Source organism: Hyalella azteca, unplaced genomic scaffold, assembly GCF_000764305.2.
Source record: "Hyalella azteca isolate HAZT.00-mixed unplaced genomic scaffold, Hazt_2.0.2 contig441, whole genome shotgun sequence".
NCBI lineage: Eukaryota > Metazoa > Arthropoda > Malacostraca > Amphipoda > Hyalellidae > Hyalella > Hyalella azteca.
In genome coordinates this window covers 9474-81562 of record NW_025930792.1, presented here as the reverse complement: position 1 = coordinate 81562, position 72089 = coordinate 9474, and the positions used below count along the sequence as shown (strand labels likewise).

Genomic DNA, 72089 nt, shown 5'->3' with positions numbered 1-72089 from the left:
ATTTTGAGGGGAATATTTCTTTAACCCTCTACCGCCTGAAATGGGTAACCGGAGCAATATTGTCACAAGCCTACTTCCCAAAATGAACGCGTTCTAGTGAGCGCAAAATGACTTGCACTGATGGTTGCCGCCACGCACGACAACTTTAAAATGTTCTCTTTTGCGTATTAACGTCCTCAGGCTGCTAGCCTGCTACACTCAATAATTTACGTATAATTTAAGCTGAACGTTATATTCACGGAGAGTGACATACGGCAGTAGAGGTAACGATTCATGTTTTGCTAGCCGAGTGATAGCTGCAAGCTAAAGACAGTTAAGTTTATAGTTACGTAACTGCGACAATAAATAGCAGGTAATCATGTCATGATTAGAAATTAATTAACTCTACCTTCGAGTATCCGTAGAAATACATCCTGTGGGAGACAAGAGAGAGCAGCAGGCTCGTCTAAACAAACGGAGACCGGGCGTTACGAATTGCTGGGACTCCTGCGGCGACGCGGCAGAGCGACACTAATGCGGCGTAGCACAGATACCTGGCGAGCGCCAGGCTATGAACCAATATACAATGCATGTGCTCAAATCGAGCATTTGAAACTTCCAGCGAAACAGAGCAGGAGTTCACATCCACCGAGCTGCGAGAAACGGGCATGAATATACTATACATAAAATAATCCACCAAAATAGTATTTTAAAATTGTTAAAGTTATAATTTTATCGTAATTATTTACGACAGTAATTTAATGTGTTACTTGAAAATTTCATATTCCCTTCAAATTGAAGCGGGTTTCCGTTGTTAGGGAATTACGGTGGGTTGCCTTCAAATCAGGATCACCCACATTTCGGAACTATTATGACAGCTGCAAATGTTGTAGCAAAATTATCATCTTATATATCTAACATTATTATATTATCATGCTGTGTATGCTCAAATCGACCGCATGTGAACATTGAGCGGCAACAGCCGTTTGAAGCATTTATGTTCGAATTAATTGAAAGTTCCTCCCCTGTTCGGCCAAACACGGCAACTGAACGCATACTACGCTGGGTTGACCGAAGGCGACCATGTCGCGCCCGTACAGTGCTAGCAAATGCTTTTGCAATTACGTCATATTTCTGAGATATTTCTGATATTTCTGACGTAAAAATAATATAAAAATGACAATTAGGATCCATTTAATTGAATATTTCTGTATAATGATGACCAAAAATGTATTTGGTAACAGTAATTGGAGGCCGTCAGCCCGTCACAACTGCACCGAAGCTGCACCGCTCAGGCGCCTTGCCACTCAGCAGCATCAAACAGCACCGAGCAGCAGGAATAAAACAGCACAAAAGCAGCAGCAATGAAACAGTACCAAAGCTGTAAAAATGAAAGCAAGGCACCTGCGAAGTAATGAACTCGACAGCTGTATAAAACAGCTGCGGATTATTTGCCGGAGCAGCTGTGAAAGAGCAGTAAAGCAATTGAAAAATATCACTGTACAGTGCATGGTTGTGGAACAACATTAGCGGCTCTAATCAAAATCATAAGTAGGACCAAACCTCCATTAGTATAATCCACAGCAAAACTAAGGACCACTGCACTGAGTCTGTAGAATATCTCTAGCAGCCCATATTCACCACCACACCTGGGCAGGCTTGGGAGCCAGGAAGTAAGTAGTACATACACAAAGCGTTGCGTTATCCTGAATTTATTTACGCTTGCTACGTTTCCTGGCACTTGGTATTCATTAACACTCGATCGTGCCAGTAGCGCTGAACACGCTGAGAGTTGGTAAAACGACTGTTGAAATAGAGCAGCATCGCTAGAACTTAGCAGCACAGCTGAACGGCATCCCGTCTTACCTCGCTAAGTCGCTGTCACGTAGATTTACCAGCTTACTTAAGTAGGCTAACTTAAGTCGACATCGTCTTATAGCATGCATCCTGATGATAAAAAAACGAAAAAATATCTTCCCTGATAAATAAAAAAATGTCTTATGTCATTCAAACGGAAAATTCAAATTTTAACTGCAGCAGTCAAACAGAAATAAACGTTTTTTTTTAGTATTTTGCTGTGGGCGAGCGAGAAGGTAGGTAGCGGAGGCATGACTAGAGCTACCTAGTAGTTGACAGCAGCGGTCGCGCACGACTATTCTGACAGGAGCCAACCGAGCCATGCAATCTTGTGGCACTTAGTGGCGGGCATAATGCATCCTAAAATAATATTGCATAAACAATTTGCATCATAATAGGAATGGAAATTAAGGCGAGCAAGAATTAGTAATCAACAGCAGACAAACATTTCAAGTTATAAATATTGGATCTTCAAGGCAAGGCCGAGCAAATTGGAAATATGAGTTACTGGGTAGCAACACTATTTATTAAATAACTTATCAGTTGGCTAGACTAGAAAAACACACTTTAATAGATGAGTAGTTCACTCGATGACGCTGTAAATACTTAATTTAAAAACAATTTCGTCACGCATACATCTATAACATTTCCCAAAATAATGAAATACGTCAAGACCGTGAGCATTCGAAGAGAATGAAAACGTCAGGTCAGTGACAGACGAAACACACATACACACTTCCTCCGTCACTGCCAGCGAGACACTGAACTTCCCAGCCTGGCAGGCTGGCAGCCAGCGGCCCAGCTGGCCCAGCACGAGCAGCTACAGCCGACAACGAGCTGCCGCTTTCATTCTTCCTTCATTTTTACCATAGGAATATGCGGTGATATCCAGTCACTCAGAAACTAATTGGAAACAAATCATTTACGATATGCCCTCAATTCAGATTACAAGCCTGTTAATTAAAACATTTACAAGTTTTGACTTTTCTCAGGAGACGCTCTTCGAGTTTGACAATCGGCACTGTCACTGCATCCGGTTTTAGAATAAGTATAAAAATATCACTAGCATGCGGCGTGCTCTAGCACCCAAGAAGTCATAAAAAATACATTTATGCGAATGAATATCTAACGTCAACACTCAACAGCACTAATGTCGCAACAGGACTCTCAGTAAAAAAAGAAACGATCTCTTTTATCATCAAAGCTGTTCCTCAACTTGCTAGCAAGATCAAAACAGCTTTGTGTTTGTCTACAGCAAAACAGCATCTGCTAAGACAGCTAAGTGTTGACTCATTTGTCATTGAGGGTAGCTTAAATTATTTGTGTTTGAGGAAAATGAAAATATCATGCATGGCAAATGCCATGACGAAAATTGGACATGCCCGTACTGAAAAAAAAAACAATAATTACGATAACTGTAGAATAGAAAGAATAAATAATTGTTCCAAATCAGTGATTGGTGGAAGAGGTTTGCAACAATCGCTGAGATCGTATCAACTGAACTCCTGGAGCCAATTTGCGGACGAGAAACTATAGCTTGCTGTCATCGGAAGGACGATTAATTATTAATAAAATTACTATTGAATATTGAATTGAACATTATTTAAACTCAAACATCACCTGTACCCAAACAATTTCGACTCGTGGCTGAAAATTGCAAGAATTTACACGCTTCGATCACCGGCGTCACGTTCAGACGAAAGGCAATTCACGCAGACAAAACTAAAGGCACCGGCGGCACCAAGCAGGAGGAGAGTGCAGAAACCTAACCTAGGCGCTGATGCTGAACTGAATAGTGTGTGGAATTATAGACACATCGTCAAGTTCGCGAGTCTACTGCCCCAACTGGTGGCGAAAATAAGGTGGCCTCGGGTCATGATTGTATATAATTTCAATCCCCAGATCCAAATGAAGCTCAAATTAAGTTATGATTAGCACAACTTTGCGTGAATTTATGTGCAAGTGTTTTTGTATGCGAAGTTACTACAACATCAATTTATTTTCATCTATTAGTGCGGAAGAGTCTTACGAAATACATGCGCCTAAACTCCACTCAATGCAGAGCTAAACTAAACCCATTGAGCCTTACAAGGCATTTTATGTTGGAATCAATCAATGAAATGTAGGCATCTTAGGTCAACTAGACCACCAGTTCAGGGCTGTAAGTAGCGACACAGATAAGAGGGCGGCGCGTTAAAACCATTACTTGGCGCACGAATAAAGTAGCTTGAATCGCGTGTTTTTTCTCCACTTGAGAGGCCTGCATGAGGATGACGGAGGCTGGTGGCTTGCAATTCAGGGAGTAGCGGCAGCGCCAGGGCCGCTAATTGGGGCAGTGATTGCTCCAGAGTGGCTTCTGTATATCAGTCATCGAGGCGCTTCGTGTGGACGACATCTTGGACATAATGAGCGCCAAGTATGGGCATTAGGAACAGGCCAAGCAGCAATGAAGGTATTCTACCTCTCGCTCATATTCTAATAAGACCAATCAAGGTCAGAGAGTTCAATTTTTTGTAACTCTTGCACTCAGCAGAAAATGGCATTGGAATTAAAATACCTTCACGGAATCTCAACAATTCTCTCTAGCAGCATCGATGAAGGCAGTGCAGTCAAATATGGTGCCTTTCAATTTACACTGATTGACTAAACTGCTCAACAATTTATGACCTAACCGCCCAAAATTCTTGACTGAGCTTGTCAACGTTTCTCGACTACGCTGCTCAACATTTCTTGACTGCGTTACTCAACATTTCTCGATTACGTTGCTCAACATTTCTTGACTGCGTTACTCAACATTTCTCGATTACGTTGCTCAACATTTCCTGACTGCGTTACTCAACATTTCTCGACTAAGCTGCTCAGCATTTATCGATTACGCTGCTCAACATTCCTTGACTAAGCTGCTTAACATTTCTTGACTAAGCGGCTCAACATTTCTGGATTGAACTGCTCAACATTTCTCGACTAAGCTGCCCAACATTTCTCGACTAAGCTGCCCAACATTTCTCGACTACGCTGCTCAACATTTCTCGACTACGCTGCTCAATATTTCTCGACTACGCTGCTCAATATTTCTCGACTACGCTGCTCAACATTTCTTGACTTGAACTGCTCAACATTTCTTGTCTACGCTGCTCAACATTCAGTAACTATGCAGCTCAACATCTTCAGTTTATCTTCCGAAACATCAAGCCTGAACATGCGCAATAAAGTTCAGTTTTATTTCATTGCATACTTCAAGCATGCAATGAAATGAAATTCTTCGTTTTCAATCGTTCAAAAAAGTGGGGATTATTCCGAGATGACTAGAAAAGCTATCGGCAGATCGCCAACAACATAACAAGATAAAATAGGTAACAACATACTGTAACACTCCGTGGCGTACACTAACTTAATTACAAATAATTCATCTCCATATTATCTTTCTTAATAGAATCCCTGCACATGAGCTGCAGAAAACAAGAATTTTCGGGAAGCATTCGTCGATATTGAGCGCTGCAGAGAGGCACAAACACTGCACAGCTAGAGCTTCGAGTGGCAGGCAGGCGGACAAACACTGCGCAGCTAGAGCCACGAATCGCGGGGCCGCGGGCAGGCTGACAAACTAGGCAGCTAGAGCCCCGAGTGGCGAGCAGGCTGACAAACACTGTGCAGTTAGAGCCACGAGTGGCGGGCAGGCTGACAAACACTGCGCAGCTAGAGCTTCGAGTGGCGGGCAGGCTGACAAACACTGCGCAGCTAGAGCTTCGAGTGGCGGGCAGGCTGACAAACACTGCGCAACTGGAGCCCTGAGTGGCGGGCAGGCGGACAAACACTGTGATAACTCAATATATACTAGTTTATTTGTAGGTTCCGCTATAAAAATTCCATTTCTTTTCTTTTTGCAGTATTTAAAATTTAATTAGGGAGTACCCCTATCATATAAATTTTAGCCGGCCAACGCAATTGAGAAAAACTAAACCACGGAATTTGTCCGGAAAAAAATGACCGTCTGGCAACCCTGTTTAAAAACAGTACAAAAAATGAAATAATTGTACAAGAAAAAGCAATCGTAGTCAACGTGTTAATATTATTGCATACCAATTTGAGGGTTCATATAGACACCGCGTATGGCTATTGTCACATATTAGCAGCTAATATGTGACATTAGCATTTTAACTTGAATAACACACTCGACGGAGTATCCGTCGAGATGCACAGCTCACCTACAGCAAGCGCACGGCAAGTGCCACAGAAGGTGCGCGCTAGGAACTGACGGAACGCGTGTTAGTAAACGTGCCCCAGCCGCGCGTGCTGAAAATTCCGCGTGTAAACACGCGCCCCAAACTTTACACACTGCGACCATCAGCTGCGGGTTGAGGAATGCCGTTGGGTGTGAGACTCACAGCGTGATGTTTGATTGGGGCCATGGATCAAACTGCGTCTTCAGCAATCGGTTATTCAGACGAATGTATTCAGACGTAGTAACATCACGAATGTGATGTTACTACGAGTGACATCATACATAGTTACGATGTTACTACGAGTGACATCGCACATAGTTACGATGTTACTACGAGTGACATTGTACATAGTTACGGTGTTACTACGAGTGATATCGTCTATAGTTACGATGTTACTACCGTGACATCGCGCATAGTTACGATGTTACTACGAGTGACATCGTACATAGTTACGATGTTACTACGAGTGACATCGTACATAGTTACGATGTTACTACGAGTGACATCATACATAGTTACGATGTTACTACCGTGACATCGTACATAGTTATAATACGATGTTACTACCAGTGACATAGTAACATTCGCCAATAAGTCCTTCTACGATGTTACTACGAGTGATATAGTACATCCGCCAATAAGTCCTTCTTTGAATTTTGAACACAACAGCGCAAACATATGAGCGGTGACTGATTTCCATGTTATCTTGAAATTATCGCTATGTTGCGATAATTTCTTGTGCGCACGTCATGATCATTGATCAATCTATCAAGTTGATTGTTTTGCGTCATACAGCATCGCTCATGTGGCAGTTATGTAGTCATGTGGTTATCGTTATACCAATGTGGTTCAACTAACACTTTCATACGCAGAAAAATACAACCCTGCGCAATCCTGCTTATAAAAACTTACCAAAATACGGAGTAACTCAAATGTGAATTACAAGATTTCATTGGATTAAGAATTAAATAAATTTACATAGTAGTACTCACCATGGAGTACTCAGCGTTAGTTTGTTCCTCGCTTTCTTCTTCGTCAGCTACCCCGTCAGTTTCCTGACGAAGAAAACGATCAAAATGTTGACAGAAAATGAAATTCGATGGGTTACTATAACATATTACATGCATATTCATCCGATGATCTGAACTTTTAGTTTTAGTGGTCCTGAAAAGAAAGGGAAACCAGTTAAAAAGCTTAAGAAATAACATAGGTTATTCCTGGATAAACAATCCTAGACTTTCTAGTGACTTGACATCATTAAGTCGGATAAACCCAACAGCGCTCTGCAACAAACTCGCAAAACTAAATGAGAAAATCATTACAATCTTATTCACGGGTGATGTAAAACAGAATTATGGGGTGGGGGCAAGGCTTACTGTTTCCTACCACTTCGCAAGCATTAACATCTAAGAATAGGAAGAACACCTAATAATTTTACCAGCACAACAAAGTTTGCACATCATTGTCCAAAGTACAAAACTTAGTAGAGTTAAATTGGAATGTTACAAAATATTAAAATAAATAAATCTTGGTCGATATTCAAACATAGACGTGCATTCAAGACAAGCTTATTCCAGCCATCCTCTCCAGCCAAAAGAGTTCAGTAGAATTATTCTACAGGTAAGATGATATTTAATTTGGCTCATCATGACGTCATTCGGTGAAACATCAGTTCGACTCGTAGGCCTGTACCATGACATGAGAAATGAGCGCGTGGCTCCATCATCTACCACTACCACATCGAATGGCTAAACGGGTTCACTGCCGTGCCGGGTTCAACACACTAATGCCGAATTACGTTTTCTGCACTATTGTAGGAAAACTTGGGTGTAAGTAATACGTTCATAAGTGGCCTACTCAAGTAATTTACAAACATAAAAGAAATAGTAATTTATACCTGAATAACAGCAATCGATATTGACTCAATTGCTGTTCATGAACATGAATAAACGAAATTCAAGGAACAATTTTTTTATTTAATAGCTATAAACGAAATAGAGCCCCATCTATCGACTGAAAACAACATTGATTAAAGTTGAGTGAGATTGTGTGAGTTTGAGTGAGGTTGAATCAAGTTGGGTGAGATTGAATGAGGTTACGTGAAGTTGAGTCCTGAGGTTACGTGAGGCTGAGTGTGGTTACGTGAGGCTGAGTGAGGTTACGTGAGGCTGAGTGAGGTTACGTGAGGCTGAGTGAGGTTACGTGAGGCGATGAAGGGTAAATAATGTTCAAATTGAATGTCGGGAACTCACGGCAATGTTCCAGTGATGTTTGATGTCCTCGCACCATTGCTGGTAGGGCGGCCCGCACTGGCTCACCCGCGCCAGGAAGTCGTTGAGCTCCCGCACCACGGGGCTGTTGCCCTCCACACACACGCCCCCCGACACCAGCCACTCCTGGGAGGCGTCAGATCAAGGCGGTAAGTATTGAGGGGTAGTTCAGAGTAGGTAGATTTAGTATCAAGTTCATAGTAGTTTGCATGATCGGCCTAAATCAGCTTAGGTAAACCTAGGCTCACATTCACAAGTCTAGAGCACTAGATCTTGATCATGACGGTTCAACGTCTAATTTATAATCAATCTGATCCGCATTGAGTGAGTCTTGCGTCTCAAATAAATCCAAAAAGCAGATTTACTAATCTGATAATTAAATCAAAATTAGATGGTGTACGGAACAAAATCATTCTGCTGACACATTGTGAGTTGATTAAGCTGGCTAAATCAGCTGACACATACAGGGGCAGGTTGTGAAAAAATATAACTCAGTACTCACTGAAGTGAGTGACAGAGAGCACATTTTCTCGTCGACGAAAACGTGAAGTCACGGACGGACATAACGAGCACAATAGGGCCTTTTTTCCATAAATGAGAAAATGCGCTAAAAATGGACGAATCAAATCTGTAATAGCGACAATAGAAAATATAAGCCGTCAGCAACGGCAATTTTTATGGTCGGTGGCAAGAACGTACCTCGACGCAAGCGAGGACGGCGCGGTGCACATCTGGCATGTCGAGGACGATGTAGACGGGGGAATCGAGGCGACGGTAGGGGTTGGGCGTGACGTTGCTTGAGGCGGACGACATGAGGTCGTCGTGTTTCGGAGGCGTGATGGGCGACAACGCCGGCGACAGGAGTCTGGGAGACATCATTGACCTCGGCGATGCGTGAGGGGACAAATATGGCGACACTGGCAGTCCTGAGGGCTTAGCAGTCGGTCCAGTGAGGGAGCTCTTGAGTGGTAGCTTCATGCTGTGGCCTGGGGACATGAGGGGAGTAGATGCGGATAGTGTGTGGGGACTCAGGGCTGAGAGGTGAGTCGTTGACTGAACCGAAGTGAAGTGACACGGGTGAGAACCCGAGAACTCGGAACCTCGGGCGATCTCCGGCGTGAGGGATGGTGACCTGGTCACAGGTATACCTAAAGTGGCCATGCTGTTGTAGGTCACCCGCGGCACGGACCTAGAGCGCGGTCGCAAGTTGCTGTTCGGTAAGCAGTCAATCCTTTCATACGACGGCAAATTCTGGATCTGTTTCTGGAATGCATTGATAAATTCCTCACAGGATTCCAAATCCTTCTCATTCTCGTTCGAAGCCATATTCGGTGTGGAGTCAGAAGAGGTATTTTCTTGCGCTGACTTGGAAATCGAGCCGTGCTTAAAGCGAAAACTTTTTCTTCTTTGTGTTGGCGGCGATATTACCGGCGGGGTAGGACTCCTAGATGACGTGCTTATGGATTGATGCGAATCAGTTGATCGTAGGACAGAGGGTAGGAAATGGTTGATAGTGTCGCTCACATCCTTGGTGCTGAACGCATTGAAGGTTTCTCTCAATTTCCAGCTCCTCTCACTGGCTGCAGGTGGGGGCGTGTAAGTTTTCTGCGAGCCTTTGCCTGGACCGGAAGCTCCTGGAGAGTTGAAGCTGTTTTGCCTCGATTTAGCCGCTCTATGAAAAACTTGTGATATTGATCTACCATTTTTCTCCTCGTCTTTTTCCTTGGAGTTTTTGGACTCAAGCTTCGGAGGTTTCTTGGCTTTGAGCAAAGGTTGCTCCGTCGGAGTGGTCGCACCGTCATCGGACTTTCCATCGGCGAAGTCAAGAGTTAAGTTAACTTTCCTCCTGCGTCTGAGGGTGGGCGAGTCATTCTCACAGGACGGCACACGGGCCCGCCAGGGTTCAGACTGCGAGGCCCAGGACGACCTGGAGGCACATGACTTCCACTTGCTCAGGTGGTGCATGGACGACAGCAGACGATGCAGCAGAAGACGGAGGAAGATGACAGGATGCAGGACCATGGGCAAGCCCATCAGCAGACAAGATACCAGTCGTTGGCTCATGGCACCTCCTGTTTCACAGTCCTTCATGTCATCCGTTGCTCCTTCACTCACTCTACTCCGCATAGCTCCTCCACCACCAACTGCTCCTCCTCGGCTGCCGGTCTTCAAGCTGAGACGACCCCCGTAAACCACGCCGCCACTCCGACCACCTCTCAAACCTGTTAAAATATTCGACATTAACTTCATAAGAAGACTAGACTTTGATTGCATAGCAGATTCCAGCGTTACAACGATGCTTGACGCTCGACGTTGGGAAAAATTGTATCGCTATATTTTGGAAAGTCGAAAATTTAGTGTTGACAACTATAGAAAATTTCCGCGGCTCAACTCGATCTTTTGTTCTTGTCAAAAACTTTCGTAGAAATAACAGGTATTCTGTATATTGATTACATCTTGAGTGATCGAAAGTTTGAGTTAAATGATTTGTGACAAAAAGCAGCGTTTCTTGGCGCAAAATTAGAAATATGTCGGAAATATGCGCGTAAAGCAACGTGCGCACGCACGGCACAACTGAAAATTACCGCACAGGGTATAAAAAGTAAAAATTAAAATTTATTGAGAGACAATTTATATTCAGCAAGTGTGATTAAATACAGCGAACATTTTCGTTAAGAGGAAGTTGAAGAGTTTTTAGCATGGTCGCCTGGGCACTGAAGTTGGTGAGGAACTTTTGGCAGGAAAAGGAGGCTATAATTACAAATAAATAAATCAAAAAGATCATGATAATGTGGCGGAAGGCTGATCAAAAGTGTGCGATAATCGCACGTCAGTTGTACCTGTGCCCGTGTCGAGCTGCGGGTGCTGGAGGGCAGCGGCTCGCACCCAGTGGGTGGTGGGGGGCAGACCGGAGGGCTCCAGAGAGGATGGAAGGAAGGACGGGCAGGGCAGAGTGGAGGCGGCAGTGGTGGAAGCAGCGACGTTGGTGGAGGAGTTAGTGGCTTGAAGAGAACCGCCAGCACCTGCAGGGTTGAGGGGGTCGAGCAGAAAATGCGAACTACTTGGACCGGAGGAGGAAAGCGGGACCGCGGGCGCCTGGGTCGATGACCCAACGTAGGACACCGGGGTCAAGGGCACCTGGGACGATGGCTCCACGGAGGACACCGGGACCGCGGGCGTTTGTGAGAACGACCCAATAGAGGACACCGGGACCGTGGGTGCCTGGGAGAACGACCCAACGGAGGACACCGGGACCGCGGGTGCCTGAGACGACGACCCAACGGAAGTGACGTGGGTGGACGAAGACTCCCCGGCGCCTGACGCGAAGTCGTCTTGTGCTCCGCACGGCTGCACACCAAATCCGTGCAATACTTGTTATATTCGTATAACATTCATATTACATGTGTATTTTAAGAAATATTTTGCTGATTTATAGGATAAGGTAACAAGTGTCAAAGCGCCTTGTCAGCTCAAACTTGATTGATCAGGACGAGCTAAGGTGGCTGCCGGGTAATGGGTGAGCGCGAACGGATCGTACTCATAGCTTAGTCCATAGTTTGTCTACTTTAATTTTCAGTTATGTTGCCAAAGAACTAAACTTTTATACTACAGATAATAGTAATAGTTAATAATATCTTGTCGTAAATAGCGCCGTTGGCCTCTTTAATTTGCATTGTAGCTGAATAACAGTTAATGAAGATATTTTATTAGCGTCATTCCTCGACAACACGCAATTTTTTCGAAGTGTGCAGTAGTGAGTGGCGATGTTGATTGCAAAAGTTTCGAGTCGAATTCAAAGAGATATGGGCTAACAAGACACGGCCATAGTTCTGATCTCATAAGCCTAACCGGCCCACAGGGCACCTGGTTAAGCCAGGCGTAAGCACAAGATCATCTAATAAGGAAGGTCGAGATCTTATCTAGTTGTAGCTTATGGTAGAGTTTCGGTGTGGCTCATATTCACATCACTCGCTTCTGCGCGCTTATTGAGCTCGCACCCTCAGCAGCCGCCTCTTTGGTTCTTCCGTGTTTTGGTTTGCTATTTTCAGCATTGTGTTGAGGCTTGTGGCAACGTCACTCACTGGCTAACCCTTCCTTGTTTTGGTGTGGCTAGTACCCACATCACTCGCTTTTCTCAGTGGCGTGTCGAGGCTTGTACCCTCGGCAGCTGTGAGAAGCCTTTGGTGTTTTTTTGATAGCTCATGTCCACGACACTCGCTTCTTTGCGTCTTGTTAAAACACATACTCTCAAGGTGATAATTTTGTTTTTTGTCCCTAGGTTCTAATTCTACCGTTTAGAACTGTCGATTGTCAATGGAGGATAACAATTATATACCTCAATTGAATTATTCATGTGCCTTTTATGAACACTCGTCTACATTACTCGAAGAACGCCAGTATATAACGAAGAAAGTTCACGTTGTATTCATTTCATCCCCTTTCTCAAAGCGAGGGATTTTAGAGCTCGACTAAAACGTGACTATTTAACACTTTACTCTTTACTTATTAGCTTTTATCCCCGTGACTTTTTAGGACACCCAGCAGGAGATAGATTGCTTGGATTAGAGTGCGATCAGTTAACCATTTCAGCTTGAGGAACATGAATACTTTAGACAAATATCAGTTGAATTAACACCGACAAATTGCGTAGATGTGATGAACACATGCAGTGGATATACTTAAAGATGAGACAGAAAATATCCTGTCTGGAAGAATAAAAAGTTAGATGTTAGGAACGGTCTGTAGTGACTGTCAACTGACCTGCAGTGTGCAGCGTGCACCTGCCACTGACCTGCATGGCCTGCAAGGTGTGGAGGACGAGCCCCTCGACAGACATGGCGAGAACAGCGCGGCCGCGCCCCCCCGTCACGACGCTAGGGGGGCAGGACGTCAGGCTGATGTAGGCATCTTCGCTGCCGCCCTCCCCGCCCAGCGGCGTTGGCGGTGGCACCTCGTCTGCATAGACCTCAGAATTAAGGCGCGTAAAATTTTATATTTGTGCGCGACCAACTTAGTAGATTACGCGCGCAGAGATAACCAACTGAGCAGGACGCGACAGAGATGGAGCAGACGCCTAGCAGCGGGCAGGAGGTAGAGCCAGATTTGGACCAATATTCAAAACAGTGGCTTTTAACTTTCAATAAATTAAAGCTTGTCACAGCGCACTCCAGCGGTTTACATTTTATACAATTCAAATAGTAAAATGGCAATTGTCAAACTTTCAAGTGAATAAATTGGTAATTTTTTCAATTTTTGAATTATGAGCATGTATAAAGTTTATGACTAAATAAGTGAATGAAAGAATGAAGGATGTCATATGCCGTCAGTCGAGAGAGTTCGTCATTTAGATATGACCGATAAGCGAGACAGCCTTGTTGAAAATTTATCCATCAAAATGAAGTTAACAGCTTGTAATAAATTATATAATTTATCGTCACCGAGGAGGAGATCGTAGAGGTTGACGCGGTGGTTGACTCTGTGCTGCAGTCCAAGGTATACCAGGACCCTAGCGGCGTGGTGCTTGACGTATCTTGCGTGTCTGGTGGAGTGGTTGGTGTAGTACCACTCGTCCGAGGGCAAGATGAGCTGCGTGAGGGCATCAGGTACGTTCGCCTCCAGCAGAGCTCGGTGATGCCGAGGGTCCAAAGCGAGGGTAGCGACCACTTGCAGAACCAGGCACAGCAGTTGCTGCAAAGGTCAGGTTAGATAAGTTCGTGAGTGAGGGTAGTGACCAGTGGCAACACAAGGCACAGCAGTTGCTACAAGTGGCAGGACAAGTTAGTTAAAGGGAGTAGTTCACATTTATGACATAAAAGCGTAATATGAAAATGAAAAATACTAAGTTATTGGTATAGGGACGGGATTGCATAGAGGAAAGACCTGGCTACTGTGATTGTAAATAGAAGTCAAACGTTGAATCATAAAATGTGAAGCAACATAACAAAGAAACTCGTGCCCTTCAGCAAAATGAATGACACAACGAAAAATTATTTCACAATTCATATAACGGAAGTTCTTGAGTGAGTTTCGCACGTAAAGAATTGCAGCCCCCGTCATCGCTCGAACTTGATGAAAGAAACGTCATCCCAGTTGGGGATTGAAACAGCTTACCATTTGGGGAATGAAACAGATTACCCGAAAGGGAATGAAACAGATTATCAGTTGAGGAATGAAATCGCTTACCAGTTGGGGAATGAAACAGCTTACCATTTGGGGTATGAAACAGCTTGCCAGTTGAAGAATGAAACAGCTTTTTTCAATTGGGAAATGAAACAGCATCCCAGCTGGTAGGTTAGCCCAGGTGCCACGCTGTCTCAGTCCCCGAGTAGGAAGCATGGTGCGCGTTGAGACACTCAATAAACTCACGGGGTCATGCGTGGAGTCGAGGGCAGAAACTAGGGAGCGCAGTCTGTTGGGGTCCATCAGCTGCTGCTGGATGGCCGGGCAGTGCGTCATGAAGAGCAGCGCCCGCCCACTCAGAATCTGCAGACAGTGGCTCCGGCAGTGGCGCCATCTGCAACAGATGCAGGCATCAATGGCTGCGGCAGTGGCGCCATCTGCAACAGATGCAGGCATCAATGGCTGCGGCAGTGGCGCCATCTGCAACAGATGCAGGCATCAGTGGCTGCGGCAGTGGCGCCATCTGCAACAGATGCAGGCATCAGTGGCTGCGGCNAATTACCTATTGATAAACTGTCTCTTATACACATCTAGATGTGTATAAGAGACAGGTGTGCACCATGCCTAGTCCCCCACGTCACCTCACGCTCGGTGTGCACCATGCCTAGTCCCCCACGTCACCTCACGCTCGGTGTGCACCATGCCTAGTCCCCCACGTCACCTCACGCTCGGTGTGCAGAGGTAGCGTGTGCCGTTGGCGCGTTTGTGCAGAGTGATCGCGTTGTGCATGACGTTTAGGATCGTCACGGCTGAGATGGACGCCAGGGTACCTGTAGACGAAAAAATTTCCAAGCTTCAACAGAAAATCATTTCGCAGTTCAAGTTCAACTTTTGAAACCTAACGGGAAGGGCATAAACTTGAAAAAAATGTTATCTTGCACGGATGGGCGTTTATAAGAATGAGTGAGAGGCTTGATGATACTGCGGATAGAATTGAAGTAGCTAGTACGTAGTGTTATTTTACGACTATGCTCAAGACCTCTACATTAATGATAACTAATTATTAAAAACTAGAGAAAGACGTTGTGAGAAATTAGCAGTAATATTTCATAATCGTGGGCGACACAAATCATGATAAATTCATTCAACCCAGCATCTGTGCGCCAGAGAAATTGAAGGCCTGGATGAGAGCAGCATAAAAAATGCGTGCCCATGAAACATAAAATGAAATACGAAGGCAGTTATTCGCAGAGCTTATAAGGAATATTACGGCTTGGAAGGAGCAGCGCACACGTGCCATATAGGAATAGATGAACGCTCTTTATTATGAAACTCTATAGTGCATTAGATTTGCTTCCACATAAATTAGTACAATAATGATTATTGGAGCAAATAACTAAACTTGATGCTCAACTAATTGGCAACATCAAGAATGAGACACATTAAGAATAATATAGAGGGAACGCAGCTTGAACAGATCAAGAGAGCGAGAAACATAAAGGAAATATTCAAATTAGATGGCCTTGTCTGATACAGTGCGTCACAAGAGGCGGAATTGTGATGAACTTGAATGCATTTCAAGGCTGGTTAAACTTGCAGCAAGACTAGCAAAACGTGCGTTGCCGACTGATTGCTGACATCCATGACATGTCAATAATAAACTGGCAATGGTCGCAACAAAATACATCTAGAATGAACTGTGTTCATTCCCATTTCCTTGGGTCTTCCGATTTCCTTGCAGGGCCGTGAGTAGAATTAACACACTAAAAAGCTTGACGTATCGTTGACAGTTTAAAAGAACTGGTTTAGCGTGTTTGACCCATTTTTTAGCAAACACCACAAGGATAAAAGATTTTTCACAATGCCCATCATTCAAAATTAATTCACAGCAGGTGAGATTTACATCAGATTGACACCTCGACTAGGGAGCCAACAGAACCAAATGAAAAAGGGATACATACGAGATATTGAGGCGCGGCCCGTTCACGTGTACACGCGCCACACGTGCGGGCACGTTCACGTAGCACATGCTCCACACGTGCGGGCACGTTCACGTGTACACGTGCCACACGTGCGGGCACGTTCACGTGTGCACGCATTACACGTGCCCGCATGCAGCAGTTATCATGTGCAAGAAGACTAGAGCTGTGCGCAAGAGTCCGCAATAACGGAAAGTTTTGGGCAGCGGGCTGGCGCTGATTGGCGCGAGGGCCAGATTCCGCCCTAGGCAGTTACGAAGAAACTTCTACGACTCCGAAATGAAGCTGAAGCTATAGACGCAGCAAAAACTTTAACCGTACAGCAGACGTAAACTTTCCACTAAGTTCAGGTAAGAAAATTGACGACGGGACTCCATGCACGAGTCTGAGCTTTGAAGATCAGCTTTAAATGCTCAGTCGATGTGACTTCGAGATTACAGACTTCTATGCCACCGACTTCTGGGCCACCAACAGCTGTGCCACTGACTTCTGTGCACTGACTTCTGTGCCACTGACTTCTGTGTCACTGACTTCTGTGTCACTGACTTCTGTGCCACCAACTTTTATGTCACCGAATTTCATGCCACTGACTTCTGAGCCCCGACTTCTGATCGGAATGTTAATCACGCATTGTCGGTGCTGAGCGCTCAAACTTGCTCATTAATTTCGATTATCGGTAAGGAATAAGAACAATTTCCAAAAATCTAAGTATAAAATATCCAAAAATACAAAACGTATTTAGGAATATATCAAAATGCATTCGCTGTTCGAAAAATGTATTAGCATGCCATGAAAGTGGTTTATCAAATAATTTCTAATGCATAACACATAACTGCCGTGCTCTTGAAAATATCCTGTCAAGAATCCGTAAGAAGCATCAAAATTAAAAAGCCAGCTAAAATATACGTATGAAGCAGGCCTTCTAAGATGTGTCATTTCTTTGAAGGCTCTCTCGTTTTTTTCGGTAAATTTTAGTAGGCTGAAACCCTGAGAGCTCAGGCATGGACTGAAACGTCAAGTACCATTTGTTCAACTTCTTCCTAGATTTTAAATTATCAAAGAAGCCTTTGCAGTAAATTAGTCGCTAATGAAGACTCCACTCTGCCGGCACCCAATTATATACGAGGAGGCAGCTGAGATTAGCATCCCTCTGCTGGCTGAGGGGCGGCATAGCGGCAAAATGAGGACATCCTAATGCAAATTTGCTCTTGTACTTTAAATTTATTATCAAGGAAGGAGGAAGCCGAGAGACCAGCTGCGCAAGCGAAGGTCAGTGCCTTCTGCCTGCCTAAGCCCGCGGCAACAAGGCAACTTTTGCTGCATTTTCTTAATGTTTTTATTTCCCGGGTTGCTTATTTACGGGCATTTCTTTCGCACTGATTCCCACATAGCAGATTATAAATTATATAATAAATATTTATCGTATATTCGAGTTGATTCACATCTTTTGGCAACATCCTACCAGTCGTCGACATGATTACTGATCGAAGTTAAGTCGCAGAAAAAACTCGTGAGACAAGTTTGTCTTTGTAGATTTGTAAGTTGTCCAAATGTGAAGCTCTTCAACAAAATCACACAAATATTGGATAACAACTTATGCGTACGATATAATTTCATTTTAATTACGCATCGTATTTAATTCTTACTTGATATTAAAACGATGTGTTAATCAATACTCCACTGTTTCTGCTAAAAACTCATTTGATTTGACGTCACATTTCAGACGACTGCTCAATTCATAACATCGATATCTCCGCCGAATTGAAAAATATTGCAAATTTTCCCCGTAATATATAAGGCTTAATATATAAGCCTGTTATAATGTGAGATCTGTGAGTTTAGCAGTTTTAAAATTTATAACAATCAACAGATAAGTCGAGAAATATGGTCATTTTACACCTGGGCAGTGGCTGTTATAATTCAGGTATGTATTTTTAATCGTTTATGAACTAAATAATTAACCGATAACGGCCTCAAATCAACAGGGATCTCAGCCGAGCTCGTCAAAGATGTTAATTTTACAAATTCGCAGTGACTGTAGTCATTTCTGGTATGTTGGTTGAACTATCTGTAACTATCAAACTCACTCTTCTATCTATAATACCATAAACTGTAAGCTGTGTTACTCGATAAATAAGTATACTCTGTTTTTCTTCACTCTGTGCCTCATTTATCCTCTGATCACAAACTAAACCCGAACTAACCTCAGGTCTTTCATGTAATTATTATACATATAAGAGGTGCACCAGAAAATCAACCTCTTACAGATCAGAGCGACATTTGCTGTGTTTGATTAGAGCGATATTTGCTTTTTTTGGTTAGAGATATTTTGGTGTTTTTTATAAGATCGATATTTGCTGTGCTTGATTAAAGCGATACGTGTTGTGTTTGATTAGAGCGATATACCTGCTGTGTTTGATTATAGCGACATATGCTGTGTTTTATAAGAAAATTTGGTGCGTTTGATTATAGCGACATATGCTGTGTTTTATAAGAAAATTTGGTGCGTTTGATTATAGCGACATATGCGCTGTGTTTGATAAGATAATTTGGTGCGTTTGATTAGAGCGACATTGGCTGTGTTTGAGTATAATGATATTTGCATCGTTTGATTAGATCGATATTTGCTGTGTTTGATTAGAGATATTTTGGTGTGTTTGATTAGATCGCTGTTTGCTGTGCTTGATTAGAGCGATACTTACTGTGTTTGATTATAACGACATATGCTGTGTTTAATTAGAGCAACATATGCTGTGTTTGATTAGAGCGAGTCGTCGTGTGCGGTATTTGCTTCAATAAATCTTTATTTACGAGTGATTCATGCGACAGTACAAACAAATGGAAACACGTTACGGTTTCAAATTTCAAGTAAACTCGCAGTAATTTCCTTTCTTTTCAATTGTATAATAACTTGACCAACAATAACAGCAGCGATCACGTATATAAAGGCAGAACGTCTGGTTTTTAATTAATAGTATTCATTAATATGGTCTTCGGATTTTTCGAAAATACAATGGATGACTTGATCGTGCAACGAGAGAAGCGTCATAATACAGCGGAAATACACCAGAAATTTGAACATATTGTCAAGTGAAAAAAATTTCTAAGTAATAGAAATGTGAAAATCGTATAATATATCCCAACAATTTCTTCAAAGCCTGGTCGCTCCGAAAAGAAGATCGAGGCGCAAAAAATAAAAATCAGCTGCCAGCAACATCTTGAGACAGCAGGTTCGGTCCGTCGTCCGAAGAAAGATGGCATATAAGGCAGCACAAAATTCTGGTCAAGTGGTCATGTTCTAAAACATCCTCGCGTCTCAAAAAAGGCGAGCAGGACCAAAGTTTATTACGAGGCGATCCATCAGAGGGTTTGTGAGTGTCAGTGACGGCCAATTTATGAGAGAAGCAGCAGTACGGGCACTGTAGTCCAGACCAGCACAAATGTGAAGTAATGCTGAGCCATTTGTACACGTTCTGTGTACATTAGCGGCCTCTATGTTGAGCTTCAGTGCATACCCACGGTCCAATGTGTCTGTTGAAATGTTAACAAACGAGGAGAAACTCTCTATAGACTTAGCAAGTTAGTTAAATCGTAGGACTAAAGTCCGTAGGTTTCTGTAGAAGCCTATGCTATACTAACGGCCAATTTGGAGAACAGGCTTTTGCTATATGCTATATAAATGGCCAATAATAACATTGGAAAACAGGCTTTTAAAACATCTAGGGCCATAATACAGCATGCCAAAGGAAAACACGTAATCTATAGTAAAATCCCAACACGAATCAAGGCATAGCTTACGTTACTGGTATATTTATACATTTTTGTCAGGATGATTAGAGCCGACTGGTCTATTCTACGGCGCGTACGAAAAGTTCCCTAGTCCGCCAGTGACGTTTTGATTCGTAACAGAATAATACAATACGATTATTCCCTTGAAAGGATGGGACATGGACAGTCTAATTGCCAACAAGGCTAAGGTAGCTCATAGACAGACAATCCCTCAATTTGACGCACATTCGTCTTAAGTACACCACTGTAATAGGTCTGAGTAAGCATGATGAAGGCTCCCGACTGCTCCGGTCTCGCAGTAGCATCCACGTGTGATGATGAAAGGCTCTATGGAATTTCTTCTTGGCTGCGACACACGATTGTCGTTGGTCTATAAAGAGCGGCATAAATCTGTACTGGATTTTGATCTTCACATTGCTGTTCTCTTCTGCACTTTCGTTGTCTGAGCGTTGATATGTTAGTAATTCTCCTGTTGCTATCGCTTGCGATCAAATTATTGTCCTCAATTCTAAGGAAGCAAAACGAAATATATGAAATAAAGAACGCAAATTTTCGCTTTTAAACCGCTAAGCAAATTTACAAAAGCATAGCCGAGGCACGGAAAAGGCTTTTAAGTCGATAATCCCACGAACCCCGGCAAAAATGTCTACGAAATATCACGCACACTAAAAATGCTGCACGAGAACCACAGTAAAATTAATCCGATACAGTTCGTTGAATTCTAAATAAATAAACGTTAGCTAGAAAATTTACAGACTGCTTCAACATTTTTCAATATTCAACAAAGTCGTTGGAGTCGGAGCTGCGCTAGAGAACTGTCGCTTTAAGATAGCGAGAGAGCAGCACAGAAATGTGGATCCTGGACCCAAAGTGCTTTTAATAAATGGTTACTTTATATAAATGTTTTATTTATTTAAATATTATTTTTCATTTAAATTAGGCTTGAAATGAGAGTTGATATAAGTAAATTATACCTTCTGAACAAATTTTAAAAATAATAACATTCGAAATTTTATTCCGCTAGGAATTGTTGAGAACAATAGCAAAACGTGAGTTAATTGAAGCGTTACTCAGAGAATACTTAACTATACTAACAAAAAAAAAACGAAGAACGTCGTTCAAGGATTACACGTAAAAAATAAGAAAACAAAACTTTCAGGAAGTTTTCGTGCCACAAGACCTGGCGCTGAAATGCTCAGCTCATGAAGCGGTCTGGGGATTACACCAAAATGTAATTTCTCAAGACAGAGCGAGCGAGGAAGTTAAGCTCGTTTTTTTAGATAAAAAAGGGCGCCTAGAGATGAAAAAATTCCGGCAATAAAAAAGAATACCTTGAACAGAAATGCAGGTGAATTTTACATCCTTACCGCTTAATAAGTTAAACTCTCGATTAATAATCTGACGTTCTGATCTAGGCGCGGTGCGAGATAAGTTATTTTCTCGTCGATATTTGGTCGACGACATCTTGAATATTGTACGTCCAAAGCAAGTCGAGACAGCGCAAAAATATGTCATGCTAGAAAATTACCTATTGATAAATCAACAGTAATATTCGCATCTGTAAATAATTTCCGATAAATAATTTTAGTTATTTGAAATGCGTCGTGTACATGACGCACACAATGGAGAATTATCCAATCATATTTTCTCATTGGTGATTAAATTTCAGAAACCATGCGCACAGGGACGTAAATAAAAAATTGGGGACTTGAAATAAAAATGTTTTCGAATCCTGCGCTAAAAATGTCAAATTCAACCAGAAGCGCACCGAGTCGAGCCGGGCATTCGATCGTCATCGCAACTCAATAATCAGTGATTTTCTTGCGCGAGGAACAGTTGAAGATTTTTCCAGTGTTGCTTTTTCGAACAGTGCGTTTGTTTACCAAAGTTCGAATGCTTGTTGAGGGAAAAGTCGGCCAAGAACCGACCGAGAACCAATTCATGCCCCCATTGCCTGGACCAAGTCAGCAATGACCAAAAGAATCGACAGCGAGTTGAATCGCAGCGACATCGACTCGACTTGAAATGAACGAGAAACGCTGGAGTGAATCGATGCAGCGGCCTCACAACAGTGAGCCACGGCAAACACTGAGCCCCGATATCGAAAATTGATTAGAAGCCCAGCTCAGAATTTGTTTTTTTTCAGCCTCATGGCATGGAAGCTGTAACGCATGCAGAAAGAAAGGCCCGCTTGTTCGTAACAATATTGTATAGCAGGAATGCGAAGCAGCGTGATGTGAAATGCCCGACTATGATAATGAAAATGAGTAGTCAGAAATGTCACAGTGAAATTTGAAAAGAAATTTGACTCAACGATAGAAAATGCCTTTTATAAATCGAAATGATCAAGTGCATTTAGTTAGTTATCTCATGTTAAAAAAATAAAACTGACTGCTATTTATATCTATCTTGTATTGAATTCGTCGAATCTGACTTACAAGTCGGAGGCACGGGTTCGCTAGTTGTTCTCTATTTCAGTTCTTCAGGATTCGTGCGACATTTCCCATCGTTTGGTAAAAATTTTATTTATACGTATTCTTATCAACAGGCTTGTAAAAGCGTGGACTCAGTTCAGGCGTTTGTGAACCGAGTTCAGAAACGTATTGGCTTCCGAGCTAATGGAAATGAACTGAAGTTCCAAGGCGGTCCTCAAGCCGCAGAACTTAAAACCAGTAATTCGGTTCAGTTGAGGTCATCATTCGCCAGGTTAATTCATTCCTAGCTTCGTCGTGGCAGGTTAGCGGCTTTGCTGCGAACGTTCGTAGGTATAGTGTCAGCAACGCGCCACCACGAACATTAGACGAGGTTAGGGTTAGTTAAGTCAGGTAAAGTCTGATTGAATTTCATACGATGTAAGAGCATCCGGGCAGATGAAAGAGGCCGTTTGCCTCTACGTCATTTCGCTAATCCTGAAATTAATTCAGTACAAAAACCCGCATTATAATTGAACTAGTTCATTCGTTTAGATCGAGAACATGAAGACCTGCAGAGCCCCAAGCACAGCCCTTGATTGATCGCTGCCATTTGCCCCCAAAATTAAATTATGCTCGTAAATGAAAGCCTCACCTATAATAGACGTGGTGTTCTTAGGCATGAAGGGATGAGTCTCCTCCCACGCGGTCCTCATACGCCACATTTGTCGCCACATGCCATAGTGGCCAATGTTGCCACGACCCGGGATGACGTCGCACTCGCTGGTGTTGGCGTGCCCGGAGCCCGTGGTGTCCGAGGACCTCGCACCGCGCTCCGCAAAGGGCGGAGTGGAGCCGCCCGCGCCACCCCTGCGGGCGCCGTTTGAGGCTTCGTCGTTACGGCTTCTTCTTCTGCTCCTGTCGCACCTCGACAAGCTCCTCGACAACCCCGACCTGCTGCGGGACTTGCCGGCCACAGGACCGGGCACGCCCGCCACGGTACTCGAGGACGACGAGCTTACGGGCGTCGTGGGGCCGGACCGTACCAGACCTGAACTGCTCAGCGCTGCCTTGCTCGGTTCCGGGGAGCCGTTACTGTAGGGAGCATGGATATAGAGGGCGTTACTGTAGGTGGCATGGGTATAGGAGGCGTTACTGTAGGGATCATGGGTATAGGAGGCGTTACTGTAGGGAGGATGGGTATAAGAGCCGTTATTGTGGGAAGCATGGGTATAGGAGGCGTTACTGTAGGGGTCATGGGTATAGGGGGCGTTACTGTAGGGGGCATGGGTATAGGAGGCGTTACTGTAGGGAACATGGGTATAGGAGGCGTTACTGTAGGGCGCACGGGTATAGGGGGCGTTACTGTAGGAAGCATGGGTATAGGGGGCGTTACTGTAGGGAGCACGGGTATAGGGGGCGTTACTGTAGGGAGCATGGGTATAGGGGGCGTTCCTGTAGGGAGCACGGGTATAGGCTTTACAAGGTAACGAGCACTGAAACAAAAAATATGGTGTGAAACAGAAAAATGGTTCAAGAAATTAACAAACAAAGATTGTGGTATAGGAAATATTGATCTAACAGCTACAGGCTGCCAAATTGAGCACGAGTATAAGTAAAGGAAGGCTTTTACTAAGAAGAAGATTCAAGACTTGCTTTTCAATTCGCGTTTTACGACGAAGTTTACGTGTATCACACCGAGGATGTCGTACTTCCTGGTAATCTATTATTCAAAAATATTTCCCGTTCTCTCCGGCAACGTTTAAACTATTGATCGCCCCAGCTAAATAACGCACTAAACTTGCAGCAATTTCGTGGGTTCATTTATTGCTTGCTGATTGCATAGAACCTCATCAGCGAGCGCGGTTCATAAGCAGCTCGACAGCGCCCCTCTCCACACAACTGAGTCTAGCCATTGAACTGGGATCCGGGACTTTAATTATTCTGTAAATCGCTTCATTAACTCATGGAAATTCATCCAATAATTACTTAGGAACATAAACTCGTTCCAAATCAAATGTGATTTTAGTTTTCTCACTTCATGTCACAATAAAACTCAATGCATGTTTGTGCGCAAAATGTTTCGAATTGGTTAATGCATATGTTAATATCATTTCATTGTATGGCAAGATGGATTGTTTCCCCTGAAATCGTGTGAAAAAGCAATTTATTCACAATTAATGTATATAATTGTTATAAAGTAAAAATAAAATAAGAAATCCGTGAAGACTAAGTAGTAAGAAGTTTATAAAATCAAAGAAATGTTAAGTATTTGTAACCCTTACATGTCTTGGTCGGCGGGGAGCAAATGATGGTCCTGAACAATGGTCAAGTCTCCGATTCTGTAGACGATGGCAGCGTCGATGATCTTGTTAAGCGTAGTCATGGCGGTGAACTGCAGCTCGTGTACGCCCGCCAACAGACCTGAACATGCCTTCACCAGCACGCAGATGGCGGCTGCCGCCTCTTTGCGCTTCCAAGCGACGTTTGCTGAGGATTTGGAGTGAAAGCGGCTGGGGGAGCTACGGCAGGTGGAGTGCCGGTGGTGCTTGTGTCTGTGAGTGCCACTCGAACAAATATGCTTTGAATTGCAGGGTTGTTGCGGTCCTGAAGAAGTCGCAGCTTGGGCTCCAGGCAGTTGACCAGCGGTTAGTCTGCTTGGCGCCGGCAGTGAGGCTGCCGTGTTGGGCTGAGCACTGAAAGACGACGAAGAAGATGATGACACAATCGTGTACTGCCGTCCCTGCTGTTGAGATGCAGTTGAAGCAACTCCATTGTTGATCCTAGCTGCAGAAGCACCTGCCGGCACTGACCCAACACTGCCAGAGGGATGGTGAGAGAAGCTGCCTAACTTTTGAGGTTGTGGCATCAGTAGCGCCACGCCGGACGACATCTTCGTCGCGTCCATGGCTGAAAACGAGGAGGAAGTTGGTATGCCCAGGACTGGGGACTGGAGCTGCATGGCATTGGTGGCCGACACTTGGGCGTGGCAGGGACTTTGACCGTCCACGGCGGTGGTCTGCTCTGCCAGTCCACCCTCGCCCTGCGCGTGGTGATCCGCGCCTGCTACAGGACGCATGTGTGGCTCGCCGGGACAAAAATTCTCCAGGCAATTCTGCACATAAGAAATTAAAACACGTGATACCAAATGTCTACGATAAATATAAAGTACAAGACAAGAAAGGGAGTTATTAGAAGTTTGAAATACGAAGGAAACACTTCAAACTGCAATCATATAAATGCAGTTAGCCCACTCAGTACAGTGCCTGAAAGTTCACTTTTGGGCACTGAAGACATGGCTTTCGCGTATCTGTCGACTGGATATTTAGAACGGATCATTGGTGGGGCCAAATCATTTAGTAAGTGAATAAATATTCATGCATATTTTAGTTCATGTTAACACGAAATTATCAGATAGTCAAGTCTTCTAAACCTATCATAAATACAATGCTGCATAAAAAGATCGTGGAGCTGCCATCACACACGGGAGAGCAGCAAGGTTTGGACACCCAAGTTAGTGAGGCCGAAGAAGCCACTCGATTTACTGAGGCAAGTGACACTCCAGTTAGTGAGCCCAGCCTTCTTATCACGATACGTGGCGCGCTCGTTAATTAGGCGTTGGTGCGCGCAATTCGGTCCTCATTAAACGAGGAGCGCGGCAGCGGCGGCCAGCCATAAAGAGGCTGGCCGACTGCGCACGTCAAAGGTCTCTTTTTGGCTGGCTCTTTTATTATGGCTCTTTATTCCATTCACACGAGGCCTGCGCACGTCAAAGCGTCGGCAATGAATGAAATCAATAAATACATTCTCGCCGATTCCTACAGCGGTCGTAACTCAAACCAAATGTATGATTCTCTCAATCATCGTAACTCGAACCAAGTCCACAATTCGTATAATCAAGTCCACAATTCGTAACTTCCAATATAATCGTGAAATGCGCTAGGGGTGGCAGTGTTGCTTTGTTCCAAATTTGAATTTATTCACTTCAACTAACTAGATATAATTTTCAAATGGTCAAACATTACAGAAAATTGTATTGTAGCGTATCTCATTATACAGTCTACAGAACTTATTTATGAAAAATAAAGGAAGAAAATAAAATTATTTCAGTTTAACTGCTATATTGGACGTGCACTCTGGTTACCTGCGGACGTGAAAGACAGAATAGAAAGGAAGAGCCGAAAACTCAAATAATTTTCAAGATCAAAAAGTCACGAATGACCAAAGTTTCGATCTCTGATATTAAGAGTAGGTCGCTTACCAGGCAAAATATTCAGTGGCATTTCCAAGCCACAAAAAATTGGTTTCATTCGACAAATTTAGGTCAATTCCGAACGTCATAAATTTATTCAAACTTCCTACACCCGCTGTCCATCCTGCACGCCCCACAGTGTTGACGGTCGCGGCGTTAATCACGGCTTCCTAATGGGCAAAAATTAATCCTGTTTCCAGGACGTCTAAAATTTGCGAGCAGCGGCGCTTTTTGCGGGCGGAAGGGAAGTAAACAACGCAACGATGCCATCCATGTCCCTAGAGTACAAGATTAATTTCAGGCGTCGGTAGGAATAGCATTGTAACAGAGTGGGAGGAAATATTTAGCGTCAGATCCCACGGGTCAATTCATCATGGCGTTCATTCAGCAAAAATTGTTGGACTATCCAGATGAACTATTGGCCATTTAGAGAGAATCGGTTATCGAGACGCTAATTATAGGACGCGTTATTTAACTCGTTCGAGAATTTTGAACAGTTTTCTAAACTGGACAGTTCTGATCAGTCTACTCAGAGCGTTCGTCTTGGCGTCAGATCATAAAAATTCTTCAGGTCAACGGATACTGGATTTGTTGAATAAGATGAGTTGTTGAATAAGTTTGGAAGAACGATAGTTGCTTCCATCCTTCCAAAGGAAGCTTAGATTCTTGCACGAAAAAGTTTTCTTGGGACACATTTGAAATGCGACCAATTATAACCAAAAGAAAAGTTGATCGTCCTTAATAAATTTAGGTTCCGACCCAATATTCAATGGTTTCAATACCTCACATGTTCTTTGAGTTGAACCGTAATACTTGTGGTGAGCATGGAAACTAAGTTCGTGTGCCAATAAATTTACTTATTTGTAAGAGAAACCGAAACAGCCGCGAGCACGTGTCCGGTGTCAATCAGGCGTCTCATTCTATTTATTATAAGTAAATTCTATGATTAAATCAACAATAATTGAGACGTAGTATTCACTAGATGTGGTAGTGATTGGTAGAAAAGTAAAAGACCTGAGTCAGAATGGATGACATCACGTGGAACATCACGCGATCAAGACTCTAGCCGTGATTCTCTAGCCACGGCGGAAGCCGTGATTCTATAAAAGGGTTGGGAACCTTCGTGTTAGTAAGGCCCCCTGTAACTGACAAGTACGCCGCCATGTAACTCGCGTAGGAGCAACACCGACCTAACGGTGGACGTCTTAGCCTTATACCTCTAATATAACTCTCCTGTATTACCACCCCGTATCAAGATAAGTTTTATAGAGAGAAATGTATTACTTATTTCTCACGAACTTAGTCAACAAATACCCGTTTTCAGGTTCAGGTAGAAGTATATAATCAGTCAGGTGGAGCTTAATGGCGCCTCTTGACACACGCAAGTACCCGCGGGCTTGAGCTCATTGCTTCGTCACACCGCCTCGCACAACTGCTCGCTTTTTGACGAGCGGACCAACAGTCAGTCTTGCGGCGCTGGAAGTTTCAGAAAATTTCGTACCAGCAAAGCATGGCGGGCGCGGGGGGCGTGAGAAACAGGGTCAAGTCACGGCGTGGGACTGGCTCCTTGTGAGGCGGTGGGGAGACCGGCTTACTCGGGGAAGTGATGGGACCAACCCACAGGGAGGTGCCGGGACCGGACCCCGGGGGGACGTGGGGGGACCAGCCCTCTGGGGAGCTTAGGGTAACCTGTGGGGAGCTTAGGGCAACCTGCTTAGGGAGTCGGCGACGCCAAGAGGCAACGGGAAGAAACTTTCGAGGGGAACTGGAGAACGCAGCCAAAAAGCTGAGCCAACATCAGTCGTGTTAAAATACTCGCTGCGAAAACACTGAGCCAATCTACTGTACCTTACGCAGACACAACGCAATTAAGAAGGTGCTGAGTATTGTGCATCTTCAGCACGTGGTACAATAGCTGAGATACGCACCTTGAGCACGTGGTGCAGCAGGGAGCTGAGGCACGCGAATAGCTGCGTGTCGGGGTTGCGGCCGTAGAAGAGCACGAGCACGGGCACGTGGAGTAGCAGCGCACGTACAATGCTGCCCAGGCACTCGGGGTTGGCGCTCAGCTGCTTGAGGAGCGCCAGGCTGCGCTCGACCTCCCCAGGGCTGAGGGGGCCGTCGCTCCCCGACCCTGCAGGGGGCACGTCACCACCACACGTCACCATCAGCGTATCACACGTCACCATCAGGGCACCACACGTCACCATCAGGGCATCACACGTCACCATCAGGGCATCACACATCACTAACCACAAACTATCACCACTCCGCGCCGGGAGTGGTGAAGTGAATAAAAACGCAACGCATGTGTATGTACTGTCGTAGCTCGCAAATTTTCTTCGTGCATTAAGATTAGGATGATTGAGCTGGACTAGATGAGGTGGAGGACTCATTGTAGCCATCAGTATGAGCTGCTTGATCCCGATTATCGGTTCTTCTGTTTGAGGTTTTGACGTTGACAACAGGGTGAGTCGTGGCATTAGCGCCACTGTTATAATTTTTTTACTAATATCTTATATGTGAACAATGTATTGCTTTAAATTGTTTAGGTAGTAAATTATGTTTACTCTATGGGATTACGCTCATTTCTCACTCTGAGCTCAATCTCTCTCTTTGCTCGTCAGATTTGTCATTTTTCTACAATGGTTATCTCCAAATATGATAATTTAAACGGTTTCCATGCCCTCCTCGTGCAGCTTGCGGAGACGTCGTCGGTTGCCGAGCTGACTGAGGTCCTCCAGCGTCAGCTCCTGCTGGCAGCAACAAGCAAACCTTACGGAGCTGACAATCCGTTGCAACATTGGCCAAGATTTAGACAAGAGGCTCATATACTTTCAAAAAAAGTTAAGAGATCGTAAGTTCATCAATCAATCATTGACGGCCTTTCAAGCACAACCCACCAATCATAGACAAGAAAATAGAGCGTAAGTACTTACGTTCACTAGCGAGTTTTGAAAGTGTGGCCCAAGACCCTTAAATCAAAGGTACAGGAGTTAGAGTGAATATTATTAACATCGCTCTATGACACAAAAACGGCGCAATGTTCAGCGTTAGTAAATGTTTTGAACTCGGATATATATATTAGTATAGTTAGGCAGAAGGTGTTCTTTGCTAAAAGTTTCATTTAAAACCAGAGAGTATATTGTATCGACGATCTTCCTTTTGTTTTTTTTCTATTTGGCAAATCAGGCTTTTTGTGGTATTGGAATTTTCTAATATAAGGTTTCCGAGAGACATTCTATTAGACTGTGCCACGCTTCGTATATACAATATTGATTTTGAAGTAGGTGAAGAGTTATTCATAACGGTTAAAATTGAAATTTGGAAATGACATAAGTATTTACAAAGGGCATCATAGATACGATTCAAAATCGAAAGTAAAATTACTCCGAGAATAATTTCAACTTCATTATTTTCTGTGATATATAATCGGCTAATACTTCGTTGTTTTCTGTGATGGTACCAGGCAACATCTATTAGACATTGTAACTTTACCCAGAAATGCAAGCCACATAGGGCCATCCTGCAATGTTGTTGACAGCCATCAAACAAAACCATTGGGTTATCAATAAAACACAAAATAATGTCTCCAAAATTAGGCTATCCTACAATGTGCTTCGGTTAGTTCAAGGTTTTGTGTCTCACACATTACAGAATAAACTAAAATTTTGAGGTCCAGGGAGTTTGTAATTCACCAATCCAGTGCAGCAAAAAATGCGTCATCCCGTATCTGTTGTACATAGAACAATTCCCGCGACCTTCTAGAGGCATGACATCGCGCCGAGTGCTATTGTCACTTTGCGAGATTCGTGTCAGAAATCCACGGCCGCAGCCTGCCTTGCCGTGGCTTCTAAATGGGCCGTTGCTTTACAACGACAACAAGTTTCCTGACACAGTCCGATCCTCTGAAAAGATTCTCCCTCGGCAATGCATTCTCATGGGTAGTTGGAGGCAACCAACTTCCCTCAAGCAAACAGTTCAGTCACAATGGAGTTTCAAATCTTCCTGCCGCTGGTTTTGGCGAGATCGACTCGAAGGCAGAAGCTCTCCGTAGAGGAGGAACTTTAAAGCATTAACAAGTATACGGTTTAGTTTATCAAAGGCGGGGGGTGCGTAACCCTAGACGGTGTCGCATGTATATCATAGTACTGTCCCGTAAAATCATATCCCAGTGGAGGTGTAACTTCCATGTGTACAGACTAGCAATTATTTAAATTTCGATCATACATGCAATTGTTAGTACACCTATTTAATTATATACAGTTTCGAAGAACATGGAAACAATTAACCAGTAATGCTTTTATTTCTACACCAATGGCAAGTTAGTGATACAGAAATAAGCTAATAATCGGTAATCTTTGAAGCTTTTACATCATTTTGCAATCAAGTCACACACGTCAGCGGTGCAACGAGCCTCGCATGGGGTCCTGCGCACAGGGCAAATGACGTTGAAAAAGTGTCAAATTAAAGTTAATTCGACGGAAAAACATTTAATTCAACGTTGAGTTAACGTCAAATGTCTGGTGATGCATTTACGCCGGGCACGGCATCGCTTAATCCCGACACCCCCGGCACACGGCGGTGCTCAGTAAAAGGTCCCAGGTACGCAAATACTGCACAAATGAACGCTGACCTCCAACTGCCTGGACAACAAGCGGGCGGTAAACTTTACAGATTTAATTTAACGAAGGCTTGGAACAGAACGCTTGTATGCACACGTTTTGAGTGAAATTAGTCCTTATTATTCGGAAGATTTTTTCTTGTATTCTTGTCGCGGTTAATCTAGGATGATAATGAGACACACTCATTAGAATTCAATATAAACGATGGTAAATACATCGCACTTGAGCGTCAGAATCGATGTTACTGATGATTCATTCGGGATACCGTAGAGGTGATCAACAGTTCGAGTGTACTGTGCTTCACCATAAAAATGAATTTTATGGATTGAGGGTTTGAAGATATTGACCTTGCTTTGAGATTTTTTATTCAATATGGAAACAATACCAGAACACAATGATAACTTTAACAACGCAGAAAGCGGCCAGCAGCCCAATGTAGGCAGGGACTCCCCCATACCCATAGCATTTTTATAAAAGTAAAACCTTTATCGAAAAAATAATTTGATCGAGTTAATAAATCAATAGAGATGAGATTTAAGCGGCTGGAGCTGATCTGTTTAATAGATTCATCAACGCCAATCTAATATAGACCATTACTTTTCCACGCCCAGCGCTCAATACTGTATGATACTTAACACTCCATCAGCTATAAGTTTTTGCTATTTTTAAATACAAGACAAACTGTTCAACACATTCAAAAGAAATATTGATAGCAAAATTATAATACAACAAAATTACTACCTGAATTTGTACTAGATTTTAGTCGCTCAGTAAAACTCAAAACAAAATAAAGGAATCACCAAATTATTGTCGCTCAATACAACACTAAACAAACAATACGTTGACTCGCCAGACACTGGTCATGCACGACGCTCGAGCGACTCCTGACGCTGCCGCTGGGATGCAGCACCGCCTCAGTAGATGCGAGGCTCAGTTCATCCATGTCCCTTGACGTGCCACTGCCACCGCCTCCCACCACGATGCTGCCACCGCCACTGGTGGCTGACGGGGCGGTTGCTGTGCCACCTACGCCGGCCGAGGAGACACGACCACCGGAGCTGCAGTGAACACCCGCAGTGCCGCCCGCGCCGGCAGACGAGTTGGTGGTGTGTACTGAGGCGCGGCCTTTACTCCCAGCTCCAGCACTGCGTCATATTTACTCCTCAGCAGGTTATTATCACCGGACAAATATTAATACAAGAGCACACTTTTGTAACAGAATTCGAGATCTTTCCCAATAAAAAATAATATTTAATAATTATTGAAAACAATATTTAATGAAAATTGCCTATTTCCAGAACTTGGACAATACAATTAGTACATAATAATTGCCACCTGGAAGAGATAGTTAAATACTGGTTGCCATTTCCGTAGAGTTGTCCTCATATGACCTTAAGAATTATATACCATACTTCGCGCGTTATGCAAACTAAGATAAGATAATCAATGCTTCCAAAAATGGTAACTGTATCAAACTTATCAGCACCAAAAGAAGTAATCTTAAATCCGATTCTAAGCTATAAATGAATAATAAAATTCATCGGCAAAATCTTCAATAACATTTGCTCCTTTAAGCTTCAACTAATTTATTGCACGCATAAATTAAAACTAAAAATAGAACGTTTAGTGAGAAGCTTAAATTTTGACAGCAAAGAAAAATCAAAATAAATATAAATGAAGCGTTCAACTTGAGCCGTCATGGATGACTTGCATTGTCGTGACCTGCTTGGGATAAGTCTTGCGCCGGGTTCACACCACACTGCCGGCCACATGCCAGGCATATGACAGCCACGGTATAGTTCAATATTTCTTAATTAATTTCTATAGAAGCATTCATACCAGCCGTGCAAGGCACTTGTAATGCCCGTGGTGTGAATGCTTCTATAGAAATGCATTAAAGAATATTGGACTGGACAATGACTGGCATATGCCTGGCACTTAAAAACCCAGCCTATGAGTGCATGACCGCGGCGGTAGACACTAAGTTATTTCACTCTACAGGCGACACCCTCGACCATGCTTATTGGATTACCTGCAGTTATATCAATTATGAGATGATGAACTTCACTTCATCGAATACGGTAATAGAAATAATATGAAACTGTAAACGTTGAAGCGATATGGGAAAAAACCGATACTTTTTGCATGGTATGCAGAAGTTCCACAATTTTTAGGAGAACTAGCAATATGGGCATACAATTAAAACATGGAAGTTCAATCCATGATTGATCCGTCAGTGTCAAAAAGTGAGAAGGGAAACGTCTGTAGGAAATCCGGCGGCGACAATGAGCGTCTCACCCACTCTTGATCCCTAGAACCCATCATTTTAATGGGCCTATTGAGCCACGATCTCAACTCACGGGTTAACTGAGGAGCATTTGTCGCGGCTGGCGACGCCTTAGGGCCTCTTTTAAGCCACAAATTCAACTCACGGGTTAACTGAGGAGCCTTTGTCGCGGCTGGCAACGCCTTGGAGCCTCTTTTAAGCCACAACTTCAACTCACAGGTTAACTGTTTGTCGCGGCTGGCGACGCCTTGAGGCCTCTTTTAAGCCACAAATTCAACTCACGTGTTAACTGAGGAGCCTTTGTCGCGGCTGGCAACGCCTTGAGGCCTCTTTTAAGCCACAACTTCGACTCACGGGTTAACTGAGGAGCCTTTGTCGCGGCTGGCAAAATCTTGGAGCCTCTTTTAAGCCACAAATTCAACTCACGGGTTAACTGAGGAGCCTTAGTCGCGGCTGGCAACGCCTTGGAGCCTCTTTTAAGCCACAACTTCAACTCACAGGTTAACTGAGGAGCCTTTGTCGCGGCTGGCGACGCATTGAGGCCTCTTTTATGCCACAAATTCAACTCACGTGTTAACTGAGGAGCCTTTGTCGCGGCTGGCAACGCCTAGAGGCCTCTTTTAAGCCACAAATTCAACTCACCTGTTAACTGAGGAGCCTTTGTCGCGGCTGGCAACGCCTTGAGGCCTTCACGTGTTAACTGAGGTGCCTTTGTCGCGGCTGGCGACGCCCTGCAGCCTCTTGAAGAGGCTCGAGGCCTGCTTGGGCGCAGGCTGCTGCTGCTCGCGCTGAGATGCCGCTTCTGCCTCAGGCTCAGCCCGCGTTGGAGGCTCGAAGACAGCAAAGCAGTCGGTGACGAGTTGCTCCTGTAACCTGTAACGCGATGCTCATGTGAGTTACAGGAGCTGCTCCTGTAACCTGTAACGCGATGCTCATGTGAGTTACAGGAGCTGCTCCTGTAACCTGCACCGCAATGCTCGTGTGAGTTACAGGAGCTGCTCCTGTAACCTGTAACGCGATGCTCATTTGAGTCACGGGAGCTGCTCCTGTAACCTGCACCGCAATGCTCGTGTGAGTTACAGGAGCTGCTCCTGTAACCTGTAACGTGATGCTCATGTGAGTCACGGGAGCTGCTCCTGTAACCTGTAACGCGATGCTCATTTGAGTCACGGGAGCTGCTCCTGTAACCTGTAACGCGATGCCAATGTGAGTCACGGGAGTGACAAGATGTTCCTGTAAACTGTAACGCGATGATCATGTGAGTTACGGTAGATACTTCTGAAAAGCTGCATAAATAATCAAATAATGGGAAGCCCAGTACCATGCTGCACTCGCCACAGGGAGTTAAAAGCAGCAAATATGCCCCACTGATATCAATAGGGCATAAGAAACAGAGTTTGCTGATAAAATGATGCACATCACAGCCTAGAAGACGGCGGCCGCCAATACTTAATGCTTTAGTATAAGTACCATGATACACATAACGTTATCGTACACTTTTGTGTATAATAACTGGTACGCTGCGGAATACCGTGAACATTACAATAGAATCGTGTATCGGAGAAGAAAATTTAAAAAAATTGGAGTTACCTCTTGGGGGGACTGGAGGGACTGTCACGAGCAGCGTGACGGAGGGGCTATCACTTAAAAAAGCACTCTCGAAAAAAATTGCTGGTGTTAAAATCTGATCGGAGTATTTCAAAGGAAATATTTGGTTGCACCTCCATTAGAAGAAGCATTTGTTTCAGCACATATACTAAGTCAGTATATTGGGTTATAATTTATAATTAACACGGAAAATATCTCAAGAACAAACAGGATTGCCATTGAAATTTCAAGAACTTTTATTTGAATTATTTGCTGCTTCAACCATGAGAAAATTAGTCCTATTAGAAGAAAATGTTAATTTTATTCGTAGACGAAAACTGCACATTTCTGCACCGTTCATTTCAGTTCAGCTTTTTGTAGTCATAAAATTTTCTGAGGAAGAGCGATGCTCCATAAGCTTCGTGGCCGATCTGAGCCACCGCCACCTCTTGCAGGCCATATGATTGTGAGGCACTGGCTGAGACACGAAGGATATCTCACACCTCACATGATACGAGGCTCAAGCACCTCACATCATATGAGGCTCATGCACCTCACATCATATGAGGCTCATGTACCTTACATCATATGAGGCTCATGCACCCTACATCATATGAGGCTCATGCACCTTACATCATATGAGGCTCATGCACCTCACATCATATGAGGCTCATGCACCTCACATCATATGAGGCTCATGCACCTCACATCATATGAGGCTCATGCACCTCACATCAGCTTCACTCACGGGGCTCATAAATTATCTGACTCGCTCGTAAACCTCAGGGCGAGTACAAGGCTAAGTGAAGGTAAGACTTACAGGCATTGCAGCCTGCAGTGTAGTAACAAACAGCCTGCTGCAGTCCACAGCTACTGCAGCCTGCAGTGTATGAATAAGGAGCCTTATGAAAGCCCATGATTCGCATTGCGCACAGACATGAAGATGCACGCAAAACATGACCGCCGTCACTCGATCCCCTTGAATGAGGATATGACTGGAAGTCATAAGCATAAAACACGAACATCAAACTCTTAAATGAGATTAAGTCCATGGGGAACTAGTGAAGCTTTTCCATTTGCATAAGCTTAATTTTAACGTGATTCAGCATTTGAAAGCGGCAAGCTGGCTGAAAATAGATGAATTGCTTAATTATTATACAACGAACGAATGCTTCAAGGGACATTCGACTCGTTTGTGACACGAATATCGCTTCCCGACGCAAGCAAGTTCTGTCTCTTCAGAGCCTAGTTCATAATTGGAGTATTCCCTAACGTCAATATTATAAACCTAAAAACTGAATACAAGGAGGAAGTACGATGAAATATTGGTCCGTAAATAATGCTGGCCGCAGATGGTTGTAACCACCCAAGATGACGTACACAGTCATAAAAAAACTTGACCACAAAATAACAAACAAACGCTCTATCGAAATTTTTTGGATCTGCAAATGCAATTAAGACAATATAATTTTAAATATCTATTCTACCAAGAATGAAGCTAGCAAAAGTGTTGTAATTTTTGTCAGGTTCTTACCTGGCAAGTGAGTTGTGTAGATCGAGAGGCCTGGTGCCCATGCTATTCCTAAGGGTGATGGAAGCACCGAACTCGAGCAGGTCCAAGACGCTCTCCCAATTGACACTTCGTTGGCAGACGGCAAGATGCAGCGGCGTGTTGCCGAGGGGGTCGACGACCAGAGCAGCAGCGCCATACTTGAGCAGAAGGTAAGTGATGGCCGTGTTGCCTTTACACGCGGCCAGGAATAGTGGCGGCAACGAGTAAAGATGATCCCGCGTGTAGACTTCAGCGAAGGAGCGCCGGCCCCCGCCATCACAGCAGACGGTGAGGCGGTCCTGAGCGATGCTCGTGTTGAGGATGAGAAGCTTGGCGGACCCTTCGCCTGCTGCGGGGCCTTGAGAGCTGAAGCGGCTGCTTGCGCTGCGGTGGCCCGCTTTAAGGTTGTGGGGAAATTATACATATTGATTAAAAAGAGGCAAAGATAAACACTAACAAATAGATTACTAAATCAATCTGCGCTTCAATCTGTAATGAAAGTCATTCCAAACCGCTGATCAAGAGTCACGAGATCAAGATCACAGCTCCAAGTAATGGAGCCGCACGCATGAACAAACCGATGCTGAGAAAGAATATACTGTGGAGAAAGTGACAGCGATTAATGGTCTATAGCAAAGAGAGGAATAAGTAAAGGGCATGAAGTAATAACGATAAGTTGAGTCACATACTACGCCCCCTACTCTTCTTTGTCCTTCTGATGACGAATAAATCTGACATTGTTTGTAATAGGTTTAGGCTCCCATTCTATTGACTTTGCCATACGAGTTTTTAACTGAACATCAATTCTTCGCGGCTTAAATCGATAAGTTCAAGTTTTAATAGATTCTTCGAGAAGGTACATGTCACGTAAGGCGACAAATACTGCATCATTTAAATGTCAAGACTTAATCCAGGAAGAAGGATTTTGCATGACAAAGCGAATTACTGCCGAAGGAATCCGAGTGTCGTTCGCACAACAGCTCGACTGGAACTCTCAGCAGCCATTATTGCAAAAGGGAATCCTTTATGAGCAAGAATTTCATTTGATCTGCTCCCACATGTTGATGTCCTCAACACGGCAATCAAATACTGCGCCTTACCTGAATCAATAAGGAGTTTGTCCCGCTCATGCTACATTTTGGTTTCATAATATCCCTCAAGAACTGCTCGACAGCCATATCCTTTAACCTAAACAAACAGCCATAATCGCTTCAACTGGGAGGAGGGGAAGGATGGGGAGGGGTGCCATGGTTATGTCATTTATGTATACCTATGTTGGGACCCGGCATAGCTCTCATGGTTGAGCCACTCACCTAGGTTGAGGGGCCGGTATGGCTACCATGGTTGCGTCACTCACCCATGTTTGGGGGGCGGGAAGGCTCCCATGGTTGCGCTTGGGTGAAGGTGAAGTAGCGAGGCTGGGAACGGTTGCGCTCGCCAATAGGGTCCGTCAACCTGACGGTGGCGCCTTCGCTCACCACGCCGTCCGTCTCACGCACTTGTTGCTGAGGGCAGCCAAGTGCAAGATCAGTGTTGCTGAGGGCAGCCAAGTGCAAGATCAGCGTTGCTGAGGGCAGCCAAGTGCAAGATCAGTGTTGCTGAGGGCAGCCAAGTGCAAGATCAGCGTTGCTGAGGGCAGCCATGTACAAGATCAGCGTTGCTGAGGGCAGCCACGTGCAAGATCAGCGTTGCTGAGGGCAGCCATGTACAAGATCAGCGTTGCTGAGGGCAGCCAAGTGCAAGATCAGCGTTGCTGAGGGCAGCCAAGTGCATGATCAGCGTTGCTGAGGGCAGCCACGTACATGATCAGCGTTGCTGAGGGCAGCGTCTCAAGATCAGCTTTGACGTGTTCATCACGTCACAAGATGAGGCTGACGCCGTAGTCTAACTATGCATTAATGACGTATGTATGATGAACATGAACTAGATGCCCTCCATTGATAGTATTTCTAGATGAAGTACGGATAGTTGCTGCAGAATAGTATTGTAAAATATTAATCTGCTTGCTCCAGAATTGCTGTATTTGATTCCAATTTTTGATGGCAGTGGCTTGCCTCTAAGACGTCGGCATACGAACCCTTAAATTTAATCAGTATTTTTTGAAGTGTTATGCAAATAATAAGGTTCCTGAGTGCGCCCATCAAGTCCATCAACGGAGGTTACAAATAAAACGCACACCACTACAACTGCCAGCATTGCTGCAACCAACTCATAATAATTCTACTACTAGCCTAGGGATGAACGCACCTGCTGACTGTCCAGCGAGAAGGACCTCTGGCGCTGGAAGGTAACGACGGCCCGTCGCACGATAGCGGAGTGGCGCCGTTTGTAGGCCGGCTTCTCCCGTGAACCTCCAGCGCTCTTCTCGGCCACCTCCGGCACCCACGACACGCGCCGCGACACCGTCTTCTTGTCGTCGCCGTCGCGCTTCTCTTGCCCGGTCTCCTCGTCCTCCAAGCTCGGGTCTTCAGGGATGGTCATGGGGTTCCCTTCAGATATCGACTCCAATTCCTCGCGACCATTGCTCCGAAATTTGTCCTTTCCTTCTTCAGCTTCGAGGGCTTTCCTTTTTTCTTCTTCTTCTTCGTCTTTCAATCTACGTTTTTCCTCCAAGTCGCGTATTCTCATGGCTTCCTCAATGTCTCTTCTTAACTTTTCGTTGGCAGTTTCTCTTTTCTTGATTTCCTCATCGTAATTGGGAGCCATCGCCTGTCTTTTTCTTAGTTCCTCCTCCTGCCGGTACCGCATCTTACGCTCCTCGAACTCCGGCCTGAGGTCGGTGGTCGCCTCACATGGCGACCGCTTGCTGTGGTCACGCCACACGCCGCAAGACTGCCGGGCGCTCACGCCCTCAGTGTCGGGCTTGAAGTTAAGTTTCATGTCACGAGTACGTTCGTCCAACACTTCTGATCCTCACGCCACACGCCGCATGACTGCCGGGCGCTGACGCCCTCAGTGTCGGGCTTGAAGTTAAGTTTCATGTCACGAGTGCGTTCGTCCAAAACTTCTGATCCAGCTTGTCTCACCAAAGTAGGTCTCAATCTTCGGTCCATTTCGTGAGGACCGCCGAGAGTTGTTCGCTCGCACCCTGCCACAGGTGACATAGGTCTCGGAGAACCTGATCTCGGAGAACATTTAGGCGAACCTCTCGGTGACCCCCGAGGGGAATATCGCGGGGATGTCGTAAAACCAGCAACAAGTGACGCTCGCTTGTCCGTACCCAACCCAGTTGGGGACACCTTGGGACTTGGCTTGGCACTCTTGGAGGTTGCTGAGGTCTGCTGGGCAGCAGACGCCACAGGCACTCCTGGTCTGTCGGGCGGGACTCCGTACCTCAGCAACAGACGAAGGACGTCTGCTGCGCCGCAGTCGATGGCGATGTGGACGGCGTTGGTGAACACCAGCGGGACCTCACAGTCCCCGCTGCTGCTGCCGTCGCTGCGTGGGTCGCTGCGACTGCAGACACAAAAATCAACTAAACAACCAATCAACTCGACTAATTTATTAATGTCTAATTTATAGAAGCACTCTAGCCATAACCTGAAACTGAGATATACGTTGACCGCCAAAAAACTATCCTGAAAACTTGCACTGAGTTATATTAATATTGTATATACCACATTTTTTCACTTATCTCGTCCGGGTATATGGGAAAAATTAATTCCGAAGCTCGATTTTTCACTTGATAACACATACAGTATGTATGAACAAGGTTGAATAAAAAAACAAATCTTCACAATTCGTCCCTATGATCCGGTCCGTTATAATTGATGTGAGATACAGAACAATGCCCGTTATTTTTCATCGTAATTGGGAGCCATCGTAATGGCTTCAAAACACAAGTACAAATTTATTTAAAACTTTTTGCTCAGTATTTTTTGCTCATTTTTTCGACCTACTCATCGAAAACAAACCCGCAGTTTCACACAAGATGCTTCAAAGTTAAAACGTGTATCTCACAAGCCACGGAATAAGTCTGTAAATCAAAAGTTCCCGCATCAAGGCTAGAAAGCATGTTTACAAAGCCAGNACGTGGCTCGATGCCCTCATAATTATTGTACAGTCATATGAGAGATGCTGTCGTAAGTACTGTCATAACGTGGCTCGCGGCCCTCATAATTATTGTACTGTCACATGAGAGATGCTGTCGTAAGTACAGTCATAACGTGGCTCGATGCCTTCATAATTACTGTACACAGTCATAAATGCAACTGACCACTTACGTCGGTCAGAGATTATCCACGATCCAGTAAGTTCACTATTTTTAATTCAGATCGATATATTTTGCTTCTATACTTAGGACGCTTGCCTGCATTTACTAATGCTAATGACTCGAAAAAACGGGAGAGCAAAGCGTTTGATGAAAAGCGGTACCTACTTCACTGTGCGCTCGTAAAAGTCTAAAGCAATAAAAATCTGCCGTTAAGCCTAAACTGACAAGGAAGTAATGTCTCTTTGAATACTTTCCTTTTATTTATATTCATGATAGAATAGTTATTCCTTGTTGCTTGTGTAATCAAACAACAATGAGAACCCTAAACTAATGAGGTCACCAGTGATGAGGTGATGGCCTGTGCGCATAACGCGGTGGCCCCGTGTGCGTGCGGCCAACAGAGCAATCAGTGCGATTAATTAATTAATCGTACATTAATTAGTGCGATTAATTAATTAATCGCACATTAATTAATGCGATTAATTAATTTATCGGTGCGATTATTTCATTAGGCAATGATCGCCGCGATTGTACACCCCATGGAGGGTGAGGATACTAAGATCTATTCTATGCCCTAAAGACACACCGACAATCTTCTTTAGAGAGTTCGTTACTGGAAGATGAGTGCGTTGACGACGTCCTTCTCATTTGATCATTCTTTAACAGGCGTAGCATAATCCTACCACGGACGATTAGCCGTTAAAAGACATTCCTATATGGGTGATTAATCATCTAAAGACGTACTTCTCAAGGCAATCTGTCTAAACTGATGTATTTTTCACTATTATTAGATTCTATACAACATTTATTTACTTCTTTCTCTATCCACGACGATTAATTTAACATTTTGATAAATTTTCAATAGACGTCCTTGTACCCTTGCAGAGAATGGCGCTGTTAGAACTTTTTTACTAATATATTAGCCCGGCATGTGAGTACCGTGTTTCCAACGGTGGATCAATCGTTTAAATTTCAATTCATTTAACAATAAAATGTATTGAGGGGCAAATCGTCTGCAATTACTATCAGTCGAATACAAGTTGTGCCAATTAATCCTAATGAAATGCAACTCACTTATCGAGATACGGCGCAGTCGAGATGCCGCTGAGCTGCTGCTTGCGGGACGCAGCCGCCTCAAAGCCACCAGTCGCCTGTTCGTCACTGATGTGGAAAGGCTAATACAACTCAAAACATCACTGATTTGTTAAGGCTAATATAACCCAAAACATCACTGATGTGTTAAGGCTAATATAACTCAAAACATCACTGATGTTTCAAGGCTAATACAACTCAATACATCACTGTTGTGTTAATGTAAATATAACTCAAAACATCACTGATGTCTTAATTAAGGCTAATACAACTCAAGACATCAGTGATGTTTTTAAAGTCGTACACCGTGATGACACAAATTACCTAGAACTTACTTGGAAGGCTACAGGCTCGAAACAACTCCGCAATACTTCATGAGCATAACACTACAAGCCGCTTCTGGATTAGTCGAATTGCAGGGCAGCGCAACCCGGTGCAGAGCGGTCCAGCTTACAGTTCTTGCGCAGCAAAACATTCAACTACGTCGGCTAACGGCTTCTCGGGCTCATCAGGCTCCCATAAGAAGCAATTTTCGCAATAAATAAGATCTTCATAGCTCAAAATTTTAGGACACCAAGCAATACATACACCTCCTCATCGCATGAAACTCATATCCTGCATTTACTTTGCACATTGAAAAGTAATCACTCATATGCTGGTCCAGTTGCTACTATAACAAAGGCCAGCTCAACAGAACGTATCAGAGATAACACGTACCGTATTAATGCAATAACATAATTTCACAAACGCTAGATTTTAAACCTCAAGGTCAAAACGCAGTTGTTTGTACAAATCCTATCTTTCAAACGATCGATTTAAAGGTCGTAGATCTCATAATTGCGTCTGCTAAAGCTTTTCAAAATTGAATGCCGCCGTAAACAAGTTTGCCGTAAACAAATTCAAATGATCAATAACTTTGATTAGTTGGCAACGATGAGTTCAGACCAGGTTCCTGGCTTGCCCTCGAAGAATGCAGATCGAATTTGCAATGCGCGATACAAAGTGGCGACGAAACATTCGTGGTGCACCGCACTCTCAGGACCATATTACTGTGTCAGTAAGTTTGTGATGTGGGAAAATGCAGTGGGACACGGGGTACAGTGGGACACGGGGTACAGTGGGACACGGGGTACAGTGGGACACGGGGTACAGTGGGACACGGGGTACAGTGGGACATCTCTCAATCCTACGAGCCCACAACTTCACAGCGAGAAAAATCGGCGGCAATGAGACTAATAATAATATTAATAATAATAAAGCATATATGCAATATCCAACCACTTGAACTTCAAGTGAGAGAATAAAATTTGTGAGAGACCAGTCATAAAATTTTAACTGGTTAATTTTAATAAAATATCTCCAATTCCAATCTCTTAATATGAAACAGCATGCATGCTTTTTGGATAGCCTCAGTGCACCCTGCAGCGAAGTGTGCAACGGGAGATTATTCTCATATCAGTCAGACCTTGAATCTATCCATCCATGGATACATCCATCCATCCATGGATACATGCATCATCCATCCATGGATACATCCATCCATCCATGGGAGACATGCATCGTCCATCCATGGATACATCCATCCATCCATGGAGACATGCATCGTCCATCCATGGATACATGAGTTGCGAATGAAAGTCTAGACATAATGGCAAAATTAAACGTCAATTATTACGGCAAGCTTCACCCACGCATGAAAATAGCATTGCTGTTTTATTAGCGTGGTGGACATCCAATTTTATGAAACACTTCGACCCTTAAACTGAAGAATTGTTTTCATGTCTCATTTCACTCCCTTCAACATGAATGAATTTAAAATAATTTAATTTAGTTTTCAACTGATATTCTGACATAATTTTCTTCCCAACGAAGCGAGCACGCAATTGAAGTCTGCAACAGATCACACGATTCGCTGGAGCGCAGCTCTATTTCAGCGCACATCCGAGTGACATTTTCTTCCGCATTTTTTCCAATTCTTGAAGATTGGTTGTGAATGAACAAACTAAAATAGTACATTTTAGAAAGTTATCTAGAACAAAAAGCAGGAACGACCTTCAAATTCCAGCTGTAGGATTGACATTTAACGCTTCTGTATTTTTAAGTAAATATTTTCAAGAGGCGGAAGCTTGCAGTGAATTTGTACCTTTTTGTATTTGTATTCTGTAAAGGAGGGAAATCGTTTGGCATTTGTAATGTAATGTGAGGCGGTAATATTTTTGTTAAAAAATGGCTTATTATTCTAAAATTTGTTTGTAATTTTAGTTTAGAGTTCACCGAAAGAAATTCGTACGAATGCTAAGATTCGATGATTATTGTTGCGCGGAAAGCCGGAGCGGAGGTACGTGTTGTACTGGGATGCGATATCAATTTGTAAATAATAGTTGCGGAATAGCGTTTGTGAATAATTTGATTTCATGATTATTGATATGTTTATTTATTTACTTTATTATTAGTTACTTATGAATTTTTATTTATTTACTTTATTATTAGTTACCTATGAATTTTTATTTGGTACTTTTAGGAAATCCTGAAAGCCCAGGATAGGAGCTGAAATTCCAAGACTGAATCTTAAACGGAAGGCTAACACATCAAGCACAAGATGGATGCCACGCACTTAAGTTTCAACGTTTGAGTATTTATCGTAATATTTTACGGACGATGATGGTTTAATTTGCAATTTTATCAGTGGTGAAATAAAGTGTTTTAATTTTGATTCATTAGCGACTAAACCTATACAATCATGCAGGCTAATTGGGTTTGGGAGTCGTTACTATTCTCAATCAATTCAATTTTTTTGCATCAAAAGCAGTCGCCACAGATGGGCAAAAGTTGATTTAATTCTAATGTCCAATTTGTGCTATCAAAATTTTCGTACTCTGCTCTACTGAAGCTCATACTCCGTCTCGCAAATTCGGTAATTTCCAAACAAACACATGCCTCGCGCATCTTCATCTGGAAACAAACGACGAACGCGTGACTGACACTCTGCACTGGGGCACTAACTCAGTCAGGCTGTCTGCACAAACCAAGCCTGACGCCACAAACTATTTCTGACGACATCACAGCTTGGGTTAAATGAATTACGAAGACACGCACGAGGGTTTCGGACATCAGGCTTCCGCTGTCGGTACGAACGATCAAGGTTTATTTGCTAATGAATAACTGGGGCTAGATTTACTTGAGAGACAGAAGTAAATCTCACGCGAATGCCATTCATGAACCGAAAATGCCATTCAGTTAATTACTTTGACGCTCAGATGCATCTCTAACAGAGCATGAATATTTTTAGCGCATTTTCTCATTTATGGAAAAAGGCACTATTGTGCTCGTCAGGCCCGTTCGTCCGCCTGTCCGTGACATCACGGACGGACGAGAAAACGCGCTCTCTGTCACTCACTGCAGTGAGTACTGATCTAATTTTTAGTAATTTTGTCGATAATAACAACGGACAATGCAGCAGGTTGTTTTCTTTCATCAATAATAAAAAAGATTTTATTATTCACACTAAAACTCTAAAAGATATACAAATTAGGGATAATAAATTCATTCATATTCACCATGTCGTAACTACGAGCTGACTGTGATCATAACATTTAATGTAATAATTAAAACTGATGCCGATATTAAACAACACAAAAAAGGCCATTTTTGGGATCTTGAATGCCAATCCCGAATATTGTAGAGGGAGGCAGATTTTTTCAATAATATTTGTGTTGCAGCGACGGCTGCGTGATCTTATTGAAGGCTTGGCCGTCACTGTAATTTCCACTCCAGTAGGAATGTCAATAATTACTACTCGTACACTAACGTACTCTTCTACTTTACTCGTCGCAAGTGGGGCGTGGGGCGAGGTCCTCTCGTATCAGCGCCTCAAGAGGTAACGCATCAGAGGGCAGGGCCTCCAAGGGCAGAAGCTCCGAGGGCAGCGCCTCCAAGGGCAGCGCCTCCAAGGGCAGCGCCTCTTAAAGCAGTGCCTCCGAGGGCAGTGCCTCCAAGGGCAGTGCGTCCGAGGGTAGTTGTGAGGCGTGCGGTCGCAGTTGTCTCGCTGCTAATCGCTTGTTTTCTCGACTCTGCAGCGCAAGAGTTTCAAATGAAGCAGCTTGATGCGCCCTTGGTAAACCCCTCGTCCACTTAATAATATCTTATTTCTACCAGAATTGTTCGCGCGCTCGAAGGTTAAAGAAGAACAACGGCCGCAATTTAGCCAAGTTTGAACCGAGGCTCAGCCTCCTCCCGACTTTTGAGCTAACAGAAAAATGGCGGGCGAAACTGCTTAACTTACGAGATTGCTTCAGAAGAGGCTCGAGCTGACCTGTTTTTATCCTGAGCATAAACTTGCTGTGAATGCATGAATATTTGACGAGGTCTTCATCCCTGCTGACGATCATCAACCCAGGCATGAATGGACCACTGGACTGTCGAGCCGGTGACTGAAGCGTGGTCACTTATTGGAGTCTAATTTGGGACTAACGCTTTGAGCTCTTCTTCTTGAAGCTTAAGCTTCTCAAGGCTTCAGCGTCCCTTGCTCTTAGCTCATTACTTTTAAACAGAATACGCTGTAAACAAAAGTATTTATGTACTTGTTAGTAAAGAAGCTACAATGGACGCTGAGACTACAATTTTCTTCAATATTTATCGACAGGGAGATGTTGCTCAATTATTCATCATTATCCACGTAGTAGCTTTTAGATGGCAAAGTGAGAACCAGAAGCCTAGCACCTGCAACCATAACAAAGATCTTGATTAATTTCTTATACCTTCTTCTCGAATAAAGGGCTGAAATGTAACTGACTGCATCACAAATGAAAGGATTACACAACATACTACAAAGCCGCGACAGATCAGGTTTTGCATCGACATGCACGATTTAACAATTTGTTAAGTGTAAACATTCAAATAACTAAGATCGAGTTCTTACTTCCTGGTTCACTTCAAAATGGTGACACACCAGATGCGAGAGAAGCGTTTTTCGCCCAAAATTACTTTCAAAAATATAGTATTGACGCTGATAAAAGACATTCTGAATATAGACTGTTTTTTTAAAGGTCAGAGACTGTTTTTCAAACATTGTTGCTTTGTAAAGTTAGATTTGAACCAATTTATTCAGACTTGTTCACTGTCACAAATGTACAACTGAATTTTTCATTCTATAGTTAGAAGCATTCACGTCACACAGACAATACTCTGTTATTAATACTTCAAGACACAATTGAACGAAGCCGTCCGCTTTGTTACGCTTTGAAGCCGTCGAAAAATCAAAGTTGACGAAAAAGACACGATGGAGGAACTAAAAAATCAGCTTAATATCTCTCAATAATATATTTCGTAAAATTTACGAATCTTCATTTTTTTAAAGTTTGTTTCACTAAAAACAATGTTATTTACAGGAACTGGAGGAGAATTTTTCATATATTTCTCTAGAGCTAACTATAAATAATTATTTTTGGCGATAAAAGTTTGCAGTGCAAATGGAAACGTGATGAAACAGTGACTTATGCTATAACACTCAAATGTTTATCTAATCTTAAATTATATTGCAACTAAAACATGTACAAAATCACACAGAATTTAGGAGTTCTAGAATGTTCATCCCGTTTTTGCCGCAGCGCTATGGCACACGCTACGTTGTATGACGCACGGAACGATATTTCTTTCAGTTCTGCATGTCGTAGAATGGCAATGTCTATATTGCTGATAATTACGAGTGCTGCTTAATGATTATGAGAAGAATGCACTGCTGTATAAATGGGAGACCCTGATGTATGTATGAATGGATGACCCCGATGTATCAGTAGAAGACCCCGATGTATCAGTAGAAGGCCCCGATATATCAGGAGAAGGCCCCGATATATCGGTAGAAGGCCCCGATGTATCCGTAGAAGGCCCCGATGTATCAGTAGAAGACCCCGATGTATCAGTAGAAGGCCCTGATGTATCAGTAGAAGGCCCTGATGTATCAGTAGAAGGCCCTGATGTATCAGTAGAAGGCCCCGATGTATACGTAGAAGGCTCTGATGTATCAGTAGAAGGCTCTGATGTGTTACTAGAAGGCCCCGATGTATACCGAGACTGGGTGGATGCAACATCGTCTCGCTACGACGAGCAAATGAGTGATGGGAAGAAGGTGGCGGTGCGACGGCCCTACATCAACTACGGACGCCGTTAGCGCAGATTGATGTGACTTCGGATGCGGTAATCGACGCGAGATTTACGCGATAAATCTTGCGCTGGGAGACAGAAAATTGCGCAGATCAGAGATATGAGGCGGCGTATTATGACGCGGCACTGCAGCACATCAGGGTACGAGCTCAAGAGCGTTTAGCAGATCTTCGAGTGGAAAGTGTCGGTCAATACAAAGTTATCTGGCGGCTTTCTATTTCACATCGATACCTGTGAACAAATTGATACGTTTATTGATCTTCAATAAATGTAATATTGTACCTTACCATAACGCCACGGCTTTGCACATCATTTATTTGTATTTCGAGCTGTGCACATCGTTTATATGAAAATGTTACGTGTTTTACGTCTATTAATTATGTGATTACACTATATACTGTTTTGTAAAATAATGAATGTATATTGTTCGAAATAAAGCAAAGATTTCTTGCGTTGTACCTTATGAGGGCTTTGGGAAGAATCATCCTAATACAAGCTTGCCCCTAAAACGTCGAAACTCTTCCATAAAACATCAGACGTTCAATTAATATTTCGGATTACAACATCCATGACATGAAGGAATGAGGCACCGGCAATGCCACTAAGCTTAGAACAACAACAAGCCAAATTAAAATATGTAGTTTGAGCAGAGAAAAATCGTAAAAGTTCGTAATTTTTGAACATAGATGGTAAAGGTTAGCAGTTTTTGTACAGAGATGGTAAAGGTTTGTAGTTTTTGTAGAGATGGTAAAGGTTCGTAATTTTTCTACAGAGAGGGTAAAGGTTCGTAATTTTTGTACAGAGATGGTAAAGGTTCGTAATTTTTGTACAGAGATGGTAAAGGTTCGTAGTTTTTGTACAGAGATGGTAAAGGTTCGTAGTTTTTGTACAAAGATGGTTAACGTTCGTAGTTTTGGTGAAGTGATGGTAAAGGTTGGTATTTTTTTACGCAGAGATGGTAAAGGTTCGTAGTTTTTTTTAGAGATGTTGATGGTTCGTAGTTCTTGTCGAGAGATGGTAAATGTTAGCAGTTATTGTACAGAGATTGTAAAGGTTCGTAGTTTTGTACAGGTAATTAGACGAACGAGCGTCGGTTCCGCATTTGCGATAATTTAGGTGCGCAATTAGTGTGCCGATAAGCTGATATACAGAAGCAAAGTTACTGTTCGAAGGAGCCGACTCGAGTGAGCCTGAAGAGCAGTGAGCGAATAGTCTTTCTACAGAGATGGTAAAGGTTCGTAGTTTTGGTGAAGTGATGGTAAAGGTTGGTAATTTTTTCACAGAGATGGTAAAGGTTCGTAGTTTTTGTACAGAGATGTTAAAGGTTCGTAGTTTTTCTACAGAGATGGTAAAAGTTCGTAGTTTTGGTGAAGTGATGGTAAAGGTTGGTAATTTTTTTACAGAGATGGTAAAGGTTCGTAGTTTTTCTACAGAGATGGTAAAGGTTCGTAGTTTTGGTGAAGCGATGGTAAATGCTGGTAATTTTTTCACAGAGATGGTAAAGGTTCGTAGTTTTCCTGCAGAGATGGAAAAGGTTCGTACTTTTTGTACAGAGATGGTAAAGGTTCGTAGTTATCCTACAGAGATGGAAAAGGTTCGTACTTTTTGTACAGAGATGGTAAAGGTCCGTAGTTTTGGTGAAGCGATGGTAAATGTTGGTATTTTTTTACACAGAGATGGTAAAGGTTCGTAGTTTTTGTACAGAGATGGTAAAAGTTCGTAGTTTTCGCACAGGTAATTAGATGAAGGAGCGTCGGTTCCGCATTTGCGATAATTTAGGTGCGCAATTAGTGCGCCGATAAGCTGATATACAGAAGCAAAGTTACTGTTCGAAGGAGCCGACTCGAGTGAGCCTGAAGAGCAGTGAGCGAAGACAGAAGTTTAACACCTAAAGCTGCCGTGTTACTCGACAACCTTTAAAAGCAAACGCCCGGCAAGACCTCGCAAAACTCCGGGGCCTTTTAGCGTCCCTTTTCGTACTGTACGCACATGCCCGCTGAGGTTCAGGTTCTCAAACATAAGATTTTATCTCTCGATAAATGACACGAGAATGAAAGGTCAATGTATTACATGTGTACAACACGAATCGTACTGTATTCTATATTCATATGGAAAGATTACTGAGATTGTTTACTATCGACTTCTCATCTCAGAGTTTGAGATGAATTGACATGTTCGAGTAAAACGGTTACTTACAATTCTAAAACAGCGTAAAAAGGTCACCTAAAGTAACAGTGACAAACTAAAGTACCGACACAATTCTCAAACGGTGAAGTTCTACAGAAGAAAGTTATGCAGGAGTCATGCGATTGTGAACACATGAACGAAGTTCAGCGAAAGTTACGTTGTTAAGAAAACAGGGGCACGGTTTCAAATATCCTTCTCTCTTTCAGACAGAGTTTTACAACAGGAACGCGAAAATTGCGGTGGAAGTTTTGCTATGGGGCCCAACTAGGAATCTCTGACGTTCTGTCGGAGATTCCGTGATTGGTCAAAGTTCGATGCTGACGCTAAAAACAACTTCCGGAGCCAGGCTTTTGATCACATCAAATTTGCTGTGATTCAAAACTAAATACTGAATTACTACCCCTCATGGTTTACTTGAAATGTTTCAAATCCGGCTTAAAGAAATATTGTTCCTGAATTTAGACGACGAGTTTCGTTGTATTACCTCAGTTTTTCTTCTCGAATGCACGCCTTAGCTGAGACTTTTGTTCATGCACGCAGCCTTCATTTCTTATAAGTATTTCGTGCAATTAGTCCTCGATTACTGTGAGTAGTTCACGGAGCACCAATTCATTGCGCATTCGTTTCAAGAAAACCCGCCTCTGCTACCTTGTTGACGTGACCCCAGCGCATAACGTAATTATTCCAATCATGATGAGGAGGGAAATGACACGATGCTCATGGAGATGATATTAGTATCATCCACGACCACGACTCTGATGATATCCCGCGTTAAGTGGACTGGGGCCATACTTTCAAACTGGCTAAGTAAACGTAAGTACTTACACTCTATTTTCTTGTCTATGATTGGTGGATTTTGCTTGCGTGGCCGTCAATGATTGGCTGATGAACTTACGATCTCTTAACTTTTTTTGAAAGTATAGGCCCAGGCCGTGAAGCAGGCAATAACTGACAATATCTCATCAGGGTGGAGGGACGATAAAGAAGCTGATGTTTTTCGAACACAAAATAACGTGTGGTGCGTGCGATACAAATAGAGTTCGTACCAATCGTGCGCAATCCTCAGTGTTCATCACCACCTGCTCTTATTGTCTTCGGTATTCAGTTTGATTCTTGCAGTGGATTTGAATTATAAATATTCAGTAAGACATTTAATTTTCCTATTTGCATTAGTATTTAGTGTTTAGTGACGTCCTTATTATTATGTAAATGATCTCAGGGATGCCGTCCTTATTTATATGTAATCGCTCGCTTAATTGCTGCCGCGATGTCTCTCATCATGAGCGCTGGCAAAATTGGCGCTCACCGTCAGCGAGTGACCTTCAAAATTAATTTTAATCAATCGAAAAGCTCCTGGGCAAACGCTCAGAATTTCCAGATGGACGCCGACTCTCAATCCTACGAGCCCACAACTTCACAGCGAGAAAAATCGGCGGCAATGAGACTACTACTAATAATAATAATAATAAATTATATAGGTATGCAATATTCAAACGCTTGAACTTAAAGTGATCGGATAAAAATATGTGAGATGCCAGTCATATCATTTTTAACGTGTAAGGTTCCGGAATATAAGGAAGTCAATTTCGCGATTTGTTGTAGTGCACTACAACAGAACAAGCAACAAATTCGCAAGATTTATGATGTTCGAGTAGAATCTAGGAAAACTCTGCACTAGATAATCTTCAGTTTAATCCAACTGAAAACGTGGCATGACCACACATCAAAATACAATTCAAGTTCTTCGTCTTCGTGGCATGACCACACATCAAAATACAATTCAAGTTCTTCATCTTCACAAGTTTTAAGAAAATATCTCCAATCCCAATTTCTGAATATCAAACAGCGTGCATACCTTTTGGATAGCCTTAGCGCCACCCTGCAGATAAGTATGCAACGGGAAATTATTCTCAGAGCAGTCAGACCTTGAATCTATCCATCTATGGATATAAATGCATCATCCATCCATGGATACATGCATCATCCATCCATGGATACATGCATCATCCATCCATGGATACATGCATCATCCATCCATGGATACATGCATCATCCATCCATGAATACATGCATCATCCATCCATGGATACATGCATCATCCATCCATGGATACATGCATCATCCATCCATGGATACATGCATCATCCATCCATGGATACATGCATCATCCATCCATGGATACATGCATCATCCATCCATGGATACATGCATCATCCATCCATGGATACATGCATCATCCATCCATGGATACATGCATCATCCATCCATGGATACATGCATCATCCATCCATGGATACATGCATCATCCATCCATGGATACATGCATCATCCATCCATGGATACATGCATCATCCATCCATGGATACATGCATCATCCATCCATGGATACATGCATCATCCATCCATGGATACATGCATCATCCATCCATGGATACATGCATCATCCATCCATGGATACATGCATCATCCATCCATGGATACATGCATCATCCATCCATGGATACATGCATCATCCATCCATGGATACATGCATCATCCATCCATGGATACATGCATCATCCATCCATGGATACATGCATCATCCATCCATGGATACATGCATCATCCATCCATGGATACATACATCCATCCATGGATACATACATCATCCATCCATGGATACATACATCCATCCATGGATACATGCATCCATTCGTGGAGCATCAGCACAGCGAGCAATATCTCTTCATAAGTTTTAAAATAATTTCCTTTTTCATTCGTCGGTATCTCGCCATCAACACGTCGCAAAGGTTCATAGTAAATCCAAGAATATTTCTAGTAATTTTTGTTAAGTTTTCCACGAGTTTTGTTGGACAGAATGACATAAATGAGAGCGCTTGAACATTCATAATTCCCACCGAGGTATTCCCGTAGCGGAGTGGCAGCTCCCGTGAATGAGGCGGCCTGTCATGACTGACTTCATTTCTTGGATTTTGGCTTCACTAAATCCCATCGAAATGTTGCCAGCAATCGTTAGTTATTAGCATTAATATTATTTTATAATAATTATTAATATCATGGTTGACTCGCAAGCACCGGTTTTGATCTGTTCATTTATAAAATATTTTTTCTAGTTTTAATTATTTATAAGATTGATCCCTTCCAACACTCAATTAAAATTACGGCCAACTTTTTCCAATTTATGAGAGTATAGATCATATAAACGAAATCCTGCTTGGAAACTCAAATCCACTTGACTTTAATAAGGAAATTAAGTTAAACTTTAAAAAAGATATTACATTCTTACTTTAACGATGAAAATGACAATTAAAGTAAATAAACACGGCTAAGATAATTTCTCTACCCCAATAAGAAATAAAAAAATTTTATATGCCACTCATAAACATTCTTTTACCTTACACTATGAAAAATGAGCGGATCATATATGTTGCGTGGTCGTATATACAATATGATGCCATATTAAATAAATACGCCCTTTTGCCAGGCTAAAGTGTGTCAGGATGACCCACACAAAGGAAAACCAGCAATTGGGACAAGTGTATCTCATCCCTCAGAGTGCGGCACACAACACGACCTGTTCGCTCGTCAGGAGATCAGGGCCTATACTTTCAAAAAAAGTTAGGAGATCGTAAGTTCTTCAGCCAATCATTGACGGTAATTGAAGCAAAATCCACCAATCATAGACAAGAAAATAGGGCGTAAGGACATAAGTTCACTTAGCGAGTTTTGAAAGTATGGTCCCAGGTACGTAATTCAAGCGACTCCCGGTCTCAGGCTGAGAAGTGTTTTACAATCTTGCTGCTGTTTGAGCGCACGTTTCCTGCCATCGCCTGACCTGCTGCGAAGTAAAGCAAAGATTTCAATTGCGCCTGTCAAGGCGTGAGCTGGAAAGTTATTCTCCGGGTCAGTACAAACATTTCTACGGCACTTGGCTCCAGCAAGACCGAAAGTTGAGCTAAAATGTCGGAGTTGCAGCCACTTGGCCGAGAGAGGCAAGATCAAAGAATCAGGCACGCAACACAAACACCGGCGGTCGTCAAACTTCGGCTTCGTAATAAAACGTTGCTAGTGTCGCGATCATGGCCCGGTTCAGGAGTGTAAATATGCATCTCGTGCGCACTGCAGTCATTACGCTTGTGGAAACTGTACTGTTTGGAGTCCGGCGTTCTCGGCAGGATCATACGAGTCCGGCGCTCACGGCAGGATCATACGAGTCCGGCGCTCACGGCTGGATCATACGAGTCCGGTGTTCACGGCAGGATCATACGAGTCCGGCGTTCACTGCAGGACCGTATGAATCCGGCGTTCACTGCAAGATCGTACGAGTCCGGCGTTCACGGCAGGATCGTACGAGTCCGGCGTTCACTGCAGGACCGTACGAGTCCGGCGTTCACGAGCTGAAGCAGCGTAAATGATATCCTATATGCACTAAAAACCCGCACCGTTTCAGGCGTGAGCTTCACGGGACATGGAGAAGAAAAGTCAAGTTTCTTCTTGCTACAGAAGTGCGAGTTTTCAGTGCAATATTACGAAGGACTGAAGACTGAAATTTTCAGTTCAGTTCAACAAGGGCAGATGAAGTGGCCGAAAGTGCATTGAGCGGATGATCACTTTATTATATCAGACTTCACGTCGAATCGATTCCAAGAGTTGCCAAAAATACCATTACTTTGTTCAATGCTGTGAATAACTTTTTTTTATTTTTGTGAATATATGTGTTCAATATCGATACTTCCATACATTTGAAAATTTTTTTACTTCTCTTCAGTAAATTGTGTGGGATTGCCTGATTTCATTTTAAAAAGCTGGGCTCAAGCAATAAATTATAAATGCCCACTTAAATTACTTTTCTAATTTTATTTTTATATATTAAAAAAATAATTTTAAATTTTTTTACCAAATAAAAAAAGTAGTTCAAAATTATTTATACTGTCAATCGATTCGTGCAATGTCTCCAACTTTACGCAAGTGCGCAAAATTTCAGATCGATTGGATGGGTAGAAATATGTTAAATATCGATTATAAGATTTGTAGCAGACAAACAAACAACAAAAAGTAAAGTTAAAGAGAAATGTTGTAAAATATGATGCAATCAGCTCTCTCTTATGATGCCCAAACGGCTCACAGATCTGCAAACGACACATTTGCCTACTTGAGCAAATTAAAATACTTGCTTTTTTTTGGAAAAGAATTTCCGCAAGTGCACCAATTAATTTTTGGCGCTTGATAAACATGGCTGCTCTGGCGATTTCGAATAAAATGCTCCAAGTACACGTTATTCAACTGTTACACATGTTGTAATTTTGATGAACACAACAAAGATGTAGAGAAAACGGTTTATATTTTATAGTTTGATCTATTGAGCTTCATCCGTGGTTATGAACGGCTCAGCCATTTCTTTGGACAAGGTGGTAGAAGCGACTGGATGAGATTGGTTCAAGCATCGCGCAAGTGCATGATGGTCTCGTAAGCCTGTCTCACGTGGCTCCTTGGTCCTCGAGACTGAAGGTGGCTAGTGAGACAGGAGCTCAATCATTACCACAATCAAGTTAAATTTCCAAAAACAAACTCTTTATCTCAAGAAAATAAAGTCGTCCCCGATGTAAAAATTACCATGCTACGAATTCCTTTTATTCTCCAGGAAATCATGCGACGCTAAGTCATAAAGTTTCTCGGGGAAACGTGTTCAATCACGCGATAGAAACGGGATGCAGTGAGGCTCAATTTTTCTAGGCTGATATGGCAGCCTCTTCTTGATACGTAAACAAGCTGTCGCTGGTTATGAGGTGCGTGCAGTGCAGTGGATGTGTCTTCAGGCGTCTTTGAAATTGTTTCTGCTGCGAAAAGTTTTTTTAATGCGCGTTGTTTTTCATTTTTTTACTTGGCTTAGGTAATGGTTAGGTCACATTAAGTGTGTCTAAACCCATCGTATTCAATTCTCCATTTGGGAATTCCTAACTCGTTCCTCATTTGGGAATTCCCAGCTTATTCCCCATTCGGGAATTCCCAGCTCATTTCCCATCTAGGAATTCCTAATTCATTCCCCATTCGGGAATTGATCGCTGTAAGGTTCCGTTCAAATGATGCGTACGGACATTTTCAAAGGTCTTCTATTCGTTGACTTTTTATATTATCCACAGCCCACAAGAGACTCGAGTCTTAGATGAATCCCTAACATGAAGTTCACACGAGCCTGCAGGGAGGCCGACAGGACTAACAGTTGATTTAGTGTTTACATCGTAGCAGCAACAAGTTGGCAATTGCGGGACTCGCTTGGATCCCTCATAAATATCTTCAAGTTCCAACTCACACGTGAACGACTGAAGTCATCACTCACACGTGAACAATCAAGTTCCAACTCACAAGCGAAACGACTCTGGTCACGACGCGCACGTCAACGACTCAAGTCCCGACTCAGAGTTAACCTCCTCAAGTTCAGACTCAGAGTTAACCTCCTCAAGTCCCGACTCACAATTGTTCCACCGCAATAAGGCCCTCACCTGGAAGGTGTCAGGGTGGAGGTCGAGGAGGCGCTTCACTTGGTAGGTGTCGTTGTTGCGGATGGCAGTTTCGAGCTGCAGCGCCTCGCTCGTCACGTCACTCAGCGACGACGTCAGGCTAGACATGACAAAATAAGCATTTTAGCTGTCAAGAAAAAAAATGCTCTTAATTTTTAAAAGTATTATTAAGTTATAACGAGTGTTAACCGTTCAAGATATGCAGCTCAATTAAAGACTATAAATTCCAAGTAACTCCTGTGTCATGGCTGACATGCTAAGTGAATTCTGAAATGATTTCCAGTCAAGCCATTTAATTGTGAATAAATGAAACGGTGACAGTTATGTCTTCGCACTGCGAATATAAAGATTTTCAAGCAATAAGCCTAAAACAAATGTAAAATATGGCAAGTGTTCAAATAAAACTACTTTGCGTAGCAAAGAGCTGCAATATTGGGTGGAATACGATCATAGTGAGCATTTTCGGCCATTGTTAGTACTTTTGGCCATCATGAGCAATTGCAATAATAATAATATTCATGAGCAATTTCGGGCCGTAACAAACATTCTAATGAGTAACTCATATAAACCTCAGATTATGCTAGCTCTGTTGCGAGCACAACAGCAAAATGGACTAGTTTGTGATGGTGTATTGCGTTCAACGGTTGAACTCCCTGCACAGGTTCGCTACTGCACTCCTTACCCTGATACGTTCGGAACCTCACGTACGCGAAACTCTTCTGAAAACCATAATTTTCTTGCAGCTTCATTGGCATTCAAGGAAACAGAAAGCCGCGTATTAAATCCTCATTGATGTCATTACGAATACAATGAAGCTGCGGTAATAGCTTCGATTTAAATTTTGGATCTATTTTGGTCCTAATATGCTGATTGGGTTTCGTCGTCAGCAATTCGAGCTGAAAAATCCGCCGAAATTAAGATTGCAACCTCGCAGCAGAACAACATGCCCCTTGTGTCGATGAGTCTGCCTGAATTGACGTGACTGAACTCGTAAGTAGCCAGAATCTCAGTTATGAACACTACTGAGGAAAATACCAGAATATTGAGTAGGTACCTAATACAAGAGGGGTCTTTCTCCCACTGCTTTAATTAACGCATCGTGCACAAAGTTACAATAAATTTAAAGATCCTATGATTCGCAAAAACACCATCTTTTTTAACGCTAAGGGGCTATATGGAACAAATGCAAAGCACTAACGTGATGTTCAGAGGCTATATTGAAGGGGTAACCTCGCCAGTTTTATAGAAGCATACAGAACATAGTCTGCTTAAGAAGAAATTAAACACATTATACGAATGAAATCATTCAAAACCAACCTGCAGGGAAACGAAGCGGACAACAAAGAGAGGTGAGATATACTGGATTTAGGGGACCTTTCTTCGCCCAGATCCCCTTTGTACATCCCTCTGGGAGTGAGATCTCCGTTGATGGTCGAGCTACCGCCGCCCGAGTGCCCCTGCTGCTGGCTGCTGGAGAGCGAGCCGTGCCCTAATGAGTGCGAGGTGGAGTGCGAGCTGCTGGACTGGTGAGTCCCCGTCGAGGGATGAGGACTGGTCGCCTGGTGAGTAGTGTTGGCACTCAGTGAGTACCCTGAACCTGGGTTTGATCCACCGCTGATGCCATGATGAGAGAGGTGTGAGCTGCTGCTGGAGTGCGATGAGCTCACCTGGTGAGAGGGTGCTGGCAGTTGCCCGCTAGAGAGCAGTTGTGTGGTCTGGTAAGGGGCGTGGTAAGGACCGAGGTGGGAAGAAGGGGTACCGTGTGCCTTGCTAGAAATTGTGCTTGTAATGCCATGGGCACGGTGATTACTCAAGCCAGGAGGAGACGCCGCGTTATCGTTCACAAGATTATTGCTATTGGCATCGGACGCTTGATATGGATTAGCATGGCAGGCCTGGTAAGAAGAGCTGGGACTAATCCTTGATGAGCTATTGTTGTGATATGGCGAGGAGTGCACCTGGGCTTGTATTTGATATGTTGTTGGCAGAACACGTGATATGTCAGGCTGTGAGATCGCTGACGCGCTGGATGCCGACGGCGACAGCGAAGCTTGTGTGGAAAAGGCAGGCGCATGAGAAACAGGAGCGTGAGAGGCAGGCGCCTGAGAAACAGGCGCGTGTGAGGCAGGCGCATAAGAGGCAGGCGCGTGAGCGGCAGGCGCATGGGATACAGGCGCGTGAGAGGCAGCAGACAGCGGGACGTGAGTCTCATTATTTGCAGCAACACAAGGGCTCCGGGCACCGGGTGACACGTTGCCATGCACAGAAAGATCGCTGGGCGACTGTTGCTTGGTTCTTCGAGCGTCCCAGGCGGCGCTCGGGGACACGGGCGACCGTACGGCGCCCAGAGGAGGGTGAAGGCCTGGCGATGACGACGTGCCGTTCGCCGCCCGCATAAACTTGGCAGATGTCAGAGCAGCCGTTGTCGAGCTACCGTCAGCCTTCAGTTTTAAAGAAACTTCAGAAGTGCAGGAGGAAGCATTGGAGGCGGTGACAGGCACAACAGTTGAGGATATCGTTGACACAGACACAGATTCGTTGAAATTATTGTCATCTGCGTGGGGCTCGAACAAGGAACGCATTATTGCTGCATTTGAAGATGGGATTGTTGGACTCTTAAGCTTGGAACTTCGTAAGACGGAGGAAGGAGGTTCGGAGCATCCCAGTACCGTGGGGCGGTTGTTGTTGGTTTGATGCACATCCTTGCAGGTTGGCAACAATCCTGCAAAAGAAAGAACAAGTCTTCATAATGTAAAATTTAAGTCCAGTACCTATCTTGGTACTAAATTAAAAAATGTCTATGATTTTCCTGTATGTTCATCTAGTTTAGTGATCGCAGTCGTACAGTTGCTGGAAGAGGTGCATGATAAACACGGCTTACGGCTTGAGACCAATCGGTCCTTCTGAGTACGCGGAATAACACTCAAGTTTCAAATTCAAATCACCATTCAAGGATCAAAATTCGCAAGGAAAAGAAAATAGTAATAAGAAACAAACACTATGCTCCATTATGTACATCCGCTCCATTATAAAAATCCGCTCCATTATTTACATCAATAATTGCTGAGACCGCACTTGAGGCTGTAGTTACTGGGTTAACAGGAAGAAAGAAGCAAGAGTTGAGAGTTACAGAGCAAAGCAAGCACTCCAAGCCCTCCTGAGATGCTTTAGGCTGCAAGGGAGCCAAGTTAAATATTTCAAGCCTAGTTGGAAGAGCAAATATCTCGGCTGCCGAACTCATAACTGTGTCAAGTTGGAAAAAAACGAAACGTATTTCGAATGTATCCGGTTGAGAGTTAGACAAACGTTATCATGGAGAAAGATTAAAAGCAACTGAATGACAAATTCAGCCTCTATTCGATTAGCTACAGAGTTTGGCTTAAAGAGCAGAATCACAAAAATCTTTCAATATTTGTGGAAATTAGTGCAGTGTTAGCTTGTGTTTGAGGATTGGAAATGAAAAAAATAGGAGCTGTGCAGGAGTATGTCCAGGATATAGTTATCGTGTCAAGATGTTCCCTATAGGAAGGAAAGCAAAATTTACACCATACTTGTCATGGTAATCGATTATTGTCTTTCCTGGAATAAGATAGCAATGAGCACAACAATATTCCTTCCCTCCGCATACACTCAGCAGAAACAATGTCCTCCTATCTTCGTTCACGTCACAACCCAATATAAGCGGTGCGGACCACCCTTCCAACAATGTATAAGTACTCCGTACAAACAAGGTATACGATCACTTCAGCTTTCCTATTGTGTTCCTGCATCATTAAGAAGAGCGCAAACGTGCATGTCAGGAGTCTTCATTTAAAGCATAGTGCATCTGCTCTTTAATTTTAACGGGCCACGCAATTTATATTTTATAGCAGGGAGAATTTGAAGTGCATGCCTTCATATCCAGTATTGTTTTGTCACCTGCACATCGCCAAGTCTTGTCTCCTGCACATCGCCAAGTCTTGTCTCCTGTACATGGCCAAGTCTTGTCTCCTGCACATGGCCAAGTCTTGTCTCCTGCACATGGCCAAGTCTTGTCTCCTGCACATGGCCAAGTCTTGTCTCTTGCACATGGCCAAGTCTTGTCTCCTGCACATGGCCAAGTCTTGTCTCCTGCACATGGCCAAGTCTTGTCTCCTGCACATGGCCAAGTCTTGTCTCCTGCACATGGCCAAGTCTTGTCTCCTGCACATGGCCAAGTCTTGTCTCCTACACATGGCCAAGTCTTGTCTCCTGCACATGGCCAAGTTGCACCACAATTCAGAAGGATTTTTTCGCAATTCTTTAGCAACGTCGGCAGAAACAATCGCTGCGGCAAACAAAACCTGGAGAAGCTGCAGCGCTCAGCTGCACGCTGCACTTGGGATAGAAGTGCAGCACCTGAGAGCTGCGTGCTGCACCTGAGAACTGCGTGCAGCACCTGAGAGCTGCGTGCTGCACCTGAGAACTGCGTGCAGCACCTGAGAGCCTCGTGCTGCTCCTGAGAGCCTTGTGCTGCACCTGAGAGCTGCGTGCTGCACCTGAGAGCCTTGTGCTGCACCTGAGAGCCTTGTGCTGCACCTGAGAGCCTTGTGCTGCACCTGAGAGCCTTGTGCTGCACCTGAGAGCCGCGTGTTGCACCTGAGAGCTGCGTGCTGCACCTGAGATCCTCGTGCTGCACCTGAGAGCTGCGTGCTGCACGTGAGAGCTTCGTGCTGCATCTAAGAGTTGCGTGCTGCAACTGAGAGCGACTTTCAGCACATGAGAGCCTTGTGCTGCACCTGAGAGCCTTGTGCTGCACGTGAGAGCTGCGTGCTGCATCTAAGAGCTGCGTGCTGCACCTGAAAGCTGCGTGCTGCATCTGAGAGCTGCGTGCTGCAACTGAGAGCCTCGTAGTGCACCAGAGAGCCGCGTGCTGCACCTGAGATCCGAGTTTTGTACCTGAGAGCTGCGTGCAGCTCCTGAAAGCCGCCGACGTGCTGCACCTGAGAGCCGCGAGCTGCATTTGAGAGCCACATGCTGCAGCTGGGAGCCTCGTACTGCACCAGAGAGTCTCGTGCTGCACCTGAGAGCCGCGAGCTGCATCTGAGAGCCGCGTGATGTCCCTAAAACCCTCGTTCTGCACCAGAGACCTAGCATGCGGCGATGATGTTAACAATGCGCTGGCATGAGGATATCTGGGCATGGAGCAGCCAAGGAGCAGCCATGGAGCAGCCATGGAGCAGCCATGGAGCAGCCATGGAGCAGAAATGGAGCAGGATCAGTCCCTGTGATGTAGCGCTGTGCTGGCGCGGTCGGGCGGTGTTAGCTACTCGGCTCCCGCGCTCACCTGTTAGCTTGTTTTTAAACGCGCGCGTTTCGATCAAGCTCAGTAAGCGAGGTCAACGGTATGAATGGGAAAAATTGTGTGCGATGGAAATGGAATGGATTGTGAAAGAAACGTACATTAAACCTCTTTTGATTTGTTTCGTGTTCAAGAACGGTATAAGATACTAATAAGCATTAGAAAATGAAACCCGTTGCGTAGTAAGCGGGAAAGCTTCAATCAATTTCCGAAGTATCAACTTGGGCTTCAACAAATGACCTCCCGGAGTACGAAGCACACGGAACATAAAGTTGGTGCGTGCATTTGAGCCTCTGGTGCGGCCATTGGAAACTTTTCATGGCTCATTTGAATTTGATAGAAGCCATCAAAGAAGCCTCCAGTTCCCTCAGCCATAGCCGTGAGCTACAATCCTACAGGAAATTCAACCACAGCCAAACTCGGAGGGAGGATAAAATTTCTCCCTTCAACATCGGAGGGAGGCCCTCTCAGCCGTTACAGTATATTTTGCATGATCTATTGATGTGAAATAATTTCTATGCACGAAAAGTAAAATAGGTGCAGCCGCAGAATTTGACCAGTAGTTTTCAGTACTAACTACTGAAAATTGTCATACTTAGAAGTAGGCAAGACTGAGGTAGATAGAAATTTGTATCTGTAAAATTCATGGCTTGCGACTGGAGCGACAGCAGGGTGCCCGCACTGTTTAGTACAGGGTGTACCAGAATTAACTGACCCTTTTAATTTGTACTAACTACTGAAAATTGTCATACTTAGAAGTAGGCAAGACTGAGGTAGATAGAAATTTGTATCTGTAAAATTCATGGCTTGCGACTGGAGCGACGGCAGCAGGGTGCCCGCACTGTTTGGTATTTAAGGGGCTATTTATTTATCTTGGTTATTTGCTATTTCATCTTTGAAATTATCAGTTGAAATATTAACGAGTTATACGTGATTGCATCACCATTCTATATTTTTTATATGTATATGTTCATTTGTTTGCATCATGCAATGAGTATTTCGATCATCAGTGATGAAAATTTGAAACGGAGGGTAACAAAAAAATTATTGTTATTGTAGAAATTGTAAGGATAATTTAAGGTTTATATGAGAATAATTTAAGACATTGTGAAAGAGACGAAATACAAAAATTGAATTTCCGTAGGTACGGCCATTCATAATTATTCAAACGATTTGCATGTAATTTTTCTGCAACTCTTGATGCCATTACACGGATGCCTAAAGGCACTTTACTATAAAACACCCAAAGTGAAAGTTTGTTTGAAGGAATCTCGATTAGTTTGCTCTTATGATCCTTAGGTATCCATCATACAAATAAGTCATACCGATATAGATAGACAGACATAATAAGAAGAGAGCGATGTATACACATTAGATCCATTGTTCAGATTGGCGTAATGTGCATGAATGGAGCGGTGTTGCAAGTGGAGTTTGATTACCATGATATTATACTGTACGAAAAACATAATTGTCCAACGACGGTGGCATTGCTGCAACATTATACGCAAATTAAATAAATAATATTGTTTTGAATTCCAGAATGTTCCAACATGCATATCTGGATAGCAATATTTTTTTAGATGTTCTAGCTTTGGTCATATATATCATGCCGGTAATGTTAACCGATATTTTTTGATCGATGATTTGACCTTCACGCAATTTCATCATTGAAGACGTCAATTAAAAACGTTCTAAGTTCTACAACAAATGATATACATTCAGTTTAAAAGACTGAATAGAAATGTACTCATGCGAGGCATAAAAGAAACTTCCCTCTAGTCAGGGATTGCTATTGATCCTTCAACAATATTGGGACAGTCTCAACTTTTACGGCGTTTTCAGCTAAATAATAACAGTATTTTTGGCGCGCTTCCCGCAATATTGCGAAATTCCCGCATTTGAAACCTCAATGGAATCTTGGGTTCATGACAGTAAACCTTACCCAATGGAATGGAGTAAACCTTACCCGATGGAGTAAACCTTATCAATGGAATCTTGGGTTCATGATAGTAAACCTTGGGTTCATGACAGTAAACCATACCGAACTTTTACTTCGGAAGAAAGTCCGAAGTAAGACAACTCATGCCTCTGATCGAAGGGCTTTCACCATTTCTTGCATTAAAATAAAACGGTTCCAAAATTTGTTGATAGCAAATCTGAATCATTCAGTAAATCATAATTTCGAAAATAATCCATAAGATGAACTCTATGAGAAACATCTCAGATTTAGCATGGAATAATTTTGCGCTTCATCAGCCTCAAACGTATTCATAGGCAGCATCAATTAAGATTTTTTTTTTTTGGTGCTTCAGATGTCGACTTTCCGTTGGCAAGGCAAATGCTTTGGTAGTCTTTTAAACAGAAAAAATATACAGATATTCTGCCTCTAATTGTAGCTATGCGAATTATTTGCACTGCAACTATTTTTGTTATATTGTAACATTTATCATAATATTATGTCGACAATACAACACCACAAATTCGCATTTCAAGTTCGTTTAATAATACCGCTCAATGTTTCTCTCATCTGTTTAACATGAATTTTTAAATTATCACATTGAAGCATTACCTTCAGCGTATGCAAGAATAAACAACAAATGTTGTTACTAAACTTTCCATGTAGCTGTAATTTGTAAAATTGTAGCAACGATCGAGTTTTCTCTGTAGTTACGATTACCTTCAGTGCATATATGCAGTTAAGAAGTCGCTTCTTTGATTAAGCTATACAAAATTGACTCCTATGGTTCCTGTTATCTTTCTTTGTTTAAAAGAAAAGTTATAGACGAACAAAATGCGAAAATTTCATGCGCCGTTACAAGCAAACTTTTTGAACACACCAAAAAACGCCCCCGACGGCACACACAACTCAGCGAGCTCTATTTCGCCTCAAAAAATTCGCGTAAATTTTCGGAGCTAAAAAAAACACGTTTTTTGGGGCGATGACAATTTGCAATAAAGGTTTCCTTGGCGCTGAGAGTCGAGCGCCTGCAAGTTCACTGAATTCTCGGCCGTTTTATCGGCGGCAAGACACGCGCAACACGCGGCCTGCAATGCAGCTTCAAGAGACACGCGCAACACGCGGCCTGCAGGGCAGCTTCAAGAGACACGCGCGATGTTTTAATTTCAACGCAGAATGAAGCCAACAAATCTTGTTTGCGCCGAGAGCCGCCAGGCGTGAACCTCACACAACGGCGAAGACCGCTAAAAAAATAATAATTCGCAAATCTGGAAAAAATTGCACCTGTTACAAAAAACCATAAATTGCGGCTCCGAATTTATTCCACGTCAAACGATGCAAAAAATTATGCCGGGTTCCTTTCGGAGCTTTCGCAAAATTTGTGCGGGTCGTTCTTGCAGAATCGACTGATGATCAGAGATGAAGAAATCAAGTTTGGGAAAGTTGTCTTGAGCGTTTATTGTGAATCATCGTAAGGAAGGATTTCATAAATATGTGGATAATACTGCTGCAACAGTTTAGCGTTGGCACAGTGCCTTGACTAAATAATAATGCTCTACTGCTACCCAGCCAAACTTTTATTTGCAATGCTATTCCTATAAGAATTGCACGTCACTGTCATGCTCTCATCTTAGTTGCCCTTGATCTCGGGTCCCGTCGCGGGACGACGGGACCCAAGGGCGTGGTGACCTGCCTATAGCGACGACTCGGAGTCGGAGGACGACGAAGGCGGCGCATCAGCGTGACCGGGGACTAGGAAGTCCCGAACTCATCATAAGGTTATAAGGACTGCACACCATATCAGTGCCAGGTCACGCGCTTCACTATGACCGACACGCGACATCACCAGATCTTCGAACAATTCTTCTGCAGCTGCGTAGTATTAGGTTGTTCAGTGGGTCGAAGAGAAAACAAACAGTTAGAATTTATACAACTATTGTGGGGAAACGCGTGTACTGGGGACAGCACCGGTACACTAGATATGCAGCGCCGGTACACGAGACGGGACAGCGCCGGTACACGAGACTTGCAGCGCCGGTACACGAGACTTGCAGCGCCGGTACACGAGACTTGCAGCGCCGGTACACGAGACTTGCACAGCGCCGGTACACGAGACTTGCACAGCGCCGGTACACGAGACAGCGCCGTGTAATGGTTCCGGCAAAGGCTCGAGTTAAGAACCTCGACAAAATAAGGCGCCTTTATTTCGCCTGCATCCACTGGGCGTCAAATAACAGCGATGTAAGTAAGCATGGCCGCACCAGAGGCAGACGGCCGGCGGCTCACGACCGATTATAAGAACTAAGATTTTAATGGAGGCGGGCGGCAATTATTAGAACTAAGATTTTAATGGAGGCGGGCGGCAATTATTAGAACTAAGATTTTAATGGAGGCGGGCGGCAAGGGCCGAGCTGTTGACTCGACAGCGGATAAATTCCACTCTTGTATTATGAGTTGCTTGAGCAAACAGCGCCGCGTCAAATGACGTCCCCGCGGCCAATATTTGGCACCAGGCAGCATGAGGCAAGACGGGCGTCTTGATGTATAATATTGTACAGGGACGTTATGTATAATATTATACATATGTATAATATTATACTAATATAGGTATATTATATTATATGTATAATATTATACAGAGACGTATATGTATATGTGTATTATTATACGTATGTATGATATTGTACAGAGATATATAGAAGAGAAATTAAAATGAGGCTGTTTACGATTCGTTGTCTACTTGTCAAATTTAATGAGCACTAAGTTTACGAATAGTATAATTAACTATTGTAAACTTAGGTGTGTAAAATATTTGACTGCATAATTCAAGATAATATAGACAAAAATTACGTTATTAATGAAAACATTAATGTGGGAGAGAGCGTCAAAACTCACGCAGGAAAAAACTAACAAAAAACGATTAATAAAATATTACTTACAGATAGACATACTTTAAGCATGCATTAGAGTAGGTGCTACTGGGCGCTGCAGGCCAGAATGCGTAGGCGCTGCAGGCCAGAATGCGTGGGCGCTGCAGGCCAGAATGCGTGGGCGCTGCAGGCCAGAATGCGGAGCTGGTGTCTGCAATTCATCTGTGCAGAATTTCATCTCCCGTGCGCTCCCTCACTGAAAACTTTGCGCCGAGTATAGGCGGCCGTCAGCTGGCCGCCCATACCGCGGCCAAGATTATCCCTCCTGAAGCAGAGCGATTGATTGCGCCGTGCTGCAATCTGTTGCCAGACGCTCCTGCTCTACGGCAGGTCACGACGGCCGGCCGCCGAAAACACGCCGGTAATTCCAACATCGCGATCTTATGTGCATATTAGCGAGACTAATTACCTCAGATCGGCAGTTTTTCTCTGCTGCGAGTCTACGTATTCTGCCGCGAGTCTACGTATTCTGCTGCGAGTCTACGTATTCTGCTGCGAGTCTACGTATTCTGCCGCGAGTCAACGTATTCTGCCGCGAGTCAACGTATTCTGCCGCGAGTCAACGTATTCTGCCGCGAGTCTACGTATTTGTCCAACCCATAAAAGACCAAGTATGTGGAATGCATTCTTGCTATTAAACATAAAATTTGTTACTATTGAAGAATTATCAAGAGAATTGATCACCATTTAGATAGCTATATAACTAAAGGGGAGCCTTGTTCATTTATAAGATAAACTAACCTGTGTTGTCGGGAGGGGGCGAGGGGCTGGAGGGGACACCGTCAGGGGGGGCGCCAAGGGGGGAGGGTCGACCAGAGGGGGGGCGGCCCCCCTCCATGGCCGCCTGTAGCCACGAGCCACAGCCACGGTTATTGTCTGTGGGTAAAGAGTTCATAATTACCGTCCAATAGAACAGCGATAAAACAGAAAAAATAACTTAAAGAAGACAGATAAATTACCATTTCCGTTCATTTTCCGACCATTGTCGGAGTTTATGAGAATAAAACCTTCGATCGTTACAGAAATAGAGGCCAAGTAGAACTAAAGATAGCCTCGATCTTAGAACTTGCTACCATGGTATTATCTTGCCCCGTATAAATAAAATGTCAGCAAACACAGCCATGTAGGGTATAGCCCACCCATCAACCATCGTAACGAAGGATGACATAAATATAAGGAAAATACAGCTGCAAGTAGCGGCAAATTATAGGCAACATTACAAGCTACCTTTTTATTAAATGGCCTAAAATTCGAACGAAAATTGCAGGCGGCAGCATGTGCATCTAGCTCCAACTCTTGTAAGCAATTAAATGCACATGTTGGCGTTACTTCCTCATTACAATTACTGTATGATAGTCTTCTACACTGAGTGCAGAATGTACAGCGAATCAATGGAATAATACGAAATTCTCGATTTTGCTGCTAATATTTAAAATAAAATAACTTCAAGTAACTAGAACATTCTATCTTACAAGTCTGCCACGTCCAGGCACTTAACCTGCAGCACAACTAAATTACGCGAACCAAAAGCGTCAGGACAAAAGTTATCTTCCTACAAACTCCAAAACAAATAACAAACCAGAACACGACTCATCCGAGTTTGTTAAATATTTTGATAAAAAAATCCATATATTTTAAGGCCGTTCTCGGAATCGAATTCAGTAATAACCTTAAATATCAGAAATTTTATTTCATATTCTAAGTATTTTGTTTCGTCCTCTGAAAGGATATCTTAAAGGATATCTTCTTGCAGGGAGCAGGAGGCGGTCTCTACTTAATAGGCGATATTTTGAGCCTTGCAGAGCATCCTGCGCTGAACTACCGCAAGCATTTGCCCGATATTACCTAAACGAAGTGCAGGAAATTTGCAAGATTATGTGGGATTTGCAAGATGATAGAACCTTAAGACTGTTGCACAGTTCCTCAGAAACCAGAAGGCCTCCCTTGCCTTGCACCGCAATCTTTTATCAACATAATTCAGGAATTTGAGGGCAAGGAAGATATATGACATCCATAATGGCATCATGATATATGACATCCATCAAATATATGACATATCCATCATAGCTGCGGCACAGCTTAGTGTATAATGTGAAGCATCATCGACTGGTGCTATAGGCGCTCGCCTCTGCGGGGTATTTACCCCAACATTGTTTGCTAATTTATCATCATGAATACAAGAATATCTGTCACTGCTTTTGTGCATCTGTTAAACGCAACAGAACTTGCAGAACATCTGCAACGCTTGTGTATCTGTTGGTTGCAACAGAATGCTAAAGCAGAAGTATATAATTCAGGGTTCCAAGACCACCGCTTGAAAGGATTTCCTCAGAAATATAAAAATAAGTGAGTCTTCAGCGTCATTGCTATTAGTGTCTTTACAGCATCGATGTGTCTTGTTCATTACTTCCCAGATTTTGACAAACGAGCGTACACTTATTATTATTGCTGACCGAAGACGACTCGTTCACGAAAAACTTCATACATGAATCACGTGAGAACTATCTGGCATTATTTGTAGCAAAAAAAAATGATAAGAAATAGAAGTAGTAGAATGGTTTGCCAGCGATTTAGCCATAAAGCTATTTCGCACCGGAGGTCAAAATATAACATTGCCAGCAAGGCGGAAAGTATCAATCATTCAAAATATCTCAAATTAATCATCATTTACAAGGGGCAGGAGGTCTTAGATGTCTCGAAAGAAGCAGCGTTAGCATCTCAAAGAGACGAAGTGACAAGGAGGGACAGGTGAAAAGCAACAGAAACTAAGACACTCGAACAAGAGGTCGCTTACACGGGACGTCAGCCGCCCGCACGAGAGAGACAGAGAAGGGAAATGTAAGGAATCCTACCTACATAATAACTTAATGTAAGGAATCTTACCTACATAATAACTTAACTCCACGCAATCAGACACCGCGAGCTCAGCGGTGGGGCGCTCAGGAACAATCCCCCTAGCAACACGAAATCCCATAGGACTTCTGATGAGCATAGACACCCATCAGAAGCCCTCCCCCTAGAGGGTAACTTCGATAACAAACATTACTTTGAGGCAAAACTGTCTAAAAAATAAAAGTTGAGCTCGTACATCCTTTCCAAGTGTCAAGTTTGCAGTTGAAAGAAAAACTAGTCACGCAAAACTCGAATGACTTCAGTCAGCTTGTAAGTTTTCCACCGAACACCAACCCGCAAGTTCAGTCAATTTTTCGTACGCATCGGATTTGGTTCATCAGCTTAATATAAAGCATCTGATTTATTATTTGAGTTATTTGTCCGAACCGTTGATCGAATTGAGTCTCTGAATTAAACCATTGCATTAAACACCAATGAATTTTCATTGGAGCTTTCATAAATTTTCCTCACTATAATAAAGTATTTGGTGAAATTAGAAAATAATTATCCTTTTAATTTAACAATTGTATTAAAAGACATGTTGAAATAAGCAAGAATCAAGGACACGCTTGCAAAATAAAAGCACCAACGAAAATATCATCTGAGTTGATACCCATTTTACAGAGAACAAATTTCATTATCGAACGCTGAAATTTTTTTGGCGCATCCCTTAGCGTTTTTGGAAGCGTCTTTACAAGCAAGGCAAACATTTACGTGCATATTTAAGGCTATGAGATTCATACGCTCGTTGATGCAGGAAATATGACACGCGTACACCGTAGCAGCAATTGATGTCATGATGATAATAATGATATGTAGTATATGATTGATCTGAACACGGTGGGAAGATGATCAAGATAGGAAATGGTACCAGCATCTGCATTAAATTATTTAGATGATTGAATAGAAAATAGTGCGACACTATATTGGTAAAAAAACAGTTATTTAGATTTTTAAATAGTAAATAGTGCGATTCCTTAATGCTAAAAGAAAACTTCAATTATTTAGATGCCTAAATAGTAAATAGTGCGATACCATAATAAAAACTTCATAATAAGTGTAATCAGCCTAAAAATTGTGAGAATATTGACGAAATGAACATAACAATTTCTGATTATATATCACACCATAACTCAATGACATACACTTATCAGAAAGCAAATTGTGTATAATAAATAAATAAGACACTTAGCAACTTTCTAGCCCACGTAAAGCTCAGCAACAGGTCGCTGTGGCCAGCGGCTCCACATCAAGGGATTTTAATTACCCACTTTAAGTTATGTAAACATTTTTTCGAAGATTAAGGGAGCGCCGCGTGTTCTGATTGTGTCTCATATATCAGCGATAACAAGGGCAGAACAACAGGAAAGAGGAAAATGCTATTGCAAAGAACGATAGTAGGTATAACAGCTCCAGAAAGATTGGCCACCATCACTCGATGAAACAAGTGTTACCCGTGATAAATTTGTGTCAAAAAGTGAGTCAGGATGACTCATTTAGAGCGCAGTCATGCGATTAAGTCAGGAAGAAATGAAGTTGAGTGGGTTCTTGATACTCGAGAACTTTAGGTTTATGTGCCTAGCAGTCGTATGAGACCCCATAAAGAAATCTTAATAATAATAACACTAGATATGTAGAGTGCATCTCTTTGCGCAGCGTCTTCCAAGGTAGCGCTGCTCTATTCAATATATTTATTCTTGATAAACAATTTTAACCGTCAAGAACTTAGAATTAACCAGAAAATAATAAACCTACATCAGGCACTAACAAATAATTAATAAGAACTTCCTGCATGAACGCTCACGCAAGATTAAAGGAAATGTTCTGTGGGGACGCCGCGTGTCGAAGCTAAACCTAACCAATAGGAAATATTGCCATCAGCGCCATCGT

General features: G+C 43.2%; 2 protein-coding genes across 2 annotated transcripts; both read right to left on the bottom strand.

Moving 5' to 3' along the window:
• Positions 1 to 29549: 29549 nt before the first annotated feature.
• On the bottom strand, positions 29550 to 46636 carry LOC125177706. The gene is made up of 10 exons (XM_047879948.1): positions 46519 to 46636; positions 46062 to 46197; positions 42219 to 42305; positions 40152 to 40387; positions 39179 to 39843; positions 38289 to 38436; positions 36914 to 37328; positions 34486 to 34665; positions 32356 to 32650; positions 29550 to 29633 (listed from the first exon to the last, which is right to left on the bottom strand). The coding sequence occupies exons 1-10, from the start codon at positions 46634 to 46636 to the stop codon at positions 29550 to 29552; spliced, it is 2364 nt and encodes a 787-aa protein (XP_047735904.1).
• A 9302-nt stretch (positions 46637 to 55938) lies between these two features.
• LOC125177704 (uncharacterized serine-rich protein C215.13-like) lies at positions 55939 to 68156 on the bottom strand. The gene is made up of 4 exons (XM_047879945.1): positions 68049 to 68156; positions 58418 to 59822; positions 57083 to 57200; positions 55939 to 56094 (listed from the first exon to the last, which is right to left on the bottom strand). Exons 1-4 carry the CDS (start codon positions 68143 to 68145, stop codon positions 55939 to 55941), a joined length of 1776 nt encoding a protein of 591 aa, XP_047735901.1. The 5' UTR covers positions 68146 to 68156.
• Positions 68157 to 72089: the final 3933 nt, after the last annotated feature.

Bases quoted from the DNA above. Each gene is read 5' to 3' on its own strand.
- LOC125177706 (XM_047879948.1), bottom strand. From the start codon at position 46,636: ATGCCTGGGTTGATGATCGTCAGCAGGGATGAAGACCTCGTCAAATAT. The intron at 40,388-42,218 runs GTGAGTTGCATT...TTGTGTCTGCAG, and splicing joins ACTGCGCCGTATCTCGATAA to TCGCAGCGACCCACGCAGCG. The intron at 38,437-39,178 runs GTGCGTTCATCC...GGCTGCCCTCAG, and splicing joins TCTCGCTGGACAGTCAGCAG to CAACAAGTGCGTGAGACGGA.
- LOC125177704 (XM_047879945.1), bottom strand. From the start codon at position 68,145: ATGGAGGGGGGCCGCCCCCCCTCTGGTCGACCCTCCCCCCTTGGCGCC. The intron at 57,201-58,417 runs GTTGGTTTTGAA...TGTCATGTCTAG, and splicing joins TCCGCTTCGTTTCCCTGCAG to CCTGACGTCGTCGCTGAGTG. The intron at 56,095-57,082 runs GTGAGGGCCTTA...CTGTCTCACTAG, and splicing joins TCCACCCTGACACCTTCCAG to CCACCTTCAGTCTCGAGGAC.